This window comes from Quercus lobata, chromosome 11 (assembly GCF_001633185.2).
Source record: "Quercus lobata isolate SW786 chromosome 11, ValleyOak3.0 Primary Assembly, whole genome shotgun sequence".
Taxonomy (NCBI): domain Eukaryota; kingdom Viridiplantae; phylum Streptophyta; class Magnoliopsida; order Fagales; family Fagaceae; genus Quercus; species Quercus lobata.
Window position 1 is genome coordinate 11,399,127 of NC_044914.1, and position 72,089 is coordinate 11,471,215.

Consider the following 72,089-nt stretch of genomic DNA (forward strand, 5'->3'; position numbering starts at 1 on the left):
TAAATCCTTCAAAGATAACACTCTTATCAAATTGGGAATTTAAATCATCAATTGGGGCTTTTAATTACATGTTTGCAAGATCAATTCAAAAAATTTATAACCAAAATAAATATAAATTCGAATACCTGATTTCATTAACCAATAAAACACAAATAGTATTATCATTTCTATGAACAATTAATTTCAATTCAGTTATGTATTTAAATTTAATTGATAAACCTAATGTACTTATCTAATGTTATACTCTATCTAAGTTCTACCCTAAATCCCTAATGTATAAACTAAAAGGCAGAGGATCTAAGGCAATGGAACCAAAAACTAAACTAACAATTTGGTGGGGGATTTGTTTGATTAATAGAAGGGAGTTTCAATGATTCAGTCTCAACTCTTTTTCAGAACAACTTGATTGGTATTAACTTATTTAATTTTATTATAAAATAATAAATAAAAATGAGGTTTTGAAAAGCCGTACATAAAAACTAAAAACTAAAATTTGTTGAGTAATATGGTGGCAAACAAACAAAGTCTTTATTTTGGTGAGGATTTTTTATTTTATTTTACCAATTACATGGTTTCAAATAAACTCACACTTTTTCTCTTCTAATAATAATGATGATGATGATGATGATGATGATCATCATCATCATCATAATAATAATAATAATAATAACTCATATTTTAAAAGGAGTGATATATTTTAATGATTTATTGAAAAATTTATTTTATTAATTAAGTTTAATTATTAATTTGGTCTCATTCTCAAAAAAAGAAATTATTAATTTGGTCTTTCAACGGGTAAAATTCAATTTCGTCCATCTACTATTAATTGTTTTATATAAAATGAGCGACACTACCTAATAAGTAGGAATTCATACACCATTGAGCAAGACAAGAAAGAGAATTCAATAGAATGCCACAAAAAAATCAAATTGCGAGATGGGAATTATCAAAATAATTACATTGCAACAATTTTGTTGTGGTTGTTTTTGTCACATTTCCACGCATCATGTTAGGATGGACTCAACTCTTGGACTTGGATTCAATATGGCAGGCCAAGCCCACTACTCATGAGTCATGTCAATACTGGTCGGTGGTGATTGCTGGTGGTATGTCTTGGAAATGCACATGAAGACAATATACCTACAAATGAGTATAAGTACTTCAAAATCCACAAATAGTCACAACTTGCTTTAATCCTCATAAATGCGAATAATTTGGAGCAATGTGACGAGGGAGAGAGGAGAGTTTCACTTATGCTATCAAACAAAAGGGAAGTTTGTGGTTCAATCCTATTGTATATAAGACCATGAATTGACTTGAGCGAGGAAGTAAGTCTGGGTTGTTAAAGGGTAAGTATAATCTGAGTTCAAGGTTTTATCTAGTCATGCCTTTATGAAGGCTTATGGGAACGTCCAAACTCCCCCCCCCCCCTCTGTACTTACTAGTAGTCATATGAAAATAGAGATTTAACAGCTGGTGCTGTTGCAAATATTTGAAAATTAAAAACAGACAATACGCCCACTGAAAAATATTCACTGGGATATGATTATGCATAATTCTCAATAAATGTTAGTTTTGATTTTCATAAACTTTTTTGTATTTATACTTTGGGCCCCCAACTTCAAATCCTGGTTTCGTCCCTGCTCCTAGTTTAGTAAGTGGGGGATTGTCTTTAGTTGTTGGTTTTTGCTTTTTGAGTGTATGGGAACCTTGAGCACTAGGTTTCATGGGAGATCGAAATAATCTGGTTTGATTCTGATTTGGATAAAACGATAATCCAAATCCCTCTTAGCGCACATTCATGGGAGGAATTGCCCATCCTAAAGCTTCTAGATTTGGGGGATTATGTCAGTTAGAATTAAATGGGGGAAGCAATGTAGTCGAGATTTATAGTAACTAGTCACAGACCCATGCAATACACGAGAATACATAATTATTTTGTAATTATAATATAATGCATCATTTGTTCTCCTTAAAAATTAAACAATTGCAATTCTTCCAATTAGGTCTACTTCAGTCCACTTTGGTCTACTCGGTCCTTTTCTGTCCATTTTGGACAAATTGAGATCTAAATTGATTTTTTTGTAGGTTGCCTTTTCAAGTTTAGCTCAAAAATCCTTTTTTTTTTTCTTAATTTTTGAGTTGAAAAGTATGAGATTTTATTATATCTGGGTTAAACTCTTTAGTTTTGAATTAAAAAAAATACAAACAAAATAAGCATTTGAAATTAGAAATATGAGCCCTAGAAATGCAATAAAAATGATAAATATTCAAAAGTATTATTCGGTCCACGTTGGTCCATTCTGTCCTCTTTGGTCCATTCAGTCCATATTGGTCCTATTCGGTCCTCCTTGTTCCCATTCAGTCCTATTTTGTCTGTTCGGTCCACTTTATTCCATTTAGTCCATTTATGTTCATTTTGGTCCATTTAGACGACTTCGATTCATTTTTGTCCATTTTGGTCCATTTTTGTACACTTGCATACAGGAGAAAAGACATGTTTAGGTTGAGAGTACCTATTCTAAATATAAATTTGACATGTTTAGGTTGAGAGTACCTATTCTAAATATAAATTTGACATGTTTAGGTTGAGAGTACCTATTCTAAATATAAATTTATTATCTCTCTCTCTCTCTCTCTCTCTCTCGTAATATCTAAAACAATTGTTTAAGTATAGCATTTATTGGTGCTACACTTTTGTTAAACCACTTTTTTTTTTTGAGAAAATTTGTTGAGCCACATTAACATAGCATTTCAGTCCACTTTGGTCTAACTAAATTTAAGTAAAAGTCTTTCTAAACATTAAGGCTATGAATATACAAATCTAATATTTATGGCAGTTACTAATTTATTTTAATATCATTACTTTTAAATGAATTGCATGAGGTTGATTATACATTCAAGTAAAAAATAATAAAATAAACAAATATATATATATATATATCTCTCTCTGTGTGTAACTGGATCGAATTGACCATATGGACCAAATTGGATTGAATAGACCTAACTGGACCAAATTGGACCAAATAGAACGAAGTGGACTGAAGGGACCAGATTGGACTGAATGTACCGAACAGGACTGAATTGACCAAAGTAGATTGAATGGACCGAATGGACTGGATCGACCGAACTGGACTGAATTGGCCAAATTGGACCGAATAGACCTTGGTGGACCGAATAGATTGAATGGACCGAATAGACCTAAGTGGACCGTACAGATCAAATTGGACCGAATAGAGCTAGGTGGACCGTATGGACCAAATTAGACCGAATAGATCGAAGTCAATAGAATGGACCGGATTGGACAGAATTGACCGAACTGGACCGAATAGACCTAACTGGACTGAATTGGCCAAGTGGACTGTATGGACCAAATTGGACGGAATAGACCTAACTAAACCAAATTGGCCAAATTGGACCGAATAGACCTAGGTGGACCGAATGGAGTACATTGGACCGAATAGACCTAAATACACGGAATGGACCAAATTGGACCGAATAGACCTAAGTGGACAATATGGACCAAATTGGACCTAATAGGTCTAATTGAACCGAATAGACCTAGGTTGACCATATGGACCAAAATGGACCGAATAGATCGAAATGGACTGAATGGACTGGATTGAACTGAATGGAACAAAGTAGACCAAATAGACCGAATGGGATTGAATGGACCGAACTGGATTGAATTGACCGAACAGGACCGAATTGACTAAATTAGACTAAATGGACCGAATGGGATTGAATGGACCGAATAGACCGAATTAGACTGAATTGACCGAAGTAGACCGAATGGACCTAATTGAATTGAAGTGGACTGAAGTAGACCGAATTGGACCAAAGTTGACTGAAGTAGACCGAATCGGACCGAATTGATGAAGTTGACCGAATGCTGATCTGTTATTAGTATAGCCAAGATTGTGTTTTGATATATATTCAAATTCTTCCAAAATTATCAAGTATTAACTCAAAAAAAAAAAAAAATCAAACCAAAACTATAAGAGAGAAAAATATGCTACTCATAATGGGAAACTAAAAAATACAATACCAAAACCTATGAACCCAAACTAGAGTTTTAAAAATTACAATAATTCATCAATATTATAAAGAAAAGTTGTAAGAAAGAATTAAAAAAATGAAGAGAGAGAGAGAGAGAAAGAGAGAGAGAGAGGGAGAGAATAACCACGTTTTAAGAGAGAATGTGAGAGAATAATAAGAAATTTATAGAAAATAATATTAGAAGAAAAAAAAGTAAAAATAAAAAATATTGTAATAAACACCAAATTATCAAAGTCATGTTATGTTATGTAATAAAATAGCATTATATTCTTATATACTATCTTTATATATAATGCAATAGGATAATATCCATGAAATCAAAGAGAAGAAAAAAGATAACAACTTAATAACATAACTTAATCACATCAACCCAAAGTATAGTTTCATATAATACAAAAACTTATCAACTTAAAGTAGAGATGCAAGAAAAATAATATTAAAAATCCACCAAAAAATCAAAAATAAAAATTTGAGAGAGAGAGAGAAATAACCTTATGTGTAGAATGAAATTGAGAATTGTAAATTTATAGTAAGAAGAAAAGCCAAAAATAAAGGAAGATAAAGGGATTGAGGAAAAGTGATATTAAGATAAATAGTAGTGGGGAGATGAAAGATAAAAGGGAGGGGAAAAGTTGGTGAAAGCATAACATTAAGTTGGGAAATTAATAAGAGAAAAAAAAAAATTTAAAAAGAAGAAGACATAGAACGTTGGAAATGGGTGGATGGTGTGGCTGCTAATGTGGCTCAATAAGAGCGTAACAACAATAAATGCTACACTTCAACTTTTAAATATAATATAGATATAGATATAGCTTGTGAATCAGGCTTTGCAAAATATGTTCAGCTTACAAGTGTGTCTCTCATGAGCTCATTGGTGTTGTAACTTGCAAGTGCTCCAAGCCCACTTTGCAATCTTTCTCTTGGACCCATGGATGATCTAAGAAAACACTTTTCTGCTCTCTAAACCACACACTCCCTTATGTTTATGTTTAACCTGATACTCGCCCTAACACATTACAGGAATTTATGATCCAAAATACTCAATTTATTATTTTATCTATTAATAACTATCAAAAATTCTTAAATTAAACCTAAAATAAATTTAGCTAAAGGAAAAGTATGTGGTTCAATCTTGTTGTATAGAAGACCATGAATTGATTTAAGCGAGGAAGTAAATATGAGTTCTTAAGGGTAAGCATAATTTAAGTTAATACTTTTATTAGTCATGCCTTTATAAAGGATTAGGGGAGTGTGTATGGCAACCTTGAGCATTAGGTTTTAATGGAGATCGAAATAATCCGGTTTGATGCTGATTTGGATAAAATAATAATCCAAATCCCTCTTAGCTCACATTCATGGGAGGAATGGCCAAGCTTTTAGATTTGGGGATTATGTCAGTTGGAATTAAATGGTGGAAGCAGTGTAGTCGAGATTTATAGTAATATAGAATGTGAATCAGGCTCGGCAAAATGTGTTCAGCTTACAAGTGTGTCTCTCATGAGTTCATGGGTGTGGTAACTTGTAAGTGCTCAATCTAGCCCACTTTGCAATCTTTCTCATGGACCCATGGATGATCTAAGAAAACACTTTTCTGCTCTCTAAACCACTCTCCCTTATGTCTATGTTTAATCTCATACCTGCGCTATCACGTTACATGAATTTATGATCCAAAATACTCAATTTATTATTTTATCTATTAATAACTATTAAAAATTCTTAAATTAAACCTAAAATAAATTTAGCTAACATAATTGAACATATAGGTGCTGTTCATTTCTCAAGCTCAAGCTTAGATATACAAAAACCTCAACTTAAGAGAAGATACCCTTTTATTAAAAATATATAAATTTAATTAATCATATTCCTTTTATCAGCTCACCAAGTTAAACATTCAAATCCGCAATTGGGTTGCTTACCTCAATTTCGTATATGAACATTCAATTTGCCATCAAAATGCTCTGATCATCAAAATCCCCCAAATTTGGTCGAACCGTCAAAGTCCTACTGTTAATGATTTCCATTTTTTATTACTCTCAAAACTATGATACGTTTACTAAATTAAAGTTATAAAACCCTAATTAGATGTCCCAATTACTTTTATAAAAAAAAAAAGATGTCCCAATTACATATTTTCTTGCTCATCTGGTTAAAACATTATTGGATTGAAAATTCCTAATTTAACTTAATAAATATAATACCTAAATACCCACTTTTAATTTGTTAGATCACTTTAACTTACCTGGCCATAATTTGACCTAATTAGAAGTTCTAGACTTTAATTAGGATTCCTTAAAAATTCAATTTCATAGATTAATGTCCACACAAATATCTCCAAATTGGGCATTAGCCCTAACTCTATTTTTTTAAAATAATAAATCCTTCAAAGATGATACTCTCATCAGTTTCTTATCCTTCTTCCTACACCATACATCTATCCTAAACTCTTATCTTAAATTACAACGTGGTTGTTATGAGCATATTTTTCGAATTTGTGCATTGTAACCTTTGATATAAAAACCTCTAGTGTAACTTTATTAATTATCAAATAAATAATTAGTTTTTGAGCAGTTGGAGGTCAGGATTTCCTCAAATTAATCTCATGATTCTCATCTCATCTTATTTTGATCATTATAATCTATCCAAATTCTAAAGCTAGCCACCATTGGCAAGGGCACGGTCCTATATGTACCGAAGTGGTATCAACGCCTGAGGGACCAAATTGGAGCTGTTTAGCAAAATGTCAATTCTCTCATGACTAATCAGCAACAAATGATTGATATATTAGTCAATTCTCATCAACTTGAAACCCCCCATTGTAACTGATGGAGCTCGAGTTAGATCCTCATAGTGGCGATTCTATTGGAGACAGAAAGCTAGACTTCGAGGCATTGTTGATAGTGGCAGTTCTTAAATTTTTTTTTTTTATTCAAAAAATAAATTGTACAAAATCTAATAAAACGAGAACTTAAATATATCGACATCACCAAAAAAAAAATGCAATTATATGAAATTTTAAAATTGTTGTAGCAATCGCGACAAGAATATTTTAATTTATTATTAATTAGTTTTTGTCTTTACTCTTTACAATTCTTTTATTAAGAAGAATTTTTGTTTTATCCATAACATTACTTAATTAAGAATTTTTGTTGTTGGACCTTTTATTTTTGTTTAAAAATGCCAAGATAAAAGTTGGTATTGAATAGATTTGTTGTTTGGCTTCCCTTACGGTGTTCAAGATTTTATTTTAGAGTGTCAAAACAAAAAACATAAAAAATATCATATATGAATTTTAGAGTGCCGAAGTCTGTCACTGTCTATGATGAGTATAATAATCGGCAGCCCGTCAACTAGCATGGTTCCTAAGTTCCAAAAAATTTAGAAGCTCCATATATGTTATCAGGATGACATAATGAGCCCCAAGCTTGTGGAGGACCCTTTGCACTTGGAGATATAACGTTGGGAACTGTAGATTAGAAGCTTATCCTTACTTATCCTTAGGGCAGTCCAAATTACATGTGTGCCTGGTTTTATATATATATATATATATTTTGTAGTTTCTTTCCGGGTTCTTGTAAACAAACATTAAAAATCAGAAAATCTAAAAAAGAAAAAGGTAAATGAAATAAAACCAAAAAAGATAATTTTCTGTAATGGCCTGCAACTAATTGCTATTAAAGCTTTTAAACAAAACCTCTGAGATGGCCTGCAAGCCGCAACTAATTGCTATTAAATTTGCGACCAATTATTATTGTACAAGTATATTTATTCATGAAACCAACCAAAAAATAAATAAGTTCAATTCGATTCCACTTAATTTAATTGTCAAACTTTTTTTCCTTAAGATCCATTGCCGTCTATATTATATTATTATCAAAAAAAAATTATTAATATCCTTATCTAGTCGATATAATAACAATTAGGATAAATTGCAAATTACACTTCTAAAGTTTGGAGATGTTTGGATTTTACACCCTAACCTTTTAGAATTTGGATTTTAGCCCCTAAAGTTAGGAGATGCTTGGATTTTACACTCCCAAATTCTTAAACTTTAAGGTATAAAATCCAAACACCCTTAAAATTTAAAGGGTAAAATCCAAATTTTGAAATGTTAGGATGTAAAACAAACACCCTCAAACTTCAGGGAGTAAAATTCAAATTCAGAAACTTCAATGTGTAAATCTAAATACTCCTAAACTTTAGAGATGTAATTTGCGAATTACCCTAACAATTATCGCCAACGTGTACACTACTAAAAAAAAAAAAAAAAAAAAAAAAAAAAAAAAAAAAAAAACAACAACAAAACAAAACAACATTTTTGTCCCTATATTTTAGGGTCACAATTAATTTAGTCCCTACATTTTAATATCAGTTAATTTAGTCCTTATTAATTTTAACTTGTAGTTAATTTAGTCCCTACCGTTATTTCATTAACAGAAATACTAGTGGCAAATAACTTACATAGCTGGCAGCATACATGGCTAGTAAAACAATAAAATACATTTAAATATTTTTTTTTTTTTTAAAAGCCAGATCAACAAATTAAAAAAAAAAAAGTCACATCTAAATAATAAAAATAAAAAGTTTGAAGGGTAAACTAATTAAAAAAAATTCTTCAGATTTTCTCTCTCTCTCTCTCTCTCTCTCTCTCTCTCTCTCTCTCTCTCTCTCTCTCTCTCTGTGAGACCCACCATAACAAACAACAGTATCACAATAGCGCCACCACTAGCTATGGCCACTGCTCCTCATCTCTCTCTACTTTTCTTTTTTTATTTCTTTATATTTTTTTGGGCAAATTACAACTTACACACTTGTGGTTTGGCCCGAATTTAAATTACCTATCTGTGATTTAAAATTTGACACTTTACCCACCTGAGTTCTATTCTGCTAAGCTTCCGTAACCCACCTCTACTTTTTGTTATAAAACACATTTTAATACAAAAACATGACACAAAACATATCAAAAGGTTAGAGTTTGAACAAAAATTTTCACACTACATCAAGTTGCCCATAAATTATACGCAAATTTGCAATAGAAAATGTTATAAAAAATGAAAGTTAAGGATTTAATTTTACTTTTTATTTTTTAAAAAAGGAACCTTACTTGGCAATATACCCTTCAGTGCAATGTTAGCCTTTTGATCTATTTTATATTATATTTTCAAATTTAAATATGTTTTTTTAAAGGCAAATGCAGAGGTGGATTACAGAAGATTAAGGAAATAGAGCTCAAAAGGGTAAAGTGTCGAATTTCAAACCACAGATAGGTAATTTGAATTTGGGCCAAATGCATGTGGGTAAGTTGTAATTTGCTCTAATTTTTTCCTCTTGTATTTCTCATCTATGGCTGAAACCCATTTTGTATTTCATATTCCTTTTAAATCTAATTTGTTTCATTTTGGTTCATATAATGGTTGGGTTTTGTTTTAGGTTGTGAGAAATCTATGTTGTTGGAGACGTTGAGCTCTTAGGTTCGCCTCTTGTTCTTTGAGCATATGGATGGTTTGGGTTTTTTGTTTGAATGACTATTTCAATGGGTTTTCTTATTTCTTTCTTGTGGGTTTACAAATGATATTTCTAGTGAAGAGAACTTCAATGCATGAGTTAAATTTCTAGGTTTGCAGAGAAGGTATTCCGAGTGTTCTTGGTTGCGATTTCCAAGCATTATTTTTTATCTTAAAAAAATTGAGAATTTAAAAAAAAAAAAAAATTTAGACGCTAACGTGGTATTTTAATTATTATTTTAGTAGTCACGTCAACATTAACTTTGCCAACTTTCCAAGTAGTTTGTCAAGTAGACATTTTTCGTTAGTGAATTAATGGTAGATATAAATTTTTATTTTTTATTATAACAATGGTAAAGACTAAATTGAATATAAATTGAAAATAACAAGAATAAATTAATTGTTACCAAAATGTAACGGCCAAATTGAATGTGACACTAAAATGTAGGAACAAAATTGAATGTGATACCAAAATATAAGGATCAAATTGAATGTGACACCAAAATGTAGGGACAAAATGATGTTTTCACAAAAAAATAAAAATAAAAAATAAAATGTGCAGTACAGCTGGAACCATTGTGACCTACATTGCAAATATTTATTTAATCTGAAAATTAAAATATCCTCATATAGTTTCTCAAAAAAAAAAAAAAAAAAAAAATCCTCATATAAGACTCATCGAGCAGTTGAGTTTTATTAAATTTGCAATTTCTCATTTAAAATTTTATATTCGAATTTTAATGAATCAACAGTCAAATGTTCACATGCAATTGGTCATTTGTAAAAATAAATTAATCCTCTTTAATTCTTCACGCGGAACAACTATTAAACGACTCTCACAAACAGGCTAACAGCCATTGAACTAATATAAAACTCAAATATAGTATTTCTTTGTGTCCATGCTTTGAATCAGTCAATATGAACAACAGCAACAATTTTTTTTTAGATGAATCAAAGATAAATTCAATACTAAAGAAAAAGGTATACAAGTTCTACCACTCAGCTAAATTTAGCATCTACAAAAACAACACCAAAACCATAGTAAGGGACAGCAAAACCCTCTTCTACACTGCACAAATTATAAGGAACAAATAGCAGCTCTATTACATATCAGAGAAGAAGATATACACATAAATTCATTTTTTTTATAAGTAAATTAAAAATGATTTGGTAACTTATAAATAACAACTAGCAAATCTTCTTCAGTTCTTGAAGGAATCATGGTTATCAATAAACCATCAAACTAAAACACGTACATTAATAATCAAACAAAACTAGCAAATCCAAAACTCACATTAATAATCAAACACAATTCATTCAGAAAAAAAAAAAAAGAATTAAAAATATGTAAATTTAGTTATCAATGAATAAAACAAAAGGAAATTTAGTTTTGACTGGTGGAGCTAGCGGTGGAGACTGGGTGCGCCGACGGTGGAGAAAGGAGGGTTTGAGGTTGACCAATGGTGGTGGCAGAGGAGATTTAAGGGGTGAGCTGGGTTACAAAGATGTCAATGAGAGAGAGAGAGAGAGAGAATACATGTAGGTTTTTATTTATTTATAATTTTTTAATAGATGGTGTGGTGTGGTTAATTAGGGTTAGTTGGTTTAAGTTTAGTTAAGTAATCATGTGCCATGCACATGCCATTTTTTACACATGTCAGTTTATTAGAGTAGTTTGTAGTCTTAGGCTACAAGGTTTTATAGCTAAACTTTGTCATTTCTTTACTTAAACAACTCCTCATAGTTTTTTTATTTTTTATTTTTTAATTTTTATATACAAAAACTCATTTTAAACTCAAAACATAATTTTGCAACAACTTATAAAAACTCACCCTTAGTATATCATAGAACTTATCCTTAGGGCAGTCCAAATTGCATATGTGTGCTTTGTTTTTTTGTTTTTTTTAGTTTCTTTTCGGCTCCTTGGAAACAAACATTAAAAATCATAAAATCCAAAAAAGAAAAAAGAAAATGAAATATATAATTTTCTGTAAGGTTACCCCCAAGACAATTTTCTTGCTCCGGTATTGAGACTACTAAACATAGTGCGTGACCTTTTTTTGAGAAGAACTTAGTGCATGACTTGTTTCTGAAAAAAAAAAAAAAAACCTCTAGTGTATGGTTCCCTTTGTAATTTAATCATGATATCTTCCTTTAGAATATTATCTTCTTCTTCTTTTATTACTTATTTTTTGAATGAAAAAAAATGAGATTTTTCGTATAGACTCATCAACACTATACCATATGACGGCAACGAATAATATTACACGTTTCACATAGACCTTACTTAAACTATCGTTCGAATTGCTCATATCTAGATGCTAGGACAATTACTCTATCATCAAGTCACATCCGGTACAGTGAATATTATCTTCTCGTAGTCTTTAACGGGATATTCCTATTCATCATACTTGCAAGACCTTTTAGACAAAGAGTAAACATTCGGTCCGGGCGTGGCGTAAAACCAGTGTTTTACGCCACGCCAATGAGAGCTCGCCACGTCAAAAAAACTCCACACAGCAACAAAAAAAAAGAGTCTCCCGCAGAAAACCCTTCACGCACGCACAGAGCTTCCTTCAAACCTCCTTCACGCTCACAAAGAACCTCCTTCACGCCGAACCTCCACAACCTACTCGCACGCTCGCCGATTCACGCCATTTGCTCTGCTTCCTCTCTTCCTTCACGCCGAACCTCCACCACCGCCACACAGATCGCCGGAGCAGAACGATTTCGAAGAAGAAGAGTTCGCCGGACTTGGAAACAAACTGGAGCCGCAGTGAGCCACGATCCAAAGGTTTGTTTTTCATGATTTTCCCTTTTCCCCAATTTGGATTTCGAATAGGGTGTTCGGATTTTTCCTTTGCTTCATCGGAAAGTTTCAAATTTTGAGCATTTCCTTTTATGATGAGAACAGAGGGTGAGTGTTTGATCAACAGAGGATGAGAACAGATGTTGTGTTGGGTTTTGATATGATCTGGGGTTTGTTTGGTTTTTGAATTAGGAATGTTTGATTGAAGGAAGAGAGGAAGCAGAGCAAATGGCGTGAACCGGCGAGCGTGCGAGCAGGTTGTGGAGGTTCGGCGTGAAGGAGGTTCTTTGTGAGCGTGAAGGAGGTTTGAAGGAAGCTCTGTGCGTGCGTGAAGGGTTTTCTGTGGGAGACTCTTTTTTTTTTGTTGCTGTGTGGAGTTTTTTTGACGTGGCGAGCTCTCATTGGCGTGGCGTAAAACACTGGTTTTACGCCACGCCCGGACCGAATGTTTACTCTAAATAAAAATAAATAAAATAAAATGTAAAGCTGGAACCATTGTGGCCTGCATTGCATATATTTATTTAATCTGAAAACTAAAATATCCTCATATAATAATTATTATTAATGTCTTTGTCTATGCTTGGAAGCATTATTGAGCAGTTGACTTTTATTAAATTTACAATTTCTTAACAATCATTTAAATTTATACATAGATGTGGTTAGAATAGAATTTCTAACTTAAATAAAAAAAAATGAAATAAACAATCATATGTTCACATGCGGAATCACTATTAAACGACTCTCTCACAAACAACCATTTGTAAAACTCAATTATAATTCTTTAATTCTTTATTTAATTTTTTAATGAATTCCTTCTCTCTCTCTCTCTCATTATTATTGAAAAAGAATCTCAACACCGAAATATGGGAAGGGTGAGATTATGGTTCAAACCCCATTGGGTGCGTCCATAACTTACCAATAAAATAAAATAAAAAAATAAAAAAGCTTACTAACCATGAATGCTATTGACAAAACAAGAAAACATGAAATATGCACGACTATATGTTTTTACCTTCCTCTCTCTCCCCCTTCCCCGTTTCTTTTAATTGTCTTGAAGTAATTGAAGTAAGTTGATAATTTATCTATTAGTTTATTTTATATTTGGGACAAATGCGGGCCCATGCAAGCTAAGAAAGTTCAGGCAGAAGGAAAACTAGCAAGTATTTTGTTACTGACAAACAAAAGCTAAAAAGGCCTTGGTATAATTGTAGTGAAAAGGTTAGTATTTTTAAATACATGCAGGATTTCATCTTCGAGGGCCAAAGGATAAATCTTTTTTTTTTTTTCATTCAAGAATATAGAAAATATAGTAAATTTATAACAAAATCGATACGTGAAAATTCATATTAGGATACATTTAATATTGAGTACAACAATTTTTTTTATCATTTATTTGCATGTACTTGCAGTTCGAAATCATCAAATTAAAGGTAGCTTCATAATTTGTAATTAGTGAGACTCAAAATCAACCAAGAAGCTACTCATACCATGATCAATAGTTAATGTGACCAGAGATGGAGCCAAGACTTGCAGTTAGGGCGCGAAAGTATAAAAAAATAGTAATATTATAAAATTTAAATAAGATCTACTTAGTATTAACAAACAATCAATAAAGACAAACACAAAATTATTGTCCCTTAATACATTACATTGCAATTATTTATGAAAAGGGAACTTGACATTTGTCTATTGCTAGGTAAGGGCAAAATTATTTTGTTAATTTTTTTTTAGGGGGCTGGTTATTTGTTTTGCTTAAGATTGGTTGACTAGACTTCATTTTTTTAGCTCTGCTATTGGTAATTTTTATTGTTGGGTAAACTTTTTTGGATTAGTTAATTTTGTTTTAGATTTTCCATCTATAATTTTTTTTATGGCCTTTAAAAGAATGAATGATATTGTTAAAATGGGGCAAATGTAATTTTATTAAACTAAATTGCTAAAATTAATAAATATATATTAGTATTTTTTTAAATTAAAAAAAAAATTGGGAGCATTGGCCCCAAAAGTCAAACAATAGCTACGTGCGTCCCTGAATGTGAATCAATATGCGATAAATTAATTATTGAGCAGTTGAGTCGTTCACATTCTCAGCAAAAAAAAAAAAGTCGTTGTTCACATTTATTTGTTAATTTCTAAGTTGACTTTACATAACTACACAACTCTTCCTTCTTCACAGCCACTTTAATCTTCCTCCTCCAATATTTCAAACTACTCTCTATCAGCTAAGCTTGATACATTTTCTTTCTTCCAACAAGAAGAGATGGCTGATGCAATCCTGTATGGCGTTGTGCAGACGATCATTGAAAGCTTGGGCTCCTCCACTCTCCAACCGATCGGATCGATTTGGGGTGTCAAAGATGATCTCGAAAAAATGAAGAACACTGTTCTCGCTATTCAAGCTGTACTTCAGGATGCGGAGGAGCAACAGGTCGAGAATCACCAAGTCAAGCACTGGCTCATGAATCTCAGAGATGCAGTTTATGATGCGGATGACTTGTTGAGCGAGTTCACCACTCATGTGTTGCAGCAAAAGGTGATGGATGGTGATAAAATTGTAAAGAAGGTACGCATTTTCTTTTCTAGTTCAAACCCAGTTGTTTTTGGTTTTGAGATGGCTCGCAAACTAAAGGCTATGAGGGAGAGGTTTAATGATATATCAAATGATAGGGACCAATTTCAGTTGAAGTTGGTAGGTTGTCCTTTAGAGACACGAGTTTTGACTAGGGGGAGGGATCAAACTCACTCTTTTGTAACTGATGAAGAAGTTATCGGGAGAGAAAAGGATAAGCAAGCCATCATAGATCTGTTGTTGGACTTCGATGTGGAAGATAATGTTTCATTCATATCAATAGTGGGAATTGGTGGGCTAGGAAAAACCACACTAGCCCAATATGTATTCAATGATGAGAAGGTCCAAACTCAGTTTGAGTTGAAGATATGGGTGTGTGTCTCTGATGTCTTTGACATTAAAACAATTGTTGAAATGATAATTGGATCTGCAACAGGTGAAAAACCCGAGAACCTAGTCATGGATCCATTGCAAAATGAACTTCGTAGAACTCTCAACCAAAAGAAATACTTACTTATATTGGATGATGTCTGGAATGAGGATAGTGAAAATTGGTGTAATTTGAAAAGACTTTTGATGGGTGGTGCAAAGGGAAGTAAGGTGGTGATAACTACACGAACCAACATGGTTGCGGAGATTACTAGTACTATCTCACCGTATTTTCTAAAAGGCTTGTCAAGGGATCAATCCTGGTCATTATTGAAGAAAATGGCATTTAAAAAAGGACAGGAGACCATCAATTCTAACCTCGAAGCAATTGGGATGGATATAGTAGAAAAATGTCAAGGAGTACCTCTTGCTATAAGGACAATAGGGAAAGTCTTATTCTTCAAAAAAACTGAAGATGAGTGGTTATATATCAAGAATACTAAACTCACAGATGTAACTCAATTAAAAGATGGTATTATGCCGGTTTTAAAATTGAGTTACGATTATCTCCCATCACATTTAAAATGTTGTTTTGCATATTGTTCATTGTTTCCCAAAGATTATTTGATCGATAAGTTGACATTGATACAATTATGGATATCACAAGGTTTTATCCAATCATCAGAGGAGAGCCATGAAGTAGAGCATGTTGCCAATGAGTACTTTATGGAGCTACTTTGGCGATCCTTCTTCCAAGAAGCAAAAGAACATGGAGGAATGAATAGGTGGTTTAAAATGCATGATTTAATTCATGATCTTGCACAATATATATCAAAGATTGATTGTATACTGGTTGATTCCAATGCAAAAAATGTGAAAGAAAAAGGACACCATCTATCGTTTCCATTTTACAATGTTTCATTCTTTGAGGAGAATTTAAGCACGTTGGTTAAAGCAAACAAGCTACGAACATTTATATTGGCATACAACAAGTGAAAATATGATAAGGGAACAATTGAAGAATCAACTCTCAAAAAACTTATTTCTACTTTTAGATACTTGCGTGCATTAGACCTACATGGTTTAAATATGAAGATGTTGCCAGATACCATAGGTACTTTGATGCATCTAAAGTACCTTGACCTTTCCTCTAATGATATTAAGGTTCTCCCTAGATCTATTACAAAATTGGTAAATTTGCAAACATTAAAGCTTTGTGAGTGTAAAAAGCTTAGGGAGTTACCGGTAGATATTCAAAAATTGGTCAGCCTCAAGCACCTTGACATAGATGGTTGTGAGAATTTGACTCATATGCCGTGTGGACTAGAGCAATTGACTTCTCTTCAAACATTAACCTTATTTGTTGTGAGTAAGGATCTTGTAGGTTCTTCCAAGCATTGTTGTGGGCTAGCAGAATTAAACAAGCTAAATGACTTGAGAGGAAAATTAGAGATTAAAAATTTGGCATGGTTGAAAGATGCCACCCCAGAATTCAAGGCTATAAATTTGAAGGAGAAGCAACGTCTCGGTGGGCTGAAATTAATGTGGAATTCAGAGGGTGATGATGGTGTAGATGCCGGTGATGATGAAAATTCTATGGATAGCCTCCAACCGCACGAAAGTTTAAAAACTTTGGTAGTGGACGGGTACATGGGTGTGAGAGTTTCAAGTTGGCTTTCATTCTTAACAAATCTCGTTGATTTATATATATACGATTGTAAGAAGTGCCAATATTTGCCACCGTTGTATCAACTCCCATCTCTCCGACAACTAGGTATTTGGAGAATGGATGGTCTGGAGTACATGACAGAGGGGGATATGAATGATGAGATATCTGCTTCACTGGCATCACCATCAACATTTTTCCCATCCCTTCGAACACTCTGGCTAATGGATTGTCATAATCTAAAGGGATGGTGGAGGAGTGTGGATAAGGGGAATGAGGCAACAACGACATCAACAATATCATCATCATCATCATCATCATCAACTAATCACTATCACCAACACATGCCGTACTTTCCGCGTCTTGCTTCTTTTTATTTCCGGGATTGCCCTAAGATGACTTGCATGCCGCTATTTCCAAATCTTGAACAGCTTCAATGGGGGAATAGCAGTTTGAAGGCATTGGAAGAGACAATAGAGATGAATAATAGGGGAGGAAGGGCTTCTTCATTTCCGTCCTCTTCCTCTTCCTCTTCCCCCTCCTTCTCCCCTCCTCTCTCCAAATTAAAGGAATTGCATTTGTTTGGGATTGAGGAGTTGGAGTCTCTGCCAGAGGAGTGGTTTAAAAACCTAACTTCTCTTGAGACATTAGGGATTTGGGAGTGTCCCAATCTGACGTCACTTCCCGAAGGGATGAGTCACCTCACCTCTTTACAGACCCTGAAAATTAGGGGCTGTCCCCAATTAAAGCAAAGATGCGAGAAGGAAAATGGAGAGGATTGGGATAAGATTTCTCACATCCCAAATCTTAAAATCTCAGATAGTCTATTTTGAGAAAAGTTGAACTACTGCATACGCTTCCCTGGTATGTTCTTCACTCTTCTCTGATTTTTTTATTTATTTATTTTTTTAAATTTTAAAAACTTCTTTTATAATTTCTGTAATTCCAGACGCAACATTTTAAAACCAAAATTAAAAAACTCTATAATTTCTTTTTATACACACAAAATGAAAAAAAAAAAAAAAAAAAACAGAACTTTACGTTTTCTTTTTCCCCAGTTTCTTTTTCTTTGCCTAGATATAGCCTGGGCCTCATTATCTGGGTTTTTGAATGTGTGATTGATACTGAAATTGCAGAAAGAACATGACATGGATTTCAAAGAGACAGAAAGGAGGGAAGAAGGAAGCGTAAGTTTTATATAAGCAACTCTAAATTTTGTTTATTTTCTTTTAAATTGTGATTTGATTAATTTGTTTTGGTTTTAGTTGTCTTTATGTAAAAATTTGAAATTTTATATAAAAATTTTCTGGGTTTCCTTTAAAATATACATTTTTTATACTTGTTGGGTTCCATTTTAAGTGTCTATTAAAACAAGTATGGCTTTTTGATTCTTCCATTGTGCTAGAACCAATGTTGATTCAACCTTCTCTTCATAAACAAGAGTTGGCATGTGAAGAAAAATATTGAGCTATTGTGTCTATCAGCAATACTAGAATTTTATAGTTTACAATATTAGCTTGGTTCATACAGGTATAAGAAAATATTTTGAGTTATTGAACTAATGAATTAAGGAGGGGCAGACTATCTAAGGCAAGATTATTGTTACAGTGTCTTTTAGGTAGCATCCAAAGGTATTTCCTTTTCTAATGTCCTTGTTGTTCTAAACTTGCTTATTTCTTCTTGCTTATGTGTTGCACTATAAATCCACAGACCATTTCCAATGATTTTGGGGTGTCATGAACATGATTGTACTGTTTGAAGAAGAGATTGCGAATTGGTCATTACTGATATACTGCACTAATAATTATGTTTAAGGATTTCTAGGTTGAGATTAGGCTTAAAGAATAGCTGGATATGATTATAAACTCTGGAGAACAAATGCACAAAGGATAGTAAGGAAGAAAAGGAAGAAGAAAAAAAACAGAGAGGGTGAGAGAGAGTTGAGACAATATTGCCTCAGAATCAGAAGGAGGCCTTTTCTGGAGTTTCAGCTAGAAAATAATTACTAGAATCTTCATTGTCAGTTGGGTGCAACCACTTAAAATTCTAATTATCGATGTTTTTAGTTGTTTGTCCATAACTTGCTTAAATGGAGATGACATCTGCATAGTGTATTATTTTATTATATATATATTTTTTTGCTACTGATCTTTTGGAAAATTTATTTACTCTTTCTTTATGCAGAGATATTTTGAAGTGCAAAGCAAATTTTTGAAAGGGTGCTTGCAGGAAACAAGGGACGATTGGTAAAAACATCTCACATCCTAGGTATGTGCTTGACTGTTTATTCTTTGCTTTTTCTAATGATGAGAAACATCTCAGTTGATCTCATATGCAGAACCAATTGAGGGCTCTATAATTTTGCAACAAGTCAGCTAATGAAGCATAGAGAAATCAAGGTTTTATAGCTTACATAATTGTAGCTTGGTTCATAAGGTGTATAAGAAAAGGAGTTGAAATTATAGAAGTAATGAACAATGAAGTTTATACAGGATAAAATCAGGGTTATAGTGTCTTTTAGGCTCCATCTAAAGGTAGACCTTTTCTGTCATCCTTAGAGTTCTAAACTTTGGGGATTTTTTCTTGGGCTTGTGTCACGTTAAAGATCCATAAGCGGCCTTTTCTTATGAATTTGGGTCTCATAATAGTGATTACACTTTCAGAAGAAAGGTATGTCAGTTGGTCTAGAATGGCAGCAGGCATTGTACTGCAGTAATAATCAGAAGAGTTAGGAATTTTAAAATTGAAATTAGACTTAAGGAATAGCTGGTTGTGGTTAAAATTCTGCAGAGTGAAGCAAAATATATATGTATGTGAGAGAGAGAGAGAGAGAGAGAGCACTGCATATATGGAACTTATGACTTAGGTTTGTGGTCCTTCACTTTTGTCTCAGTTTGTTCCAACATGTTCCTATGCTTTGGCCTGTAATGTCTATTTAGACATTATGTTGGAAAGATTTGTTCCATATGTTCTGATGCTATCGGCTGTCACGTATCTTTCGACTTGTGTCTCAGTATTTGTTCATTATCATATGTTTTTATTTTGTGGCCAGTTTTCCTCCTTATGCTCTAAAGTCCTCCAGTTTGAGTAATCTTGAGCATTAGTCTACGGTTAGTAATCTTAACTCTGATACAGGTATCTCCAAATATTGTAGGTAAATTTAGCTTTACAGAAGAGATTACAGTGAAATCTGCTGGAGTTGCTGCCATGAATATTGTGTCCAAGAAATTGAAGAAGAAACATAACATCACTAGCGTGAAGCTGCATAAACATGGGCCGATGCTATAAATGGCTGGGAGTTCCTTGCCATGCATTTGAGTGCAAGATATGCACATTATGTTACAAACATGTAAGCATGAATTACAATTTAGTACTCAATTTATGATCAAGCAATGCATTCATTTATTTCTTCTTGGTTGGCTTTATAATTAACAAAAATGAATGGTGTGTATAAGAGATCTCTCCATCCTGTTCTTTAGTGAGGAGAAGGTACTACTTCAATTGAGCTACAAAATCGACTTGTGTTGTATAGATACAGATACATGCATAAGTGGAAAAATTTTATTTTTCCATTTGAATTCGTAGTGAGGTAATGACTTTGTCTCAATTAATTGGTAGGACCTATTCCTGTAAATCTCTTATTTTTTCTTAAGATTCAAAAAATGATCTGATCTCACCTAAGGAAATTAATTTAAGAAAAAAATCATGGTAAGATGTACAAACTAAACCAATGCACAAAATAATGTCTAAGGGGTTAAGTGTTCAAATTGAAATTACAGGGACTATTTTGAATCACATCATAATCTCCAAGGAGTCAATTATTCAAATTGAAAATACATGGACTAAATTGTGCTTATATATGAATCAAGAATGTGAGATAAAAAATCCCTTTATTCTTCCAAGTTACAAGCACTGCAACCAGGGCTGAGGAGGGGGTCTTTTAGCCAATATATATTTTTAAAATAAAAATAAAAATTCCTAAAATTGTCATCCTTTCCTAACAATGTGGCATTCTTTGGTAGTTTTGAAATCATAAGTTCAATTCTTGATTTCTAAACTTAAAACTGGGCTTGATCTTATATCTCAATAAAAACTGGGCTTGATCTCATGATTTTTTAATTAACTTTTTTACTCGTCATAAAAGAAATATATATATATATATATATATATATATTTACAACTAAAGCAGGGAGTTTGGATCCTTTATCAATCAAAAATAAAGAGTCATTCAGCAAAATGACTTCTCAATTTGCCCAAAAAAAGGTTGAAAAGGAGAATTAAATAAATCCTCTAACAAGTTATTTCTACTGTAATGGTAATGATCATACTTTTTTCCTTCTTTCTCACTTTTCCACTCTCTGTCTCCCACGACCTAGTAAACCCAACAACCCATTTTCAAACATCACAACATTGATTTGATTTAAAGGCCATGGCTTAACGTGGTTTATCAATTTATGTTCATGGGGTTTTTTTGAAAGAAAGTTGCATTGTTGTGTTATGTAGCAAGTGAAAATGACCGTGCTTCCAGCATTTGATTTTGTGTTGGGTGTAGGTCTACTCGAGGTTAATGGGGGTGACAATCACATGCATTACATTATTTGGCTTGATTCATTCTACTCTAATATTGTCAAATATGTTTAACTTGTTTGCTTTCTAGTTTAAAACTGTCAGGCTTGGTTAGATTATTGGTTGTGCTTTTCATTATGTGGGTTATGGACATCTTACTGCCATGGCATTTACATTACATGAATTGTGCTTTGTTGTGTTTTCTTTAAGTAAATGTGTAAATGCATTGTTGGTTTCCTATTGTTTCTGATGGTGTGGGAGTTTGATTTTTTTTTTTTTTTTTTTTTTTTTTTTTTTTTTTTCTCTTTCTGAATCTCTCTACTGCATTTGGGGCCATTTGATTGATTTTTTTTTTTTTTAATAGTATGATTCTTTTTTTAAATATCATTTTTTGTCTGTTAAAACATATAAGAAACAAAAAAAGAGAAGGAATGAATTAATGAATGGGAAAAGAGCAATTGGATATGGGGCTTTCCATTTTAATTTATGAATGGTTAAAGTATCTTGGTTGGTTGCTATGAAAATGTATGAGAAGGATGTAATTTTAGTTTGAATCTCATGGTTTTGTTGATATGCTTAGTGTATATTTGGTTCCTATGAGAAACTGTTTGGTTGTGTTTCTTGTTATTGTGACTAAGTTCTGTTTCACATTTGTTGGAATTTTCAGCAATCACCCTAACGATTCATTGTCATGTAGCCGTATGGGAGATCCCGTGGCATCAGTGTTTTACAGCCTAGTTAATTGATGCAAGTTTACCAATGCACTGCGAAGACCCTCATGCCCGCCTGCAACATGTATAGATGTGGGGCTTTGCTCTGCTGCCATTGGATAAAGACTTTGATGTGCCTCTTCGTAACACCTTAAGGTTGTGGGATCACTGGTTAGCATTCACGGTCCTAACCATATTGGCTTGAATTTGGGTGATAGTTTTATGAATATATTAATGAATAAACTATTGAATATTTATTTATCTATTAGTATATCTTATATATGTTTATCAGAGTGGAGCTCTTTCGGCGTGTGTGTGTGTGTGCGTGTGTTTCTTTGTAATTTTCTATGAGTAAATTTTTCTTTCTAATTTTCTCTTTGCTCTTTTTTGTAAATTCAGGAATAGCATTTGTGAATATTCTACTTGTTACAAATTTCTAGAGAGATACTATGTGAAGGTTTGAGAAGTGTGATTTCCATGTGCAGTGGTTCCAAGCAGAAACCTTCTGAAATAGGTTTCATCATGGGCATTGAATTTGAGAAACAAGACAGTAACATCATTTCAATTTTTCTTGAATTATGTAGCTTTGATGATTTAATTGGATTCAAAAGTTCTGTGGAAGAAGAATGTCATGATATTGATGAGGCAAGCTTGTGGTATGGGAGGAGAATTGGGTCAAACATGATGGATTTGAAGAGAAGACAGCCCTCATGACTGCTACCATGTTTGGAAGCAAGGGTGTATTGAATTATATACTGGAAACCAGTTGTGTTGATGTTAACCAATAACCAGGCTTTTTTGTGGATTAGGGCAATTGACTTCTCTTCAAACATTAAACTTATTTGTTTTGAGTGAGGGTCCTGTAGGTTCTTCCAAGCATTGTGGTGGGCTAGCGGAATTAAACAAGCTAAATGACTTGAGAGGAAAATTAGTGATTAAAAATTTGGCACGATTGAAAGATGCCACCCCAGAATTCAAGGCTGCAAATTTGAAGGAGAAGCAACGTCTCAGTGAGTTGATATTAAAGTGGAATTCAGAGGGTGATGATGAAAATTCCATGGATAGCCTCCGACCACACGAAAGTTTAAAATCTTTGAAAGTGGAGGGGTACATGGGCGTGAGAGTTTCAAGTTGGCTTTCATTCTTAACAAATCTCGTTGATTTATATATATACGATTGTAAGAAGTGCCAATATTTGCCATCGTTGTATCAACTCCCATCTCTCCGAGAACTATATATTAGAGATATGGATGGTCTGGAGTACATGACAGACGGGGATATGAATGATGAGATATCTGCTTCACTGGCATCACCATCAACATTTTTCCCATCCCTTCGAACACTCTGGCTAATGGATTGTCATAATCTAAAGGGATGGTGGAGGAGTGTGGATAAGGGGAATGAGGCAACAACGACATCAACAATATCATCATCATCATCATCATCAACTAATCACTATCACCAACACATGCCGTACTTTCCGCGTCTTGCTTCTTTTTATTTCCGGGATTGCCCTAAGATGACTTGCATGCCGCTATTTCCAAATCTTGAACAGCTTCAATGGGGGAATAGCAGTTTGAAGGCATTGGAAGAGACAATAGAGATGAATAATACGGGAGGAAGGGCTTCTTCATTTCCGTCCTCTTCCTCCTCCTCCTCCTTCTCCCCTCCTCTCTCCAAATTAAAGCAATTGTATCTAACTCTGGACTTGGAGTCTCTGCCAGAGGAGTGGTTTAAAAATCTAACTTCTCTTGAGAGATTACAGATTTTTTCGTGTCCCAATCTGACGTCACTTCCCGAAAGGATGAGTCACCTCACCTCTTTACAGACCCTAAGTATCAGCTATTGTCCCCAATTAAAGCAAAGATGCGAGAAGGAAAATGGAGAGGATTGGGATAAGATTTCTCACATCCCAAATCTTCATATATTGTGATGAAAATTTGAACTACTGCATACGCTTCCCTGGTATGTTCTTCCCTGTTCTTTGATTTTAAAAAATAAAAATAAAAAAAAATAAAAAAACTTCGTTTATAATTTCTGTAATTCCAGACGCAAGATTTTCAAAGCACAAGCAAAACCAAAATTAAAAAACTCTGTAATTTCTTTTTCTTTTGCTTCGCCTAAATATTGCCTGGGCCTCATTATCTGGGTTTCTGATTGATGCTGAAATTGCAGATAGAACATGACATGGATTTCGAAGGGGTAGAAAGGAGGGAAGAAGAAAGCGTAAGTGAAACTCTAAATTTTGTACACTTATCAAAAAAAAAAAAAAGAAACTCTATATTTTGTTTATTTTTTTTTGAAACTAGGATTTGATTTTAGTTGTTTTTATGTAGAAATTTGAAAATTTATATAAATCTTTTTTCTGCATTTCTTTAAAAGTACACATTTTTTTTACTTGTTGGTTCCATTTTAAGTGTCTACTAAAATTTTATAGGGAATGTTTGCAGTTATTCTTGACGTTTTAGATTAAATGGCCGATTCAGACATGGATGATGGTAAGACAAAAAAGTAGTGTCGTTTTTATTTATTTATTTCTGTTTTGGCTAAGAATATGTTTATGATCCAAGTACTTCTATGTGTTTCCCAAAATTATTCTGCTTCACTTATTAATAACCTCATAGAAGAGTGAAGATTCACCTCACATACATAACCTCCTCCTTCCTTGTGTTATTCTTTCTTAGTTTCCATTGGTTGCCACGGTAGTATAAATATCTATGGTCATGATCAGCTATAGCAGTATTAGGATTTCAACTATTGGTTTTTGACTCCTTCAGTGTGTTGGAACCACTATTGATACCCCACTTTCAACCTTCTCTTGGTAAACAAGAGTTGGCATGTGAAGGAAAATATTGAGCTATTGTGTCTATTGGCAAAACTAAAATTTTATAGTTTATGTTAGGTTCTAAATGTTTAGAACAATTGGCAAATCGTGAACACAAACTTGTCTAGATATAGATCTTAGAGTCTATAGGTTTTATTAGACAATACTCAAGGTGATTCAAGTCAAGATTCAAGAACATACAAGCTGCAGGAAGAAGATTTCATAATTTGTCTGGTTCGATCGATCGAAAGACAGGCTCGATCGATCGAAAGTTGTATCTGCAGAATTTTAATTAAACCCAAACAGCAATTCAAGCCCATTAAGGATTAGGGTTTCTAATCTACTTCTCCCAGTATATAAAGGAAACCTTAAGCACGTTTTTATGTGGCTTTTCAGAGAGAAAAGAGTGTGCCTCTTTTGTATTTAGGGTTTTGTTCCTAAAAAGTTCTCTTATGTCTTCTACAGGTGCTATTCCTTGAAGAATCTCAAGATCCGGTATTGTAGAAGTTGCTGCTTTCTCTAGTCATCAAAGGTGCTGATGATCTAAACCTTCAAGGGTGGTCTTGGAGTCACAAACAGGAGAGTTTGTGTTGCTAAACCTTTGAGTGGGATTTCAAAGTCACAAACGGGGGTGTTTGTGTTTTGCAAAGGCCAAAGAAAGAAGAAGTCCGTGGATTCGGAGCTTGCATGTGGTCGTGTCAGTAAATTCTACTGGTTGGTAGCAATAAGAAGTCGAGCGTGGGGGCTTGTAAATCTTATTGTATGAACTTCGATTCTTTCTAGTGGATTTGTTTTTTTACCTTGAAGATAGCTAGGTTAAATCCTCCCCAGGTTTTTACTGGTTTGGTTTCTTGGGTGATCATATCTTGTGTTATTTATTTTCCGCTGCTTTGCCTGATATGATCTTTGTTGTTAAATTGGACTAAGTAATAACTTGGCTAATTACCTAGGTTAAATCAATTGGTTTTAAGGGGTCTAAAAACCAACAGTTTACAATAATAGCTTGGTTCATATGGGTATAAGAAAACATTTTGAATTATTGAACTAATGAATTAAGGAGGGACATACTATTCAAGGCAAGATAAAGTTACAGTGTCTTTCAGGTAAAATCCAAAGGTACTTCTCCTATTTTAATGTCCCTGGTGTTCTAAACTTGCTTGTTTCTTCTTTCTTATCTGTTGCACTATAAATCCACAGACCATTTCCAATGATTTCGGGGTATCATGAACTTGATTGTACTGTTTGAAGAAGAGATTGTGAGTTGGTCATTTCGGGGCATCTTACTGCACTAATAATTGGGTTTAAGGATTTCTAGGTTGAGATTAGGCTTGAAGTAACAGCTGGATATGGTTATAAACTTTGCAGAACAAATGCCAAAAGGATAGTAAAAAAGAAGAAGAAGAAGAAAAAAAAAGAAAAAAAAACAGAGAGAGAGAGATGAGACAAAATTGCCTCAGAATCAGACGAAGGCCTTTTTGGAGTTTCAGCTAGAAAATAATTACTAGAATCTTTATTGTCAGTTTGGTTGAACCACTTAAAATTCTTAATTATCGTTGTTTTACTTGTTTATCCATTTCTTGCTTAAATGGAGATGACATCTGCATAGTGTTTTATTTTATTTTATTGCTGCTGATATTTTGGAAAATTTATTTACTATTTCTTTATGCAGGGATATTTTGAAGTGCAAAGCAAATTTTTGAAAGGGTGCCAGCAGGAAACAGGGGATGATTGCTAAAAACTTCTCACATCCTAGGTATGTGCTTAATTCTTTTTCTATGTTGTTTTCTTATGATAAGAAACATCTCAGTTGATCTCATATGCAGAACCAATTGAGGCATAGGAAAAGCTAGGCATTAGAATTGGTGCTTATTCAAACTGAATTAAGGTTTTTAGCTTACAATCATAGCTTGGTTCATAAGGTGTATAAGAAAAAAACTTGAAATTATGGAAGTAATGAACAATGAAGTTTATGTAGGATAAAAGCAAGGTTATAGTGTCCTTTAGGCTCCATCCAAAGGTAGAACTTTTCTGTCATCCATAAATTTCTAGACTTTGGGGATTTCTTCTTGGTTTGGTGTTGCATTAGAGATTCATAGGCCTTTTCCAATAAATTTGGGTCTCATAATTATGAATATAATTTTAGAAGGTATGCGAGTTGGTCCTTAATGGCATCAAGCATTGTATTGCATTAATAATTAGAATTGTCAATGATTATAAGGTTAAAATTAGACTTAAGAAATAGCTGGCTGTGGTTAAAATTTTGCAGAGTAAAGCAAAATATGTGTGTGTGTGTGTGTGAAGAGAGAGAGAGAGAGAGAGAGAGAGAGAGAGAGAGAGAGAGAGAGAGAGAGAGATTGCATATATGGAACTCATGGCTTAGGTTTGTGGTCCTTCACTTTTGTCTCTGTATTTATTCAAACGTGTTCCTATGTTATGGCCTGTTATGTCTCTCTCATTAGTGTATCTTTGGTTCCTATGAGAAAATGTTTGGTTGTGTTTGTTGTAATTGTGACAAAGTTCTATTTAATATTGGTTGGAATTTTCAGAAATCATCTATATAATCTGTTGGAATGTGGCCGTATGGGCGATCACGTGACATTGATGCTTTACAAACTAGCCAAATGATGCAAGTCTAGCATTGCACTGCAAAGCCCCTCATGCCCGCCTGCAACACTTATAGACGTGGGGCTTTGCTCTACTACCATTGGATAAAGACTTTGATGTGCCTCTTCCTAACACCTTAAGGTTTTGGTAGCACTGGTTAGCATTCACGGTCCTAACAATATTGGCTTGAATTTGGGTGATAGTTTTATGAATATATGGCTAATAGTATATTTTATATATGTTTATCAGAGTGCAACTCTTTTTGTGTGTTTGTGTTTTTGTAAATTTGTCCTTTCTAATTTGCACTTTGTACTTTTTGATTCAGGAATAGCATTTGTGAATATTCTACTTGTTACAAATTTGTATAGAGAGACTGTGTGAAGGTCTGAGAAGAGTGTAATTTCCATGTGCAGTGGTGCAGAAACCTTTTGAAACGGGTTTCATCATAGGTGTTGAATTTGAGAAACAAGACTGCAACATCATTTTAATTTTGCTTGCATTATCGGGCTTTAATGAATTAATTGGTTTCAAAAGTTGTGTGGAAGAAGAATGTCATGATATTGATGAGGCAAACTTGTGGTATGGGAGGAGAATTGGGTCAAAGATGATGGGGTTTGAAGAGAAGACTTCCTTCATGACTGCTACCATGGTTGGAAGCAAAGGTGTGTTGAGTAATATATTGGAAACCGGTTGTGTTGATATTAACTAGGCTTGTGGTTTGGATGGGCTTCTGCACTTTATTTTGTTGCTGCTGTGAATTTTTCTACTTCAACTGAGGTTATTTAGCTCTTGCTTGATGCTTCTGCACTTCATTTGTCTTGTTGCATACTGTTGACTATGTACGGTAAAAGTTGTTCATTTTATTCTAGCTGTTTCTTTGCTTTGTAGTAGTAATTGTATTTAAGTAATATTGTGTAATGGAACTTGTATTTGGGGTGGATGTTGTTTTCTATAATCATGCATTTTGAATATGTATTTGGGATGGATGTTAATGAATTCCTTCTTTTGTTTTATTAAAAGGGAATCTCTTGCCCTTTTCCTCATAAGATAAGAGAAGCTGCAGCATAAAGAGGTGGTGGAAGAGGACCATGAAGTTTGCTACTACAAAAATTGTGGCTAACGAGGGAGGTCATACATTAGTTCCACCATGTGATGGTGACTTGGGTTAGAGAGAGATTTTTTTTTGACATTTATTAATTTAATAACTGTTGGATTGATAAAAGAACACATGACATCTTATGTATCACGTACTCATCTATAGTATTTTGGTAATGTTTTTGGACATTGTATGTGCAATTTGGATTTGCAGAAATAGTCTGAAGCCCAAGGCAAACATTAAAAAGGGTGCCAGTAGGAAGTAGGGGACGATTGCTAAAAATTGCTCACATCCTAGAGTTTGGAGGGGATGAACCTGCCCATGACGTACGTGCTTAATGATTTGTCCTATTCTTCTTAGAAACTCCAAGGCTATTTCTTCTGATGAGTAATGTTTCAGTTGATCTAATATGCAAAACCAGTTGATGCATAGTAAAAACCTAGTGTTTTATTTGTTTGATGTCTCATTTGTAGTAGTTGTAGTGCATCTTCCATCTGTTATCACTTATCACATTTCAAAATAAATTGTGGATTAATGTTATTGAAAGAGAGGTTGTATTTGATATGGAGGAAGAGTGCATTTATGGGACTTATATGTTAGGTTTATGGTCCTTCACTTTTGTCTCTTTATATGTTTGAACATGTACCTATGCTTTGGCATGTTATGGATCTCTAGACTCCTATCTGTACTAGGTTAATTCAAAACTCTCTCTCTCTCTCTCTCTCTCTCTCTCTCTGCATGGAGAGGCCTTTCAAGTTTATGTTATCAAGTAATTATTATAGTTTGTTCTTAATTTTGAGACCATTTTTTCTTCTCATGCTCTTATGTCCTCCAGTTTATGATCATCTAGTTTTTGGTTAATAAGCTTAACTCTGATTTAGTGATCTTCTTACTGTAGATAATTCCATCTTTACAGAAAAACTTGCACTGAAATATGCTGGAGCTTCTGCTATGGATTCTGTGTTAAAAAAAAAAATATCCCAAGAAATATAACATTACCAGTGAACATTCTGTCCTTTATGAAGCTGCAAAACATGGGTGAATGCTATAAGTGAGTGGGAGTTCCTTGCTATGCTTTCAAGTGCAATATATGCACATTTTATTATGAACCTGAAAGCATGAATTTAATTTTTTTTTATCAAATGATGATCATGAAATGCATTCATTTCTTTCTTTTTGGTTGGCTTGATAACTAAGATACAAGTGATGTATATTTGAGATCTATCCATCTTGTTCCCCAGAGGGGAGAAAGTACCAATTCAATTGAGCTACAAAATCCATTCACTGCATGATATGGACAATAGACACATGCATAAGTTGGAAAGTTTTCGTGTTTCCACATGAATTTTTAGTTAAGTATTGACTTTTCTCTTAGTAGCTTTTTTTCCCCTTTATAATTTGCCAATTTTTCTGCTTGTAAATTCCTAAATAGCATTTTAAATATTTTATTTGTTACAAATTTTGTAGAGAGAGATTGTTTGGAGGGCTGAGATACGAGTAATTTCCATGTACAGTGGTTCCAAGAGCCTTCTCAAATAGGTTTCATCCTGGGTGGTGAAGTTGAGATACAAGAGGATTTGCAACATCATTAATTGATTGTGAATGGGTAACAGGCATATCATATGGAGTTCAATGAATGAGAGCGAGAAGATGAGGACAGAAAGAAAGGAGGTGGGTTCATGTCTGACACTTTTATTTGGAGTTAAATGAATGACTCTTTATTTAAACAGGCAAGGTGTCGTCTTGTTCAAAATAGGTATCTGTGAATAGGTGTTTGTGAACTGGGATTCATGTAAGTCTGCACATTTGCATTGGTTATACTTATTGCCTATTGGTACCGAAGTGGCCCTACGCCCTCCAACTGCAAGTTGTAAGAAGATTGATTCTATTACTGTATTGAACTTGTACTGGACAAGAGCTCGGCCATTATTTAAAGTAACACATTTTTCATTGAATACAAGATGAGTGAGTGGAGCCCATCTATACCTCCATTTACTTGACAAAATGATTGTCTTTAGTTATTGCCTCTCTTATTGGTAGCAGAGTGAGAATGCTTTCATCTACAATGCTTTCTACAGTTTGTTTGATATATCAACAATTGAAAAGCAAGACTCATCAAGAGCACAAGAAGTTTGCTTGCCAAAAGCATATTTTTTAACAGTCTTGATTCGTTTTCAATACAAGAAGCAGATTAAATCATAGCACAAAATTTATCAAGAGCACAAGATGTTTGCCTGCCAAAATTGCATTATGTTTTTTCAAAGAAACATAATGCATTTTTTATTCAATTATTATATAAAACTAGTCGCAGACCCGCGCGTTGCGCGTGATAAATTTATTATTATTATTATTATTTTTTGTGATTGTGTTATTATTTTGAATAATTTTCAATGTATTACTCCTTAAGCCCTCTCAATAGTTGGGCTCCGATATTGAATTTTAAATTCAAATAATTTTGAATAATTTTCAATGTATTACTACTTAAGCCCTACCAACCATCATTATAGCAAAAAATCATTTCAAATAACTGGTGGATAATATGAACACCCTACTAATAATATGAGGACTATTTTAGCAAAGCATTTCATTTTAGAGAGACCTGAAGAAATATTCCAGCTTGTGTGAACTTGCAATTTAATAGATAATCCATTATAATTTGGTAGAAACCAAAAGAGAATATAAAAATTATTTTAGCACAAAAAAAGATAATATAATCTCAATTTTATAATAGCCATTTCATTAATTGAGAGTTTGACATACTTTACGAAACAATCTAGTTGTTGAACTTGAAATTTAACAGATAATCCGTAATCAACTAATAGAAAATATGAACAACCTACACAATTAAAAGAAAATATAAAAAATATTTTAGCATAGCCTTTTCATTTTATAGCTGTTGAACTTGCAATTTAATAGATATTCCGTAATCAACTGGTAGAAAATATGAACAACCTACACAACCAAATAAAAATATAAAGAATATTTTAGCAAAGCCTATTCATTTTATTTCTAATTAAAAGTTAGAAATACTTGAAAAAACAATCCAGTGTCAAAACATGTAAATTAATAGGTAACTTGTGAGCAACTGGTAAGTAAAATAGTAATCAAAACGGTGACAGGTGTCCACATCATTGAACACCAAGACCTTTTTTTTTTTTTTTTTTTAATCTTTTGATAAATGAACACAAACACTCACATGCAAATACACACTCAAGCACTAAAAAAAAATATAATATTTTATGTCATCTATCTATAGTGTCTTCCTGCTTGGTAAGTAAGTTCACACAACTATCATGAAGACCATTTTTCTAAGACTATTTGGAGATTCCTGTCTTTATGCAGTTCCGTTAAAAATTAAAATATCACAAGGTAAGACCAACCCAAAAACTTAAACTATAATAGTTTTTTAGACCAACCTCATTCTTTTTAATCTCCCTCCTTTTTTGCTTTTAATCTACCTTTGTTTTTACTCTTTCACTTTGTGTTAAAACCTTCCACTACCAAGCATGTGAATTTCTATCAAAAATTCATTAAATAACTTATTGCTCCACAATTGATTTTCCAACTACTATAATTGCAGTTAACACCTTCCTTTTGAATGAGATCAATAGACAAAAGACCCAAAACAATAGTAGTTTTATTTTTTTGTACTTCGAAATGTATTATGTATATAACCATGTTTTGAAGCTTGGCCTTTGGTAGCAATTATTTCACAGAATGGACCTCATAAGAAGACTAAATTACTGAACTTTTTTGAGAATCAACTAAATTATTGAACTTAATGATGTATATAAGGCTACATCTAGGAAATAATTAATTAACCATGTTCTAAAGTATCAAGATGGTTGCTGAAAAATTTCATAGACACTAATCTCAATGTTGATTTCTTTTTCCTTAGCTCATCGTGTTTAAATAGTAGTGACATGACATAAGAGGCATAGATTTTAAAAAAAGTATGCAGTTAATTAAAACTTCTCAATTTGAGGAAAATATTTCATCAACTTCAAAAATTCTTGAAAAAAATGTTCACTGAGTGATTTCATGATAACACATCTTCGTCTTTTTACACATATATCTCTACATCCTCATCAACTTCAATATGGAAATTTTCACACCTCAGCATAATCACCTAAATGTACAACTTGCCCTCCATATGAAAGATTTAAATAGTAATAAATAAAAAACAATGACAAACAAACAGAAAATAGTGTCAAGGTTTTCTTGAGAGAGAGAGAGAGAGATTGAAACAGATATTATATAAATCACAATCTAGTCTTGGATTTTGACATGATTTTTTATTTGAACCCTTATGTGTTACAGTGGCTAAAAATATTAACTCCATGAATCTTCAACAAAGTATTTGTTTACAATCACAAACAAATCAAAGTAACCCCACATAGTTATGAAAATTTCACCTTCAGAGCATTGGGGTCTCAAAGGTCAAAAAAATTGATTGTATCATCCTTAAGAGGTCCATAACACCACTTGACTCTCTGAAATTACAAAACGCATATATCAAGTTTCATATGCTTTTAACTATGGTATCTATGAAATCAAGAACAGAGGACATTCTGTTGATGACAAATTAACACAAACCTTTGACTTTGATTAAAATTTTGGATGACAATTTTCTATTAAATTGAATAGAGTCAAACTAATCACATATAATGAATTAAACAATTGTGCATAAGCTATATATCACGTGGCTAGATTTAGAAGATTCATCCTAAGTGACACTTCCAGTGTCATTGTCATTGTTAACTTAAATTATCAAGTGGCTAGAAGATGCATTAGAAACATGTACTGCACTTTCTGTCAGACATTTTATTAGATATTTTGCATTCAAATAGGCTTCATAACAAAATTCTTATACATGGGTAGGAGCTGTTAGTTAACAATTCAACCATGGATACCTTTAGTTAATTTTTTGTGAACACATGGAAGAAGAACAATTGAATGTGAAACCACATGACAAATCCAATTGAAACTTCTGGTTTTGTTGCTGATGTCATTACTAATGATTATGGTTATGATGGTTTTATTGTTCTAAAATGCTCTGAAATTTGCATGAAATAAAATAGATTTGCGATGCAATCCTCCACTCTATTTAGGATTCTAGCTATCCAAAACAATTCCATTAAAATTTTATGAATAGGAATAAAATGGATGGTCCATCAATTAATCCAATTCAAAACACACGCTAAATTATAAACCAATCCCAAATCTAATCTTATTATCAATTATCATGGCTAATTTAGCACTTAGCAAACTTTATTTTATTTTTATTTTTTATCCTTTAGTTAGCATTCAAATTTGGCTTGATAGTCCTACAATACACCTACCATTTTTACTAAAAAATACATTACAATTTTCCAAAAAGCAAAACATAAAGAACATTATAGCATTGCATCCCTTCCTCATTCTGATTGTGCGAGGTCTTTCATTGATCAAAACAAAGATAACATAGTCTTCATCCCATACCCACAATTATGAGAGGGGGAAATGCCACAACAAATAATTGTATGATCACATATTAATTCAACTTTTGGTTGTTCTTTCCCTTTTGAAATCATCCTATAATGACCAAGGCAATTAAAATAATAAACCCTAATTCAAGCATATTATAGCAACAAATACAATTTCAAAGATATAAGATTAAAATTCACTTTGTTAGAGAAAAAACATACAGGCAACAAACCACTACTACCAATCCATATAAATCAAAAGACAAACTACTGGCAGTATTTCTGCAGCTTCTGTCAGACAGTGCACCAATTAAAAACCACAACCACCATAACAATCATCCACACCATACCACGAACGAGGCAGTAACAAAATGCAAAAAGGGAAACCAAAAACATCAAGCAAAATAATGGAGCACAAAAAGAACTGGGGTTTAGAGATACCAAACTGAATCAGCCAGGTTCCGTAAGTATTTATATATTGTGAGGAGAGGAAGACAGCAAGGAAGGAACTCAGATAAGCGGCCGTTACTGTGAAACCGTAGAGCAGGAAGGTGGGGAGATTTTCAGACTCTTTGGTTGTCCTTGAAACCGTTACTGTGAAACCATAGAGCTGAAGCGTATCACGCTGTGCTTCTCACGCACAACCCTTCAAGGTTCCACGGTTTCAAATCTTTCTTTTAAGTTGAAAAGGCCTTGGCTGGGCTTTATGGTGGAAGTAAATAGATAAAGAGTGGCGAAAATGGCCAAATGGCCATAAAAACTAAACTATTTAGTTAGTAGACCAGTTTTGAAACAATATAGTTTATTAGCAATTCGAGTCTTTAAGACTCGATTTTCTTGGCCTATCAATTTCAAAATCGAGTCTCTAAGACTCGATTTACAAACAAAAAAATTTTTACAACTTTGAGTCTCAAGCGCAGCCTCACCTCACCGGATCGGATCAGATCACAGAGGGAGAAAGAGTCAGATCAGATCAGAGAGAGGGAGACCAGATCAGAGGCCGCACGACCTGGGTCGCGCGACCTGGGTAGCGCGACGCAGGCCGCACGGATCAGATCAGAGAGAGGGAGACCAGATCAGAGGCCGCACGACCTGGGTCGCGCGACCTGGGTCGCGCGGCCAGGCTCGCGCGAGCCCCAGGTCTCGCGCGACCTGGGTAGCGCGACCCCTGGCCGCGCGAGACCTGGGGCTCGCGCGGCCTGAGGTTCGCCGCGGCCTGGGTGGATCTGATTTTTTCTGGGTTTCTTCGTAGTCTTTTTTTTTTTTTCCTTCTGGCTCTGATTTGATTTTAGTTTATATAGGCTTATAAATCGAGTATCTAAGACTCGATTTTTAAGACCATGAAAATCGAGTCTCAAAGACTCGATTTTCAGATCAAAATCGACAGTCTTAGACTCGAATTGCTAATAAACTATATTGTTTCAAAACCGGTCTACTAACTAAATAGTTTAGTTTTTATGGCCATTTTCGCCATGAAGAGTGGGCTGGGATTTATTATACATATTTATTATAGGGCTGGGATTTATTATTCTGAAACTTGTAAAAATTGTTTTAAAATTGTAGGTAAAATAAAATTAAAAAAAAAAAAGGATTGGGATGACATGGCCGCTGACGTGGCTCAACGTGAGCGCAGCGACATTAAACGCTACGCTTCAACTTTTAGTAATATAAATATTGATTGATGAGATATTTTATAAATAATGTAATGTGTGGTTAAAATTTATTTCAAGTACTCCTTACAAACTATTCATTCTCCATAATCCATAAGCCTTGATTGGCCTAACAATGAAACCTATATAAACAAATTCATTACTTATATTAGGGAAAAAAAAAGACTTCAATAACGTAGGAAAAATGTAAATTTATGAAGAATCTACTAACATTATGTTGAGAATGTAACATAATTTTTTATGAAGCAGCTCTTCATTCAACACAAATCTCTCCTCCCAAAGCATCAACGAAATGGACCAAACTAGACTGAAATAGAAGGAACTAGACCGAGTGTACCGAATAAACCTAAATAGACCCAACTAGACCTAATACACTGAAACAAACCGAATGAACCAAAGTAGACCAAAATGAACCAAATATTATTTATTGATGCTTGTCTAAGATTATTTATAGGTTTGTAACAAATATTTGTTTTCATCTATTAACACGTGAATACTACCAATAATTAAATTCCAAATAAATCTTAATTACATTATTGAAATCTACTTAATATTATAAATAATCTTAGCATCACTTAAAAAAAAATATATATATATATATATATATATCTCACAGTTAGAACCATTTTCAGATTTCTGTTTGCAGCACCTAATGGTTAGTTGGATCAATACATGGTAATGCCCTCTACACATCCAAAATTAGTAAAGAGATTTATATGCATTAAAAAAAAAAAAAAAAAAAACACACTCCTGCTAAACCCCAACATACAAGCAACCAATAAATCAGAACAATTCTAATTTTACTAAATTTTTTTATAGGTAAAGTCATTAAAAAATAACGCAAAAATGGACGCAACTTGATTATATATGAAGTATACAATGATGAGTCCAGAAATAATTTTATTGCACTCAAAATAAAAATAACTGGAAAGAGACCTAAGAATCTTCTGAAGAGATAAAAAAATGTGACAGCCAAATCCAATAGAATGTCTTGCCCTGCGACCCTACAACCATAGTGGAAACCAATTAGTCACCAAATTGCATCCACTATAAAGTTGATCGGGAAACACAATGAAGCTCTAATCACAATAAGTGAGACTATTTGAAATCTCATTTGTGGTAGTTGAAGTGTCTAGATTCCTGAATAATGGTCCTTCACTTTTGTCTCTGCATTTGTTCAAATATGTTCTTATGCTGTGGCCCGTTATATCTCTTTAGACATTATGCTGCAAGGATTTGTTAAATATGTTCTGATGCTTTGGGCTGTTACGTCTATTTAGACTCGTGTTTCTGAATTTGTTCATTATCATATGCTCTTATTTCGTCGCCAGTTTTCATTCTCAGGCTATAATGTCCTCCAGTTTGAGATCAACTTGAGCTTTGGTCTTCGGATTAAAATATTAACTCTAATACAGGTGTCTTTTATTATCGTAGGTAATTTTAGCTTTACATAAGAAATTACAGTGAAATCTGCTGGAGCTGCTGCCATGGAATTTGTGTCCAAGAAATTGAAGAAGAAATATAACATCACCAGCATGAAGCTGCTTAAACATGGGCTGATTTTATAAATGGCTGGGAGTTACTTCCTATGCATTCAAGTGCAAGATATGCACATTATATTACAAACATGTAAGCATGAATTACAATTTTTTCTACTCAATTGATGATCTTGCAATGCATTCAATTCTTTCTTCTTGGTTGGCTTTATAATTAACACAAATGAGAGGTGTGTATTAGACCTTTCCATCTTGTTCTCCAATGGGGAGAAAGTACTACTTCAATTATAAGAGGAAAATTTTCTTGTTTCCATTTGAATTCATTGTTAGGTAGTGACTTTGTCTCAATTCATAAGTAGGGCCTGTTCACATGATACAATTTTTTTTCTTAATTATCATTCCTAAAATTGTCAACCTTCCAAACAAAGGATGACAAGGGGAAGCCATAAAATTGTGAGTTCTCCTTCCGCAAGTCATTTCCTCTTTAATGTTAATGATCATACTTTTTCCCTTCTCTCTCACTCTTGCACTTTGTCTCCCACAACCTAGGAAACCCGACCACCCATTTCAAAAATCAAGAAATTGATTGGGTCTTATTCAATGGCCGTGCCTTCATGTGGTTTATCAAATTCATTTCATGTGGATCACTTGAAAGAAAGGCAGTTGCATTGTTGTGTTATGTAGTGAGTGAAGAGGACTGTGCTTTCAGCATTTGTTTTTGTGTTGGGTGTAAGTAGGGTTGTCCACGGGTTGGTCCGGGTCGGGTTTGTGCCCAACCCGGAACCGACCTGCCGGAATCGGGTGACAAAGAAATGCACCCGCCGCCGACCGCCGGAGTAATCGGATCGGGTGGATCAGACCATCAATGGGTGGCGGGCAGGTCAATCGGGGTCGAAAATCCAGAAAACGGCGTAAACCGGCATGAAAACGATGAAAATAAACACATGAAAACGACGAAAATCCGGCCAAAATCTTTGAGGTTTCTCCAGATCCGACCTAATCTAGGCCATTTTCGGGAAGATCTTGGCTAGATCCAACGAAATCTCGTCGAGATCTTGACAAAAATGGTCTAGATCTCCCCGGATCTACCAAATAGCGCTGGAAATCTTGTGGGTCGGTTGGGTCGGTTTGATCGGATTCTGGAGAAGGAAAACCAACCTCCGACCTGCCAAACTTGGGTTTTGGAGAAACAAACCCGTCGCCAACTGCCAAAGAAGTCAGATCGGTCGGCGGCGGGTCGGGTTCGATCGACGGCGGCGGCTGGGTTGGGTTGGCCGGGTCTTTGGATAGCCCTAGGTGTAAGTCTGCTGCAAGGTTAATGGGAGTCGGGACCGACCCAGGTGGGGCCCAAGGGGACCCGGGTCCCCTGGGTCCAATTATTTATTTATTTTTATAGTTATAATATATTTCATTTTTGTAGTTAGGTCCTTCCAAATCTTTAGACTCTCTCTCTCTCTTTAATAGGCTTAATTAGCCTTACCCAAATAGCAACTATCTAACCCAAAAATTTAATAAAAACAATAAAAACATTCACAATGGTGATTTTCTTTTAGCAAAAAAAAAAAACTATTTTACTACCAAATAACCAAAAAATCATGTATTATTGGAGAAGCTAAAGCTAAATTTTTTGCAACTATAATAAACTTGTATAAATACCAGTTGACTGTAAAAAGTTGTTAAAAATAAAATAAAATATTTTATTAAAATTATATTTCTTTCTTCAATTAAAAAACTCAAATTCACTCGCTTTCTTTATTATTATAATGAGTTATTTATATTATTTTAAATGAAGTGATTAAAAAATAGAACATTTGATATTGGGTGTATTGTAAAGTGAGGTGGTAAAATAGATAAAGTAGGTTTTTGAGGAGCTAAAAGCTAAAAATTTTAGCACCACCACTGTAAATGCTCTAAATTCAACCAAAAAAAAAAAAAAATCCTAGCCAGTCTAGTATTAAAAAAAACAATATTTTGTTTTTGTTTGTCTTTACTGGTAAATGATTACATCTTACTGTATTTAGATACAACGATTTTAAATATTTATAATTTTTTAATACTATATAGATGCCTGTAGGGACACGATTTTTAACGACCCAGGGGTGACGTTGGGCTCGTATGTAAAGGGCCCGAACAATATGATTTGTAGAGAGTGGGTTTGGAAAGGCAGGACCTTGGTCGTCAAACGGCGGTTTAGTCATGTTTCCCATGCAAGCTCATACGAAGATAAGTTTGGCTTGTATAGCTAGGCCTTACATCGAGCTAGTTTGAAAGGTTGGACTCCTCGGATTTAGTCCGAGGGGAATTACATTCTCACCATTCATCCGTTTTTGTTGGATCCCCCCCCCCCCTTTTTTAGCTCTCCTTCCCTTTTATACTAGTATTCACTTCCCTTTCTCCATCTACGTGTCAGTTTTTCCTTGTTTGGGGGTAATCACTCGTCATATCAATCCATACGTCAGAGTGGTTGGGAAAAGCTGGATAGCATGGTATGGAGTATGGGCTTGTCAGGCGCTGGGCTCCACATTATGGTGTTGGCAGCTTTCTCGCTTGTACTGCTCTTATACTGAGTTTGTCCTTTTCTTCAGGCGCTTTGTGAGGTGTTGAGCGTGAGATCGTCCTCGGCCACATTCTTGGGCCATTAAGGGGCTTTCATCATACGTCCTCGGCAGTAGGGCTCCTCGGCTTGGGCCTTGGGCCTTTAATGTGAAGTGGGCTGGGATTTCGAATTTCAGGCCCCACAATAGCACCTCAAAATCCTGTTTCCCGACTTTTTAGTTGGGGAGGAGGGTTTTGGTGATGTTGGGCCCACCTCGCGGTTTGCTCAAGTTCCGCACCTTATTGCTGTTTGTGTTCTTCCATTTGCATGGGAGATGTGCCGAATTAATAGGCATTACTTTATTCTTCACCCGCGCAGTGTCCTTTGATGTTTCAGTATTCGAGGCGCGCCTTCACGAGGACCTTTAAATCTTGTGGTGGCGGATAGTGTTGGAAATTGTGCCAGAGCTGCCTTGTCCGCAGCGTTTCTTGGGAATCTGCTCAAATTAAATGACACTACCTTACCCTTTATATAAGCAGGATAGGTGGTTATTCTCCTGGCATATAAACCCTTCTGCCCTCTTCAGAATCATAACCCTTTATCCATAACCAGTTCCCACATCCAGTGTCGTCTTCCCGTAGTGCAATATGTTTGAGGCTTGGGTGGAGGTGGAGGAACTTCACCCGCCATAGAGGCACCGGACCCTTCCAAGACTTAAGGTGATGTGGTCTGGGCAGGGGAGGCACAGATTTAAGGTATCCTCCCGCTTGGATAAGGTGGGAACGGTACCCCCACCTCTTTCAGTCAAAATCCGAAGCAGGTTCTGGTCATACCAGATTTTTGGTGTGTCAGAAGAAAGGTTTTCCGCCATCAGCGTCGTCTGCTATACCGCAGGCGTGGTTCCATGGAGGCCCATCAACTTCCGGCTGCCTGCACCTTTTCTTCAACGGTGCTGGCCTCAAGTTGGGTTCCCTGCACCTTTTCTTCAGCTGCGCTAGCCCGAAGTCGGGCTCCCGGCGCCTTTTCTTCAACGGTGCAGGCCCCGAGTTAGGCTCTTTGGCTGCCTGAGTTATAGGCATGTAAAAGTATTGAGGAATGGCTTCCTTAGACGAAATTTTGAAGCGGCAGCACGTCTCTTCCCTGCACTTCCTCTTCGGCTTTTTCTTTATTCCCTTGTATCTTTTCTTTTCGCTTTTTGTAGTTAGCTTCAGTGTGAGCTTATTTAAACTCTTTCGTTGTACACTGCACTGTTTCTTTGTCTTAATAAAAGATGAATTTATTTACTTGTTTTAAATATTTTTCCTTTCTGCAACAACTATTTTGTGAATGGGTGTGCTCCATGTGTGTTTTTCTTCAATGATACTTAGAGCAGGAAACCTTGAAACATAATCCGACTAATTCTAATTTACCGACATTACCAGGCATAATAATGATAATTCCCAATAAATTAAACTCATGAAACTAACCGAGATAACAGCTGAATACACCGTAATGCATGCGAGGAAACCGTCCGAGAACGATAAACTATCAATGATTCATCCGAGGGGGTAGCCGGGCAGTGAGGGACTTTAACTGCGTTTGACATCATATGGCACTATATTGCAGTTGCACCAATTCCCCTGGTATCGAGAATCCGAGGGTAGGCTGGAGAATCCATGCAGCTTTGGGATTAGCCCATTTATCAATGGGGAACTCTTTCGCGGGGTGGATTCTAAGGGCCATATAACGTCCAGGTTGTGTCCAAACCCCGTATTGTCTCTTCTAAATAGTTGGTTTCCCCATAGGCTTGAGTCCGAGGACCATGCAAGGCCTTGGTTCTGTCCAAAACTTGTAGTTTTTTCTTTGCGTACTTGGTTTCCCCATAGGCTTGAGTCCGAGAACCATGTAAGGCCTTGGTTCTGTCTAAAACTTGTAGTTTTTTTCTTTGTGTACTTGGTTTCCCCATAGGCTTGAGTCCGAGGACCATGCAAGGCCTTGGTTCTGTCCAAAACTTGTAGTTTTTTCTGTGTGTACTTGGTTTCCCCATAGGCTTGAGTCCGAGGACCATGCAAGGCCTTAGTTCTGTCTAAAACTTGTAGTTTTTTCTTTGCGTACTTGGTTTCCCCATAGGTTTGAGTCCGAGGACCATGCAAGGCCTTGGTTCTGTCCAAAACTTGTAGTTTTTTCTGTGTGTACTTGGTTTCCCCATAGGCTTGAGTCCGAGGACCATGCAAGGCCTTGGTTCTGTCCAAAACTTGTAGTTTTTTCTGTGTGTACTTGGTTTCCCCATAGGCTTGAGTCCGAGGACCATGCAAGACCTTGGTTCTGTCCAAAACTTGTAGTTTTTTCTGTGTGTACTTGGTTTCCCCATAGGCTTGAGTCCGAGGACCATGCAAGGCCTTGGTTCTGTCCAAAACTTGTAGTTCTTTCTGTGTGTACTTGGTTTCCCCATAGGCTTGAGTCCGAGGACCATGCAAGGCCTTGGTTCTGTCCAAAACTTATAGTTTTTTCTTTGCGTACTTGGTTTCCCCATAGGCTTGAGTCCGAGGACCATGCAAGGCCTTGGTTCTGTCCAAAACTTGTAGTTTTTTCTGTGTGTACTTGGTTTCCCCATAGGCTTGAGTCCGAGGACCATGCAAGGCCTTGGTTCTGTCCAAAACTTGTAGTTTTTTCTGTGTGTACTTGGTTTCCCCATAGGCTTGAGTCCGAGGACCATGCAAGGCCTTGGTTCTGTCCAAAACTTGTAGTTTTTTCTTGTGTGTACTTGGTTTCCCATAGGCTTGAGTCCGAGGACCATGCAAGGCCTTGGTTCTGTCCAAAACTTGTAGTTTTTTCTTTGCGTACTTGGTTTCCCCATAGGTTTGAGTCCGAGGACCATGCAAGGCCTTGGTTCTGTCCAAAATTTGTAGTTTTTTTTGTGTGTACTTGGTTTCCCCATAGGCTTGAGTCCGAGGACCATGCAAGGCCTTGGTTCTGTCCAAAACTTGTAGTTTTTTCTGTGTGTACTTGGTTTCCCCATAGGCTTGGTTCTGTCCAAAACTTGTAGTTTTTTCTGTGTGTACTTGGTTTCCCCATAGGCTTGAGTCCGAGGACCATGCAAGGTCTTGGTTCTGTCCAAAACTTGTAGTTTTTTCTTTGTGTACTTGGTTTCCCCATAGGCTTGAGTCCGAGGACCATGCAAGGCCTTGGTTCTGTCCAAAACTTATAGTTTTTTCTGTGTGTACTTGGTTTCCCCATAGGCTTGAGTCCGAGGACCATGCAAGGCCTTGGTTCTGTCCAAAACTTGTAGTTTTTTCTGTGTGTACTTGGTTTCCCCATAGGCTTGAGTCTGAGGACCATGCAAGGCCTTGGTTCTGTCCAAAACTTGTAGTTTTTTCTGTGTGTACTTGGTTTCCCCATAGGCTTGAATCCGAGGACCATGCAAGGCCTTGGTTCTGTCCAAAACTTGTAATTTTTCTTTTGAGTAGTTTTTTCTCTGTATTTATTTATTTTTCGAAGGTTAGCCCCTAGACCAGGGTGGGGAGAGTTAGCTTGAGGCCGGAAGCCCCTAGGGCTGCCTGTGCCATTGGCACTGCAAGGCGTAGCCCCTAGCTAAAGTTTATGTTGAAGCAACAACTGCATGTCGCTGGAGATGGAGGAAACTTCGCGAACTTCTGTCTGATAGAGACTTGACTCCACCGCCATCTGCGCCGACGCGCAAGCCTTCCCACAGACGGCGCCAATTGTAGGGACACGATTTTTAACGACCCAGGGGTGACGTTGGGCTCATATGTAAAGGGCCCGAACAATATGATTTGTAGAGAGTGGGTTTGGAAAGGCAGGACCTTGGTCGTCAGACGGCGGTTTAGTCATGTTTCCCATGCAAGCTCATACGAAGATAAGTTTGGCTTGTATAGCTAGGCCTTACATCGAGCTAGTTTGAAAGGTTGGACTCCTCGGACTTAGTCCGAGGGGAATTACATTCTCACCATTCATCCGTTTTTGTTGGATCCCCCCCCCCCCCCTTTTTTAGCTCTCCTTCCCTTTTATACTAGTATTCACTTCCCTTTCTCCATTTACGTGTCAGTTTTTCCTTGTTGGGGGGTAATCACTCATCATATCAATCCATACGTCAGATTGGTTGGGAAAAGCTGGATAGCATGGTATGGAGTATGGGCTTGTCAGGCGCTGGGCTCCACATTATGGTGTTGGCAGCTTTCTCGCTTGTACTGCTCTTATACTGAGTTTGTCCTTTTCTTCAGGCGCTTTGTGAGGTGTTGAGCGTGAGATCGTCCTCGGCCACATTCTTGGGCCATTAAGGGGCTTTCATCATACGTCCTCGGCAGTAGGGCTCCTCGGCTTGGGCCTTGGGCCTTTAATGTGAAGTGGGCTGGGATTTCGAATTTCAGGCCCCACAGTGCCTATTTAAAGTTTTTTTTTTTTAATACTTAAGACCCACTAACTTAAAATCCTAGATAGTGACAAGAACATGCATTCCATCATTTGTGTTTGATTCACTCTGCTTTAGCATTGTCAAATCCAATCAGTTTCATTTGTTTGTATTCTAATTTCAATATGTCAGGTTATTCTTTTTTCTTTTTATAAAAAAGTTCCATCTTTTTAAAATGCTATGTAATAGTATGTGGTCTTTTGGTTGGTTAGATTATTGGGTTGTACTTTTTGTTATCTGGTTTACGAACATCAAACTACCATAGTGTTACGAGAGTATTTATATCAGTCTCACCAATTTAATATTTTAGCAAAAATTTATCTAAACTCATCCAAAAGAAGCGTGCTTCAACCTCATTAAATTAATTAAAAATTTTAAAGAGAATAATCTCATCTCTACATATAGTGAGTTTCTATCCTTGCTACATAAATTTCAATGTTGATAAACTATTGAGGTTGATGTATGTGTATGAAAATAATTGATAGCTAAACTAGCAAAAGTAGAGTTTTTATTGGATTAGTTTAGCTAAATATTTGAGGAGACTGATGTGAATACTCTAAGGATTGTACTATGTTGTGTTGGCTTTAAGTAATTGCATAAATACATTGTTGGTTTCCTATATCGTATTTGATGGTATGGGAGTTATTGATGTTATTTTCCAAATCTCTCTAGTGTATTTGGTGTCATTTGATTGATTGTCTTGTGAATAAGAGTAAGATTTGTACTATTATCTTGTCAGCTTTATTTTGTTAATAATTAATAAAGCATTTTTACATGGTTGCTAAGAAAATGCGAGAAGGATGTCCTTTAATTTTTCAGTCTCTTGGTTTTGTTGGTGGGCTTAGTTTATTTTTGGTTACTATGAGAAAATGTTTGGTTGTGTTTGTTTGGATTGTGACAAATTTCTGTTTCGTATTATAGAACTAGTGAACGTCTGGTACAATCTATTAGAGTATATTTTATATATGTTCATAGTAGAGTGGACCTCCCTCTCTCTCTCTCTCTCTCTCTCTACCTAATTTGCCATTTTCTCTGTTTTTGTAAATTCCTGGATAACATTTATGAATATTTATATTTGTTACAAATTTTGTAGAGATAAACAGTGGAGGACCGAGATGAGAATGATTTCAATGTGTTGCGTTTCCAAGAGCCTTGAAGACAGGACATCCCTAATGACATACCATGTGTTGAATTTACTTCTGAACTTCACTTTGTCATGTTGCATATTGTTCACTACGTAGTACTGTACACCATGTTCATTTTATTGTTGCTGCTCCTTTGCTTTATAGTAATTGTATTTTAAGTAATGTTATGTAATAGAACATGGATTTATTCGGAGTGGATGTTGTTTTCTATTATCAAGCATTCTGGCTATGAATCGTAACGTGTGTAAAAATAGGGAACCACTATTTATTTAGTTCTCTATTTCATTTCGGGTTATGATTTTGTACTAAAAAAAATGAAGGAAAGTATTGTAGTTTTCCATCAAGACGAATCATGCTTTAAAGCATAAATTGATTTTTTTTTTTTTTTTTTTTTTTTTTATCATTCAATGATAGAATTTTTTTAAAAAAAAATTTAAAATAAAATTAATACATGAAAATTCAAATTAGGATATATTCAATATAACAAAATATAAATAAAGGTAAAATACACAAGATAATTTTTTTTTAAACATTTATATTAATCATGCATAGAACTTAACTCTTTAATCCTAAAAATCATTTATTGTGCATTTAATTTTGTGACAATTTTCTTTTCACATGACATCTTATGTATCACGCACATTAAGAATTGGTGAATGAACCTATGACCGGCAAAATAGCAAAATTTAAGGACTCAAAATAGCAACCCCATTTTACATTTTAGTTCAGCCATGAATTTGTGAGGCAAAAACTTTTAACTTCTTTCAAACAGACCTAACTTTTTCTAATAATTTCTAATCCATCCTTCCTACACCATACATCCATCCTAAACTTTCTTATCTTAAATTGTAATGTGGTTGTTATGACTTATGAGCATATTTTTTGAATTTGAACGTTGTAGTATCTAATATAAAAACTAGTTGTGTAACTCTTTAATAATTGTTAGATAGATAAACAATTAGTTTTTGAGTAGTTGGAGGTCAGAATTTCCTCAAATTAATCATATCTTAGCTTATTTTAATCTTTATAATTTATCCAAAGCTAGCCACCATTGGCAAGGACAAGGTCCTATATATACCAAAGGTATAAGAGTATGAGGATGGACAAAAGAAGAGCGTAGTTTAGTAAAATGCCAGTTCTGACTGGACAAGTAAAAAACAAATGTTTTTTAATTATTTTTAAATGAGAAGTGTTATGTTTACAACATTTTCACAAAAAATTACATGTGATAAGTTGTTATTGGTTCAAATTTAAATTCACAACTTAAATTACTTTTTTGTCCGTCCATAACAACCAATAATAACCTACCGTTTACAATTTGTTTTAAAAATATTGTGGACATAACATTTTTTTTTATACACTGGTCTTATGAGACCACATGTGAAAACTAGGGGTGTCAAATGGGTGGGTTTGGGTATATAAAACTCATTTACCTATTAAAACCCATTTAACTAATTGCTTCTAACCCAAATCCAACTCAACCCAATTATTATGGGTAAACTCCAACTCACCCAATTACCCAATTATCAAAATTACCAAAATGCCATTTAAGTGAAAATCCAACACTTTCTTGGATTCCCTTTTCCACTCTACTTTCCCGGGAAAAAGAAAAAACTTTTCTTGGATCTAAAATTTCTTTTTCTTTCTCCTCCATTGCCTCCCCACTTCAATTTCTGACCAAAAAACTCTCACTTCTCTCTGTTTGATTTCCAAGAAACTTTCATTTCATTCATTTTCCCTCTCTAACTTCCCCGAGAAAATTCCAATCTCTGGTGCTTCCCTCTCTCTCTCTGGAGTCTACTGGTTCGTTTACGTACTGCTCGGATTTATGTACGTATCCAGCGGAGGGTCTCTATGATGTGTTTGTTGTGCCTCACTGTTCTCTGAGAGAGAGAGAGAGAGAGAGAGAGAGAGAGAGAGAGAGAAGTGTTTGGAGGCCGAGAAAATGAAGGAAAATGAAAACCCTGAAACATCTGAGGGTTTTTTTTTTTTTTTTGGGAAGGGCTGGGTTGAATTTGGATATATTGTTTTTGGATTAAATGGGCCTCATTGGGTTTTTAGTTAAAACCCAATAATCATTGGCTCTAATTGGGTTGATGCCCATTTAACCCAACTAATAATTGAGTGGGTTTGGGTTCAATTAGAGTGGGTGAGTTTGGGTGGGCAAATGAATTTGGGCTAAATTTGCCACCCTTATGTGAAACCCAGGTGTGAATGAGATTAGGGTCTCATGAGACTTTCTGATATCCTCAAATGCTCGAGAGAATCAACTACAGGATCAGCTAAAAGAGTGTCAATAAAAAGGCCTTTGGAGGGTACTGTGTTTTTTTGTGGGGTGTGTGGGTTTTAAGTTTTGGGCTTTTTAATGTCCCCCACCTATTGATATTTCATTACAATGGCTCCATATCTTCTGGGCCGAAGTAAAGAAAAGCCCCACTAAAGGGAAATTTGAAAATAGTATTTTTTAACATTAATTTTATATACCCACACTGTTTTAAAATTATTTTGGAATTTAATTTCTACACTTGAAATCATGTTCTCAAAATATGATTTTATTAAAAAAATATATATATACCAAACAATGCTAATTTAAATAATTATTATCAAAATAATATTATATTTACTGCTTTTGCCCTTCATTATCTCATGGTTTTCCATTAACTCTATATGGGATTGAACAATAACTTTTATCTTTAGGGTCAAAGAATAAATAAAAGATTCAAGAATAGGAAAAAAAATATAGTAAAACCTTAACTAAATAAATGCATGAAAATTCAAATTAGGATATATATTCAATACTAATAAAATATAAATAAAGAAAAAAAAAACTAACTAACTATTTCATAATACATCTCTAAATAAACATCTATCAAAATTGAACTAGGCATTTTTTTGAATTTCAAAAATTATTTATGATTAATTTTACGTTACCTTTCATAACAATTTTCAGTTTGAAAGTACAAAATTATAAAGTTCATAGAAAATCATCTTTTCATTTTGGTTCAAAGCCCAATTTTGACAATACTCATGGTTAGAAAAGTCAAATATTATAATTGACATTTTCATAATCTATAAATCAAATATATGGGAAAGTCAACTATTATATATATATATATATATATCTTTTAACTAAAAAAATACTGTGGGGGTAACAGGCTAGGGAGCCCGCACCAATATATATATTGGGCCAAAGGTCCAATCCAAGGGGGAACCCCTCCTTGGCCATAAGAGGAACCCCTCCTCGACAGTGAGAAGAACCCCTCCTCGGCCAGGTATAGCCGAGGACAAAGGGAATGGTCCACCTCTAAGAGTGACACTCCGTGTCATTCTATGGAACATGATAAGTACTAAGACAGAAAAGGACAACGGAAGGAATAGAGATATCTAAGGGAAAGCTGCCATTATGACATTAAGTGCTCTGTACCTACAGAGCCATGCTTTTCAGCCTTTACAACCACCCCCAACGACTTTGGAGAGGGGCTGATGGGACAAGTATCAACACTATAAATCTAAATCTACACGTGGACGTTGGAGGGAGAAAGGAAGCGAGTATAAAAGGAAAGAGGCAATCTGAAGAAAAGGGGGGGGGGGGTGATCACTACCGCTTAGCGCGTACAATAACAGAGGCTCCTTAGGCCGTGCCAAGGATAGAAAACCTTCCTTAATAAATACAGTTCATCTATATTTGGTTGCCAAAAACACCATACTAACCGTTGTCCCTTCACCATGGCCTAGCTCTTCGATCCACTCTCTACAAATCCATTGTACTGGGCTCACTGGTCCAAGACCCCATACATCTTGGACTTGGGCTGCAAAACGTGACCCTACAAATACTAATTAGTGTTGTCAAACAAATTAGTATAATTCGTGATCTCGATGGCAACCAACAAATTTTGATCATTTATTGGCATGTGCTTGTAGTAGCATTGCCATTTATTACAAAAAAACAAAAAAACAAAATTGTCTCTCCAAAGCATATATTTTAGTAAATTTTAATCTATTGAGTCTTAAATCAAAATTAATCCTCTTCTCAAAAAAAAAAAAAAAATAATAATCCTCTTCTCAAAATTGGCATGTGCTTACTATAAATTTTTTGGGCAAAGTCCCATGTCCTTTTCAAACGTTGTTGTTGGTAAACATGTTTTGTTTTGCCAAATATTATTCCGCAAACAGTTTCATTTTTAAGTTGCCGTATATTATAGGTTGTTGTCTTGTTTAGACTCTTGAGAGTTGAGAGTGAAAAGAAGAGAGATAAAAAAAGAATGGTATGAAAATTGAAAAGTGGACCACGCTAGTATATTAATGTCAAGCCACGTTCCCATAAGAAAGATTAACATATCAAACTGTCGGTAGATCGATTAGGGACAGCGTTCGCTGGAGTTTGGTCCGATAGCACATCCCATTCAACCCAAGTTTGGACCTATGCTATATATGTCACAGTCATAGTCCCCTTCATCTGTATTTACTCGACAAAAGTCTTCCTTCTCAGCCACTTTAATTTTTGTCCTCCCATATTCAAACCTACACTTTCAGCTCTCTACGTTTTCTTTCATCCAACAAGAAGAAATGGCCGATGCAATCCTGTATGGGGTTGCGCAGAAGATCATTGAATCGTTGGGCTCCTCTACTTTCAAACAGATTGGATCGATCTGGGGTGTCAAAGATGAGCTTGAAAAATTGAACAACACTGTTCTCACTATCCAAGCTGTGCTTCAGGATGCAGAGGAGCAACAAGTTGAGAATCACCACGTCAAGCACTGGCTCATGAAGCTCAGAGAAGTAGTTTTTGATGCGGATGACTTGCTGGGCGAGTTCTCCACTCATGTGTTTCGGCAAAAGGTGATGGATGGTGATAAAATGGCAAAGAAGGTACGTATTTTCTTTTCAAGATCAAACCAACTTGTTTTTAGTTTTAAGATGGCTAGCAAAATAAAGGCTACGAGGGAGAGGCTGAATGAAATAGCAACTGATTGGAACAATTTTCAGTTGAAGTTAGAGCGTCCTTTAAAGACACAGGATGTGACTAAGGACAGGGACCAAACTTACTCATATATAGGTGAAGAAGAAGTTATTGGGAGAGAAGAGGATAGGAAGGCCATCATAGATCTATTGTTGGACTTTAATGTGAAAGACAATGTCTCATTCATATGCATAGTGGGGATCGGAGGGTTAGGGAAAACCACACTGGCTCAATATGTATACAATGATAAGATTGTCCACGATTATTTTGAGTTGAAAATGTGGGTGTGTGTATCTAATGACTTTGATGTTAAAAAAATTGTTGAAAAGATAATTGAATCTGCAACTAAAACAAAGCCTGAAAATTATGAGATGGATCTATTGCAAAACAAACTTCGAAAACAACTCAATCCAAAGAAATACTTACTTGTATTGGATGATGTTTGGAATGAGAATGAGGAGCGTTGGTGTAATTTGAAGAGACTTTTGATGGGTGGTGCAAGGGGAAGTAAGGTGGTGATAACTACAAGGACCAAACTAGTTGCTGAGATTACCGGCACTATCAAGTCGCCGTATATTCTAAGTGGCCTACCAAAGGATCAATCATGGTTTTTATTGAAACAAATGGCATTTGGTGAAGGACAAGATACCATTGATCCTGACATTGAAGCAATTGGAATGGACATTGTAGAAAAATGTCAAGGAGTGCCTCTAGCTATAAAGACAATAGGGAGAGTCTTATATTTCAAAACAACAAAAGATGAATGGTCATACATCAAGAATAATGAACTCACAAATGTAACTCAGCTAAAAAATGGTATTATTCCTGTTTTAAAATTGAGTTACGATCATCTTCCATCATATTTAAAGTGTTGTTTTGCATATTGTTCACTTTTTCCTAAAAACTATTTGATTGATAAGTTGACATTGATACAACTATGGATAGCACAAGGTTTTATTCAATCACCAGAAAATAACAAACAATTAGAGGATATTGCCAATAAGTACTTCATGGATTTACATTGGAGGTCCTTCTTTCAAGAAGTAGAAAAAGATGAAGGCATGAATACAAAGTTTAAGATGCATGATTTAATCCATGATCTAGCACTATCAGTCTCAAGGAGTGAGTGTGCTTTGGTTAATTCTAATGCAAACAATGTCATTGAAAAAGTTCGTCATCTCTCATTTTCATTTGCCAATGTTTCATTTTTTAGGAAGAATTTAAGCACGTTGGTTAAAGCAAATAAGATACGAACATTTATTTTGGCATGCGATCCTTGGGTTGGTGTTGGGGAAACAATGGAAGAATCAACTCTCAAAACACTTATTTCTAGTTTTAGATACTTGCGTGCCTTGGACTTACATGGTTTAAAAATTAATATATTGTCAAATGTCATTGGTACTTTGATGCATCTCAAGTACCTTGACCTTTCCTCTAATGATATTGAAGTTCTCCCTAGTTCTATTACTAAATTGGTGAATTTGCGAACATTAAAGCTCTCTATGTGTGTAAACCTTAAGGAATTACCAATAGACATTAAAAAATTGGTCAGTCTCAAGCACCTTGACATAAATGGTTGTAAGAATTTGACTCATATGCCATGTGGATTAGGGAAATTAACTTCTCTTCAAACATTAACCTTATTCGTTGTGAGTAAGGGCCTTGTAAATTCTTCCAAGCATTGCGATGGACTGGTAGAATTAAACAGGCTAAACGACCCGAGAGGAAAAATAAATATTATAAATTTGGCAGGGGTGAAAGATGCCATCTCAGAATTCAAGGCTGCAAATTTGAAGGAGAAGCAATATCTTAGTGAATTGGAATTAAGATGGAATCCGGAGGGTAATGATGGTGCAATTGCCTGTGATGATTAAAATTCCACGAATAGCCTTCGACCACCCGAAAGTTTAAAATCCTTGGTAGTGGATGGGTACATGGGTATGAAATTTTCAAGTTAGCTTTCTTTCCTAACAAATCTGGTCAAATTAAATATAGGCAATCAGTGGCGGCGCCACATAAAGGTCAGGGTGGTCCCAGGACCACCCTGACCTAAAAAAAAAAAAAAAAAAAAATTTATATGTAATAATTAAATATTTTTCGTTTATCTACCCTTAAAAAAAAATAGGAACACCCTCAAAAAAATTAGGAAGACCCTTAAAATTTTTTTATGCCAATAAAATTAAAGAGAGATGTTATGTCCACAACATTTTTACAATATTTTCATAACAAATTACAAGTGGTTAGTTGTTATTAGTTCAAATTTGAACCTAGCACTAAGATTACTTTTTTATGACAACAATAATAACCAGTAACAACCTACCACTTAAGATTTGTTGTAAAAATGTTGTGAAAATGCCATGGACATATCATTTCTCAAAACTAAATTTTGGTGGATTATTTGTTACATTTCGACTGGTACCAATTTTTAGAAGAAAAAAAAATCCCTAAACGAACAAACTTGTCAGCACAGCATGTCATTACCTGCGTCGAATGCCTAAAAAACAAATCCAGCCATCGCAAAGGTCACCCCTACTTCTTCTTCTTCCTTTTCTTCTTCTTCTTATTGTACTATTTTTGGTTGTTTTTTTTTATTATTTAATTACATATTTATGTTTTAATATTATAAAACAGTAATTGTTATGTAATAACTAAATGATCTGAGTGTCAAAAAAGAAAAACTAAACGATTTGTTTTATTTGAGGTTTACTTATTTGGATCAATAATTTTATGTTGTATAAGAAAATATAAATATAGATATATATTATTTTTAATTTTTTTTTAGAAACCCCGAAATACCCTGAAATGGTACGTCGAAATAGATCAGTACCGAAATATTCTGTTCCACTAAACAAATCGAAACAGTGTCCAAAACAGTATTCATAACATTGCTTTCAAGCAAAAAGAGAAAGCTAAAAAAAAAAAAATTGAACTAAAATCTAAAAAAGAAAAAATTGTAATAGAGAATCTAAAGAAAAAAAAATTGTAACAGAGCAAGCCCACCCAAGAACACCCTAAAAAATATTCCTGGAGTCGCCACTGTTGGCAATCGTAAGAAGTGCCAATATTTGCCACCGCTATATCAATAATGTATGGGCTGGAGTACATGACAGATGGTGATATCAATAATGAGATATCTGCTTCACTTGCATCACCATTAACATTTTTCCTGTCCCTTGAGAGATTCTATCTCGAGAATTGCCCAAATCTAAAAGGATGGTGGAGGAGGGATATTGTGGATAAGGGCAAGGAGGCAACAGCGACATCAACAATACCCTTGCCTTCCTTTCCGCGTCTTTCATTTTTTTAGTTTCTGGGATTGCCCTAAGATGACGACTTGGATGCCGCTATTTCCAAATCTTGAAGGGCTCTATATGATTAATACCAGCTGGAAGCCACTGGAACAGACGATTGAGATGAAGACGATGAATACGGCTTCTACATTTCCGTCCTCTTCCTCCTCCCCTCTCTCCAAATTAAAGGATTTGTATTTGAGGGAGGTGCAGGACTTGGAGTCTCTGCCAGGGAGGAGTGGTTGAAAAGCCTAACTTCTCTTAAGAGATTAGAGATTTGGGAGTGTCCCAATCTGACGTCGGTTCCCGAAGGGATGAGTCAACTCACCTCTTTACAGACCCTGAATATTTGTGGTTGTCCCCAATTAGAGCAAAGATGTGAGAAGGAAAATGGAGAGGATTGGGCCAATATTTCTCACTTCCCTGGTATGTTCTTCACTCTTTTTGGATTGGGCTAGTTTCTTTTTCTTCGCCTAGAAATAGCCTGGGTTTCTAAATGTGTGATTGATGCTGAAATTGCAGAAAGAACAAGAGGATTTCAAATGGGAGAATCACAGAGATTTAAGCCAAGCTTGAGCAACTCTCTTGCACACGAAAGGACGGAGACGCACACCTTGCTGCTTTAGGGAAGCGCTCAGAGGGAAGAAGACAGCAAGAGGGAAATCACTGTGATCGTGGCATGTACTGTAGGAGAAGATGGAGACGTCATTATGGATTTAGAGCAAATGGATGAGCTAGAAGAAGGTATCAGGTTGAATTAATTAATAAGTCTTGTTTGGAATGTGGCAATTACATAACATGGATTTTGTCTCATGTTTTCATGTAGTCTTGACCTCTTAAAGGATAGTTACAATATCATAAAATCATAATGCCTCCTTGGACAGTGCTTGACCTCTTAGCTTTTTGTCATTGAGTGATCTTGGAATTGTTTTACTTCTTGTGTTCCATTTGAAGTTAATATTAGATTTGTATGTGGATGTTTGCCGCTATTGTTGACGTCTGGCAAGTTGGTACGTAAGATTCTTCTAGACAATGGGGCCATTTCATACATGGATGATGATGAAGGAAAAAAAAAAAAGCACATTGGCGTGGTTTTTCTTCTCTAAAATAGGTTCACGATTTTCTTGGTTTTTTTTTTTTTCTCCTTTCTTTGGCTAGCATATGTTCATGATTTGAGTACTTCAGTATTTCCCAAAATTATTCTGGTTTACAGTATATCTGATAAAGAAGTGAAGTTTATTATTATTGTAATAAAGCTTTACTTATTAATTCGTAGAAGGGTGGAGAATTAGCTCACATACAAACCTTCTTCTTTCCTGTGTTATTCTTTCTTATTTTCCACTTGAGTTCAATGGCATAATTTTGCACTAGTTGGCACGGTAGTATCTTGATTAGCTTTAGCATCATTAGGATTACACTATGACATTTGACACCTTCAGTGTGCTGCCTAGAACCACTGTTTAGTGCTCTAAACTTACTTATTTCTTCTTGCTTAGGTGTTGCACTATAAAACCACAGACCTTTTCCTATGATTTTGGGGTATCATTAACTGGATTACACTGTTTGAAGAAGAGATTGCTTGGTCATTAATGGCATCAGGAATCGTACTGCACTAATGATTGGGTTTAAGGATTTAAAGGTTGAGATTAGGCTTAAGGAATAACCAAATGTGTTTAGAAACTCTGTAGAACAAATGCAAAAATTATAATAAGTAAGAAAAGGAAGAGAGAGAGAGAGAGAGAAGATTGCCTCAGAATTACAAGATGGCCTTTTTGGTGTTTCAACTACAAAATAATTACAATAATCTTATTGTCAGTTGGGTGCAATTAGCATAAATTCTTAATTATCCATAACTTAAATGTTGATAACATCTGCATAGTCTATATTTTTCTGCTGATGTTTTGGACAATTTATTTACAATTTCATATTCACTATGCAGAAATAGTTTGAAGCACAAAGCAAACTTTGAAAGGGTGCCAGCAGGAAACAGGGGGCAATTGGTAAAAATTGCTCACCTAGAGTTTGGAGGGAATGAACCTGTCCATCAGAGTTGGTGCTTATTCAAAAGTTTAGGGCTCTGTAATTGTGCAACAAGCCAGCTATTGAAGCATGGGTAAATTAAGGTTTTATAGCTTACAATCATGGCTTGGTTCAAAGAGTTAGAATTATAAAAGTAATGAACAATGGAATATATACAAGGCAAAATCAAGGTTATAGTGTCTTTTAGGCTCCATCCAAAGGTGGCTCCTTTTCTTTCATCCTTAAAGTTCTAAAATTTTAGATTTCTTCTTGGTTTTGTGTTGCGTTATAGATATATAGGCCTTTCCCAATGAATTTGGATCTCATCATAGTGATTATAGTTTTAGAAGAAAATTATGTGAGTTGTTCTTAAATGGCATTTGGCATTGTACTACCGTAATAATCAAAAGTGTTGGGGATTTTAAATTTGAGATTAGGCTTGAGGAGTAGCTGATTCTGGCTAAAGTTCTGCTGAGCAAAGATATATATATATATATATATATATATACATATACTTATATGTGTGTGTGTGTGTGTGTGTGTGTGTGTGTGTGTTTGAGAGAGAGAGAGAGGAAGAAGAAGAAAAAGAAGAAGAATCACAATAAGTGAGGCTATTTGAAATCTCATTTGTGGTTGTTGTAGTTCATTTAGATTCCCGAATAATGGTCCTTCACTTGTGCTGTGGCCTGTTATGTCTCTCCGGACATTATGTTGTAAAGATTTGTTAAATATGTTCCAATGCTTCAGTGTCTCTTTAGACTCATGTCTCTGAATTTGTTCATTATTATATGTTCTTATTTCGCGGCCAGTTTTCCATCTCATGCTCTAATGTTGTCCAGTTTGAGATCAACTTGAGCTTTGGTCTTCTGTTAAAAATCTTTACTCTAATACAGGTATCTCTTATTATTGTAGGTAATTTTAGCTGTACATAAGAAATTACTGTGAAATCTGCCGGAGCTGCTGCCATGGATTGTGTACAAGAAGTTGAAGAAGAAATATAACATCACCAGCATGAAGCTGCTTAAACTTGGGCTGATTCTATAAATGGCTGGGAGCTACTCCCTATGCATTCAAGTGCAAGATATGCACATTATATTACAAACATGTAAGCATGAATTACAATTTTTTCTACCCAATTGATGATCTTGCAATGCATTCAATTCTTTCTTCTTGGTTGGCTTTATAATTAACACATTAGAGATCTTTCCATCTTGTTCTCCAGTGGGGAGAAAGTACTACAATTTAGCTACAGAATGCTCTTGCATGATATTGATACAGATACATGCATAGAGTAAAATTTTCATGTTTCTATTTGAATTCGTATTTAGGTAGTGACTTTGTCTCAATTAATAAGTAGGACTTATTCATTTAAAAAAAAAATAAAAATCGTCCGATCTCACCTAAGTAAATTACTCTTAGAATAACATTGTTAATGGTAAGATGAAGGAACTAAACCGACACACAAAAATAATGTTTAAGGGGTCAAGTGTTCAAATTGAAATTGCAGGGACTAATTTGACTCAAATTATAATCTCCAAGGAGTCAATTATTCAAATTGAAAATGCAAGTACTAAATTAATGCTCATATAAGAATCAAGAATGAGATATATAAAAATCCCTTTATTCTTCCATGTAATACTTTTACAACAAGCACTGGAACCAGGCTGAGGATGTGGTCTCTTTGCTATTTTTTAAAATCGAAATTATTATTCCCAAAATTGTCATACCTTCCAAATAGTGTGGCATTATATGGTAGTTATGAAATCATAAGTTCAATTATTGATTTCTAAACTTAAAACCAGGCTTGATCTCTTTTTTTTTTTTTAAATAACTTTTTAACTTTTGTCTTAAAAGAAAAAACAAATATATATATATATATATATATTTGTTGGCGTCTAAAGCTGGGAATTTGAATCCTTTATTAATACAAAATAAAGTCATCTGGCAGAATGACTTCTCAATTTGCCCAAAAATAGGTTGAAAAGGAGTAGTCAAAAAATTGTGACTTCTCCTTCAACAAGTCATTTCTTCTTTAATGGTGATGATCATACGTTTTTCCTTCTCTCTCACTTTTCCGCACAGTCTCCCACAACCTAGAACACCACCCATTTTCAAAGATCACAACGTTGATTGGGTTTGACTCAATGGCCATGGCTTGAACACATGTCCCTTTCTTTTTGCTGCCATATACCCCTGTATGCAGCAAAACCTTTCCCTTTTTTGAAAGAACGCATTGTTGTGTTATGTAGTGAGTGAAAAAGACCATGCTTTCAGCATTTGATTTTGTGTTGGGTGTAGGTCTGCTGCAAGATTAATGGGGGTGACAATCACATGCTTTACATTATTTTGGCTTAATTCATTCGGCTTTAATATTGTCAAATATGTTTCAGGTGTTTGCTAATTTGCTTTCTGGTTTAAAATTTTTATGCTTTTTTCTTTCTTGAAAATTCCATTTTTTTTATCATGCTACATTATAGTATGTGTACTAGTTGGTTAGATTATTGGGTTGTGCTTTTCATTGTCTGGGTTATGGCATCTTACTGCCATGATTTTTACATTACATATGGATTGTGCTTTGTTGTGTTTGCTTTAAGTAAATTTCTAAAGACAGTGTTGCTTTCCTATTGTTTCTGATGGTATGGGAGTTTTAAACCTATTTTCTGAATCTCTCTAGTGCACTTGGTTTCATTTGATTGATTGATTTGTTAATAAGAGTACGATTATTTTTTAAAATATCAATTTTTGGTTTGTTGAAACATATAAGAAACAGAAAAAGAGAATGAATGAATTAATGAATGGGGAAAAGATCAATTGGATATGGGGATTTCCATTTTAGTTTATGGATACTTGCATTTTGGTTGGTTTCTAAGAAAATGTAAGAAATAGATGTAATTTAAGTTTTGAGGTTCTTGATTTTGTTTATGGGCTTAGTGTATCTTTGTTTCTTATGAGAAAATGTTTGATTGTGTTTGTTGCGATTGTGACAGTTATTGGCTTGAATTTGGGAAATAGTTTTACGAGTATTTTGGATAAATGAGTAAAATTTTGGGTATTTGTTAATCTTTTGGTATATTTTTATATATGTATATCAAAGTGGAGCTGTGCGTGTATTTTTCTATGAGTGCATTTTTTCTTTGTAATTTGCTCTTGCTCTTTTTGTAAATTCAAAAACAGCATTTGTGAATATTATACTTTTTACAATTTGTATAGAGAGAGACTGTGTGAAGGTTTGAGAAGAGTTTGATTTCTATGTGCAGTGGTTCCACGCAGAAACCTTCTAATACAAGTTTCATCGTGGGAGGTGAATATAAGAAACAAGACGGTCTGCAACATCATTTCAAAGTTTCTTGAATTATTGGGCTTTGATGATTTAATTGGTTTCAAAAGTGATGGGGAAAAAGAATGTCATGATATTGATGAGCCAAGCTTGTGGTATGGGAGGAGGATTGGGTTCAAAGATGATTGGATTTGCAGAGAAGACAGCCCTCATGAGTCATGACTGTAATCATGTTTGGAAGCAAGGGTGTGTTGAGTTATATACTAGAAACCAGTTGCATTGATGTTAACAAGGCTTGTGGTTTGGATGGGCTTTTGCACTACATTTTGTTGCTGATGTGGACATTGCCATTTCAACTGAGCTTACTAAGCTCTTGCTTGATCCTTCTGCACTTCAATGTCTTGTTGCATACTGTTGACTATGTACAGTACACCTTGTTCGTTTTATTCTTGCTGTTTCTTTGCTCTGTAGTAATTGTATTTAAATAAATATAGTGTAATAGAACATATATATATTTGGTGTGGATGTTGATTTCTATAATCATGCATTTTGGATATGGATAGTAACATTAGTGTGATGGTAACTTAATTTTTTTTAATGAATTACTTTATTTTTAACAACTGCATGTTAGTCCGGCCATGGATTTACCAGGCAAAAGCCGCAAAAGCTCGTACTTCAAACATTGCTGAACTTTTGGTAAGGACATGATCCTATATGTACCAAAGTGGTATCAACGCCCGAGGATTGACCAAAGAGTGGAGCAGTTTAGCAAAATTTCAATTCTCTCATGATTAGTCAGCAACAAATGCTTCAGAGAATCAGAGAGATTTATAAATTTATTTATGCCAGGCTTAAATAAACACCAAGTACGTATCTCACTGCATACCATTTGCTGTGACGAAAAGGCAGAGGATCTGAATCATGGTGGCCTTCGTATAAAAGCTTACTAGCTAGTAAAGGTAAAATTCCCCATTGGCTTATTTTGTGTTTATGTCTTCCCCACTGGCTTCGCCAAAATTAAATTTTAAAAAAAAATTTCCCTTTTAAAAGAAAGATTAACCCATGCAACCCATGAGTTGACTCAAGCTGAGTCATTTCAGCATGTGGGGTACTGGTTGATCTGTTTTCATGCGTGGGTCCAAAAATTTCTACCTATACCCATATTTTTCTCTTTGATTTGGGCCGGTTAACGAGTTTCAGTCCAATATTGTTAACAACATATTATCCCAAGACTGGCCAGTAATGATTCAAGGTAGAGAAGACTAAAAATCCCTTGGTTCCTCAAATATGTCAAGAATGCTTTAATTAGAAATTTGGAATTTTGGATCCTTTATTTATATATATATATATATATATATATATATTGTGTTTATCAATTAGTTTTCGTCGTTTCCTAATCATCTCCAATGAATGCAATGTTTTAGTTTGTTAGACGGAGATTCCCTCTCATTTAAATCCTCAAAATTTTTCCAACTTCTAATCAAATGTAAGACACAACATTTATTTGATTTTGTATATTGTTTACATGAGTATTTTTTTCTAAGACTATTGAATTTATTAAATTTCATGTGTCTTACACACACACACATATATAAATTAAAATGTAGTATTTATCGTTGCTATTCTCCTATTGTGCCACCTAATTTGCCACATCATTAACCACATAATCATTCTTTTTATTATTTATTTCTAGTTTTTTTTACAATATTAAATATATAAATAAAATTACTTTACATATTCATCTATTTTAATTTATATGTTTATAACAAAATAAAGAATCACAAACCAAAAAAAAAAAAATTTACAAAACCCTTTTTGCAGCATATCTTTAGCATCCTTTCTATTTTTATTTTTTTTTTTTTCAATTTTTACTTTGTTTAACTTTTCATCTTTTTCAACCATTGTCTTCTTAGTTCATTCTTTCATCTCCTCCCATCATTATCTTTTTAAATTTTCTCCTTTATATCTTTTTAAATTCTACCGTTTCACTTTGCTCAACCTCTCTCATCTACTTCCACCCTTCCTCTTCCATTTTAATTTTCATATAAATTTCTTATTACTTCATTTCCACATCTCACACATATTCCTTCCAAGTTGTCCATGACAAAAAAGATGATACTCTCTCTCTCTCTCTCTCATTGTTTATTTTTTGGTGGATTATTTAATTGTTTCAACCACTTTTTTTCTACTAATGGTTCTTTTTGTTATTGTTGATTTAATTGTCACATCACATTTATTTCTCTTTTTGGTAAATTTGTATCGACTTTTATGAATCTTTAGGTATTTTCGTATTCTGATTCCCGATCACAAGTTCTTTTTCTTTATCTCATTTTGGTTTGATTTAATTTGGGTTAATAATTAGTTGTTTTGCAAGTTAAAATTTGATTTTTCTTTTCTTTTTTTAGTAATTCATTTAGATGTTAAACTATGAGACTTTACTAAATTTTGTTTATTTTTTAATCATTTTAAGTGGACAAATTTGTAATTTTTTAGATAAAGTACTTTTAATAGTTGAATTAGAAGTACTCAATAATGTCACTTATTCATACAAAAGTAAAGGTTAGTCAAACAAATATAATCAGATGAGTAACGTATTATAGCTTTTTCAATTGTATTATTATTATTATTATTATTTGTAAGGACTCAATTTGTAATGACCCCAAGTTGGTGTGTTGGGTTCGAACGTTAAAAACCCAAATAATAAATTTGTAGAGAGTGGGCTGAAAGGCTAGGTTTTGGTCACTGGATGGTGGTTAGTTATGGTTTTCATAGTAATCACACAAGGGTGAAGCTAACGTATCTTATAAGACTTGTTTCCAACACGATCTGAATGGCCCGGTCCTTAGACCTCGTCCGAGGAGTTTCGTGTTCTTATTATTCTCCATTTTTAGGGCTCCTTGGTCCAGGAGACGATATGTCCCCCTTTTTTTGGTGCATGGAACCTTGCATTATATAACCCTTTTTAGTTGAACCTGACTTTCCATCTGTTGGTCAGGCAGGTAACTACTCGAGTACCTGTTTCATTAGCCGCCTCCTCCCACTTTCTGTTAGTCACAATAACCAAAGCCACACTGTTCAGGGGTCTTTTCCCATCAATATGGTTAGGACATTTGTTGGCGCATTCAATGCGGAGGTAACGTCTTTTCCTTAAGCCACTCCCACACTGTACCCTCGTGCGAGTCCCACTTTGCTCGCCTTTTCTTTTGAGAGCGTTTCGGAGGCTACCTTTGATGACGCGTCGTTCTTCCCTTTTGGCCCGTAGGATGCCGGGACAGGGTCATCCTCGGCTATACCTCTAGGCCATTGGGACCTACGCCACTTGTCCTCGGCAACTGCCCTTCTCGGTGTTGGCCTTGGGCCCTAATGGAAAGTGGGCCGAGACCTCAAATTCTCTGCCCCACAATAGCCCCTCAAAATCCTGCTGTCTGGATCCTCAAACGGAGAGGAGGGTTTTGATGACATCAAGCCTCTGTCATAATTTGTCAATCCTTGTCAATTATCAATTCCAGAGACTCTTCGTTTGCCCGAGACACGTTCTTGAGCCTTGGGAGGCGAAACGTGTCTTTATTAAATGCGGGCGGCTCTGTGCTTCCCACGTTCAACGGCGTGATGGTAATCAAACGGTGGAGATTTCCTCACCTTTATGGGCAGGAAAACTCACGCAATTACTTTTGAGGAAAGGTATAAATAATTTTTAGAACTGATTTGCCCCTTCACTTTCGCATTTAAGAGCTTTAGCGCGCACATATCCTGAGTTCAGTCAAACTTTCATCCAAATTCAAGTCTATCTCCAGCATAAAAAGCTTGTCCGAGGAACCTTTTCTCCTTTCTGTAAGTCTTCTGCTTTCACTAACTCGTGCTTTTTCTCTTCTGGGTTCATTTTTCTATTGTTCCTCTCTTTCTCCCGTGGTCCTCTGAGTCTGTTTAGTAGTTCCTAGAGATGGTTAAATTAAATAAGTTGATTGAGACCGAAGAGGCGATAGAAAAGTTCATCGTCGACTATAGAATACCCTCCAATGTAAGTTTAAGGTACTGTAAGGCGGGGGAGTGGCATCTTAAGAGAAGGACAGGCGAGGTGATAATTCCCCTTCTCGCCTTCATAGAGGGGGGTATGAGTATCCCCATGAGGCCGGTAATGAGGAGTTACCTTAGGCACTTCCGATTAGCTCCCACCCAGTGCACTGCTAATGTATTTAGGATTCTGAGCTGTGTGGATACCTTAAACGAAAAAATGGGGCTAATACTAACCCATCATGACGTAAATTGGTGCTACAACCTCCAACATTTGAGAGGCAAATCCTACTACATGAAGACAAGGGACGATAGGGTTCGGCTAATCCATTGCCTCCCCGAGTCCAACAAAGGATTGAATAAGGACTTTCTTATTGTATCTGGGGAGTGGCACAATGGCCTTCCTTGCCCAATGGTGGAGGGAGAACCAGGTGGGGTGTAGAAAGTAGGAGGGGGCCAATCTCTTACATCGTCTTAATTTTGTGTAGTTCGGTTACTAACTACGAACATGCCTCTTTGTTTTTTACAGATTCGCATGCCTTTCATCGACACTTTCATCTGGTCAAACGAGTGGATTTGGAAACTGTTCTCCAGGCGGCAGTTTTTGTAAATGACGAGGATGGTCAAGTCAGAGTCGCTCACAAAATCTTAGGGTACGATTCCATCCAGAAGTCATTCACCGACCCAAAGCACGTGATCAGAGCTAACGATCCTCGGCTTCAGAAAATCACTGTAGTCCAGTCCGGGTTTTTGATCACTGAAAGATCTCCTATCCTAGAGGGCATCCCATTGGTGGGCTCCTCCTCGTCTCACCAAGCAGCGGAGGATGAAGGTGATTTGGGTCTGTCCGAGGAGGGATTCGAGGTATTTGACCAAACTAACCCATCCGAGGACCCCTCCGGTGATCTGGGTGACCCAAGCTTGTCCGAAACGGAACTATTGTCAGTGGGAACATCTTCTCGGGCAGAGATGGGTCTTAAGAGAAAACCCCCGACTAACTTATTCGACCTCATCGAGGGTCAGCCGAGGAAGGGTACATAGGGGAAGTCACAATCCAGTGTTCCAACTCCCCCACCTCAGCCCCAGCCTATCCAGAATAGGTCTTCTCCTTCTAGGCCGCATCCACAATCTCCTCGCCCCAAACTTCCTGCTCCTCCCCAGTCAGCACTGCCTCCTCAGCCTGAGCCCACTGACCCAAAGAGAAAGAGGAGTCCCAAGAGTAAAGAGCCAATGGATGGGGGGAAATCCCAATGCCCTCGAGAGGAGGACGAAGCCCCGCCAGCTCAAAAACAGTTAAAGATCTGGCATCAAAGCCAGGGGAAAAGGATCGATGCCCAGTCTGCGCCAAGCGCGTGGCTTCCTGCCCCAATGCTCCATGGGGAGCCATTGATGGAAAACGCATCCCTGAGAAACCTTGGGGACGGCGAAGGCGCTTACGTGGTCGACGTGCTAGATAGGGCCCTACTGCTTCCTACTGATATGGGGGAGTTGAAAAATATGAGGATGCAGGAGGTTTTCCTCAGCGTGAAAAAGTACCTGGGTATGGTAAGGCTTTGGAAACCTAAGACTCTGTCGATTCTTGCTCCTAGGTTTTCATTCATAGTGTTTGTCTCAATTGGCAGGCTATCTAGGCCACCTATAGGATGGAGGAAGAAGTTAAGGGGCAGAGCCAGACCGCAGAGCTTGAGCACAATAAACGTATAGACGCTGCGCAAACCCTCAAAAAGTCCGAGGCTGGCCTCACAAAGGCCAGGGAGGACTTAAAGGAGGCAACCAGAGCCAAGGATAGTGCCTAGGCAGGTTTGACCGGGGCCCAAAAATAGGCCGAGGAACAGACGAGACGCCTACTTGCGGCCGAGAAGCAATTGGAGATCGCCAAGGAGCAGATCAGTGATTTAAAGAAGAAATTGATCGAGGCAGACAATGCTAAGGGCGTGGCGGAATTTGCGAGGGATGAAGCCGTGAGGGCCAAGTCGGAGGCTGAGTTTGCCAGGACTGAGGCCAAAACTGCTAAGGACAAGGCCGAGGAGGAGGGTTACGAGGCAGGGGTGGCTAAAACCCAGGCCCACCTTAAAGCTCAAATCCCTAGCGTATGCAGGCTATACTGCTCCCAGGTTTGGAACGAGGCCCTCAAACGAGCTAGGGTGAAGGTTTCGTCCGATTTGTGGAAGGCGGAGAGCATATTTTATCCTCCAACCATTCGTGAGACCGCCTCCGCCAGCTCCGAGGCTGAGAGCGTTCCAAAGGAGGCCGAGGCTGCCCAGTCAGAAGTTGCTCAGCTCATTGTCATTTCTGGCGAGTCGACTGAGGGAGGAGAGCCTCATGAGGTGACAGAAACACCTAGGGGTCTGAATCCTGAGATGCCTCAGGAGGCTGCCAAGTCTATAGTCAGTGCTCAAGTCTCCGGTGCCGAGGAGCCGGCTCTCTTTGTTCAGCCTCTTCAGGCCATTCCCCTTGTTGATGTCTCCAAGGGTACCGAGGCTAATCTTGCTCAGCCTTCCTAAGAAGGGGATGTCTCTTGAGGCTCCGAGGCTAACCCTGCTCAGCCTTCCCAAGAAGTGGCCAAAACAAAACCGAAGAAGTAGAAGCCCTGGCCAACTTTTGTATTTGTTTCTAGTTTTTCTATTAATTAGTTTCCCTTTTATTTTGAGGACTTTATAGTTTGCTTGTAATTAAACTCTTTGACCACATGTATAAGATTCTTTTCTTCCTTTTTCCTTTAAATTACATGTTCGCTGCCCTTGCCAATATTTACTACTGTTGCGAATCTCATGGTTTTTGAACTAGTTACCCTAACATGCATGAATAGTTGTGCATATGACACATGTAGGGTCACATCCCAGAATTCTAACTTACCCACGCCCATAGGGCGTTGAATTTGTATCTAAACATATTTCTGGGGAACCAAAGGCATCATCCGAGGTGCCGAGTGTGTTGTTGAGCCGGGCCTGGTACTTAGATTTTCTTGGAGTAGTTGGTTTCCCCATAGGTTTGAGTCCGAGGACCATGCAAGACCTTAGTTCTGTCAAAAACTTAGATTTTCTTTAAGTAGTTGGTTTCCCCATAGGTTTGAGTCCGAGGACCATACAATACCTTGATTCTGTCCAAAACTTTCGAGGATTAACCCCTTGACCAAGGTGTGGGGCGTTGACTTGATGTTGGAAGCCCTTAGGACTGCCCATGCCACTGACACTGCGACGTGTAGCCCCTAGTGGAATTTTATATTAAGACAACAATAGCGTGCTGCTGGAAATGATGGAGGGGCTTTCGCAAATCCTTATTTGACAAGGGCTTGATTCTACCACCGCCTGTGCCAACGCACAAGCCTTCCCACAGATAGCGCCAATTGTAAGGACTCAATTTGTAACGACCCCAAGTTGGTGTGTTGGGTTCAAACGTTAAAAGCCCAAACAATAAATTTGTAGAGAATGGGCTGAAAGGCTAGACTTTGGTCACCGGACGGTGGTTAGTCATAGTTTTCATAATAATCACACAAGGGTGAAGCTAACGCATCTTATAAGACTTGTTTCCAACTCGATCTGAATGGCCCGGTCCTTAGACCTCATTCGAGGAGTTTCGTGTTCTTATTATTCTCATTTTTTAGGGCTCCATGGTCCAGGAGACGATATGTCCCCCTTTTTTTGGCGCATGGAACCTTGCATTATATAGCCCTTTTCAATTGATCCTGACCTTCCATCTGTTGGTCAGACAGGTAACTACTCGAGTACCTGTCTCATTAGCTGTCTCCCCCCACTTTCTGTTATTCGCAATAACCGAAACCACACTATTCAGGGGCTTTTTCCATCAATATGGTTAGGACGTTTGTTGACGCATTCAATGCGGAGGTGACGTCTTTTCCTTGAGCCACTCCCACACTGTACCCTCGTGCGAGTCCCACTCTGCTCGCCTTTTCTTTTGGAAGCGTTTTGGAGGCTACCTTTGATAATGCGTCGTTCTTCCCTTTTGGCCCGTACGATGCCAAGGACAGGGTCATCCTTTGCTACACCTCTAGGCCATTGGGACCTGCACCACTTGTCCTCGACAACTACCCTCCTCGGTGCGGGCCTTGGGCCCTAATGGAAAGTGGGTCGGGACCTCAAATTCTCTAGCCCCACATTATTATTTTATAACCATGCATACATAGAAACATAATTATGAGATTTTGTGAATAATTGTTTATTTGATAATCTTTTTGGGTGGGCAAATTTGCAATTTCTGCAAAGAAAATAACCTCAATAGATTATCAACAACAAATTGTTTCCCTAATCGGTCCAATTAATCATTGTTAAGTTTTTTTTTTTTTTTAATTTTTTAGATATATTTTTTGGTATTTTAGATTGTAAGGTAGAAAAAATTAGGGTTGAGAATTTTTTTTTTAAACAAAAAAACTAATTTTCAAATTTTATATACTTTTTAATGTTACAAAAAAATGTTATAAATAAATTTTATTCAAAACTGAATATTTTCGCTAACTTGCCTTTTGAATTCCTGAGAAAAGTTGTATTGTTTTCATTTTAGTAGAACATAAATTTTATATATATATATATGTATGTATGTATGTATGTGTGTGTGTGTGTATATATTACATTTTTTATTGTTCCTATAATAAATGAAAATATAAATATTTTTTTGAGTTAATACGATAGAATGAAAATATAATTATAAAGTACATTACTCTTTGTTAAAATATAGTCCAAAATCCAAATTGCAAAAAATAAATTTAACGAGACTACCCTAAAAAAATTATTACATGCAACGCACAAGTTTGCGACTAGTATATATAATAATGGAAGTTACACAATAAATTTTACAAAGCTCCGCACAACGTCATTAGCATCTTTTTTTTTTTTTAGTGCAATTTTTACTTGTTAAACTTTTCATCTTCCTTAGCCATTTGTCTTCTTAATTCAATCTTTTATCTCCTCCAATCATTATCTTCTTAAAATTTTCACTTGATTCCCTTTATAGATTTTAAAATTTTCTCCTTTATATTTTATTAAACTCTGCCATTTCACTTTCTTTAGCCTTTCATCTACTTTCACTCTTCCTCTTCCATCTTAATTTTGATATAAATTTCTTATTACTTCATTTTTACCTCCTGTTTGAAGTTGTCTATGACAAAAAAAATATCAATACTCTCTCTCTTCAATACTGTTTTTTTATTAGATTTTTTAATTGTTTCAACCACTTTTTTCTCTATAAATGGTTCTTCGTCTTATTGTTGATTTAATTGTCATATCACATTTGTTTCTCTTGTTGGCAAATTTGTATTGACTTTATGCATATTTAGGTATTTTGGTATTTTAATTCCTGATCAAAAATTCTTTTTCTTTATCTCATTAGTTTGATTTGATTTTGATTAATAATTAATTGTTTTGTAAGTTAGAATATGGTTTTTTTTTTTTTTTTTTAAGTGGTTCATTTTGATGTTAAACTATGAGACTTTATTAAATTTTGTTTATCTTTTAATCCTTTTGGGTGGAAAAATGTGTAGTTTTTGTATATAAAGTACTCTTATTAGTTGTATTAGAAGTACACTCTAGAGTGCCACTTATTTAGAAAAAATCAAAGGTTAGTCAAACATAAATAATTGAATGAGTGACATATTTTAGCTTTTGCAATTGTATTTTCATTTTCATTATTATTATTTTATAATGATGCATATAGAAACTTATTTATGAGATTTTGCTAATAATTGTTTATTTGATAATGTTTTTGGGTGGACAAATTTAAAGTTGTTACAGAGAAAATAATCTCAATTAATTATCAACAACAAATTGTTTTCCTAATTAGTTCAATCAATCATTATTAGGCGACAATTGATTTGAAACTTTGTTTATTTTCAAGATATCTTCATATGGGTATGTTTTGATTTGGTAAATATTTATGGATGTATTGAGATAAGTAATATATTCAAGAGAGAGAGAGAGAGAGCATACTTTGTATTTTTTTTTTTGATACAAAATAGAATACTACTTTAGCATAATCTAAGTGTATATGTGTGTGAAGCTCCCTCTTGGAGACTTGAACTCCAGCCCTTGCCCCTTACGCCTCACAAGCACTTATACTTGTGAAGTGATTATCGCACCAAAGGTGTGCGGTGGTATACTTTATATTCTTCAAAAGAGATGAATTGGTTTGGGATTAAATATAACATTAAAATAGAAGGCTACAAATTGAAGTTTCTTGAATGGTGGGACAACTCTATTTTTCTCTTTTCTTTCTACTGATCATGATTAGGGCTGTCCAAAGACCCGGCCAACCCAACTCACCCGCCGCCGCTGACTGAACCCGACCCGCCGCCGACCAATCTGACTTCTCCGGCGGTCAACGACGGGTTTGTTTCTCCAAAACCCGAGTTTGGCGGGTCGGAGGTCGATTTTCCCTCTCCAGAATCCGATCAAACCGACCCGATCGACCCACAAGATTTCCGACGCTATTTGGTAGATCCGGTGAGATCTAAACCATTTTCGTCACGATCTCGGCGAGATTTTGCCGGATCTAGCCAAGATCTTGTCGAAAATGGCCTAGATTAGGCCGAATCTGGAGAAACCTCGAAGATTTTGGCCGGATTTTGGCCGTTTTCATGTGTTTATTTTCACCGTTTTCACACCAGTTTTCGCCGTTTTCTGGATTTTCGACCTCGACCGACCCGCCCGCTGCCCGTTGATGGTTTGATCTACCCGATCCGATTACTCCGGCGGTTGGCGGCGGGTGCATTTCTTTGTCACCCAATTCTGGCGAGTCGGTTTCGAGTTGGGCACAAACCCGACCTGGACCGACCCGTGAACAACCCTAATCATGATGATCGAAAAAACTTAATCCGCGCTATATTCTATCACTCTTGAATTTGATTATTACTTAAAAAAAGAAAGCATTATGACATTATTTATTTTAGGGGAAAAAAAATCCTTGCTCTTGGTTGGTTTGATAGAGAGTTATGTTATAAAAGAACATTTTTTAATTAATAATTTAATATATTTAAAATGAAATTCTCTTACGAGAAAAATGTTTTGTCACAAATGAAAAATTTTAATATATAAGTTTAAGAATATCTTAAAAATAAATTATATATATTTCATTACAAAATAGTCCTATAAAATTTAAAGAAAACCGTAGGACTTTTTTTTTTTTTTGACGTCAGAAAACCGTAGGACTTTAATGGGAAAAGATGCTTCCCCACTAAAATACATTGGTTCTTTGTCAACATTGAAACCATTATGGAGCATTGGCCTTCATTCACGCAAGGCCACGTTGAGTATTGGAATGTCATTCAATTCTATCTTACTATTTTAAAAAGTTACTTTATCAATTATACAATATCATTTTATAATACTACATCGTTTTAATTTTTATTTTACAATACAATATATTAAAATAATATTTTTACACAATAAAATAATATATCATAAAATCACCATCATCTACAATACGACATATTAACTACATTGCATTTAATAAAAAGTAGGAGAGGGAGAATTAAATAATAATATGAGAGTTGTAGAATTGCACTGTAACAGTATTGCAAATTTTTTTATAATACTTGGCTTTTACAATTTCTGATATAGTGAAGATTTTGGGCTTAAATCCTAAAAAATGCTTACATCTGACATTTGGGGGTGTGAATGCTCTAAGCTTCATTAAATATGCAATTTTGTCACCGAATGTAATTTTGTCACCCCATCTCCCACAATAACAGTAGTTTGAGAGTGTAAAAAAATTTTTGTGCCAAAAAAATAATTTTTATTAGAGGTTCAAATTAGAACGGTTAACAATTTATCATATATAATTTATTATAAAAATTATATAATACTTATCTTGCTAATAAAATTTTTGGCAAATATTATTCCACAAAACTGTTTCTCTTTTTATATATATACTAGCATTGGCTGCACGTGCAAGGCACGTGTTGCCTTCAGTCGTGAGGAAATTAATATAAATTTTGTATGTGAAATCGTGAATTTTGGCTCACCCAAAATGATTATATTAAAAAAGAAGTCTAAGAATACAACAAAATATCACAATATTTTCACAATATCTTTATTTTTAGGATCCGAATAGATATTTTTTTATTTTATTTGAGAGAAATGCTACATTCATAACATTTTTAGATCAAATTGTAAATGACAAGTTGTGGGGCCCAGCAATTCGTGGACCAGGCCCATTTGCAAGAAAGTCCGAGGGCCCAATCCGAGGAGAACTGTGGCCCAAGCTCCATGACGCCGAGCACGGACCAATTTTTGGGAGGCAGTCGAGGACAGTCTAGTCCTCGGCAGGCCCATAATCCGCCCAGAATAAAGGGATAAATTCGTAAGGAAATCTAAAATACCTTGGGGCGATTACCCTAAATACCCTTCTGGATAAGGCCCAATGCCTGGCAGAACCGTACTCTACAGCTTTATCAAGTCATCCCCAACAATTCCGGGATTAGACTGATGGGACCAATGTCAGTATTTGTAAAGACTGACCCTATACGTGGACGAAGGACATCGAACGCACATGAGTATAAAAGGAGAAGTAAGTGAATCTAGCAAAAGGGGGGGGAAAAAAGGAGACTTCATGAGGAAGATCGCCGGAACGACCCATGCACAGAACAGAGAAAGTCCTCCGTTGGACAGCCGGAAAGGACCACAAGGGTTCTCGGATCAAGTCCGAGGATCCCATTCTCAGAGGTGGCAGTATGGCGGGGCTTTAAACGTTTAGGCCCAGTCCATTTTCCACAGGGATCTTTCTGAAATCCAGACCGGACCATCCCCCCGTGACCAAGCCCAAGCTTTTCAAGCCCACTCTCTACAAATCGTATTGTGAGGGATCTCTCCCGCGTGAACCCGAAAATGTCACTGGGCCGCGCAGGAATCGTGTCCTTACAATTGGCGCCGTCTGTGGGAAGCATGCGCGCTTGGCGCAGGTGGCGGTGGAGTCAACTCTCTACTAAGCAAAAATCCACGGAGCTTCCTCCGTCTCCTTTGACGTGCAGCTGTTGTTCCGACATAAACTTCTGCTAGGGGCTACTCCTTGCAGCGCCCATGGCGTAGGCAG

General features: G+C 35.6%; 4 protein-coding genes across 4 annotated transcripts; all 4 read left to right on the plus strand.

Moving 5' to 3' along the window:
- Positions 1-14,535: 14,535 nt before the first annotated feature.
- Positions 14,536-16,623, plus strand: LOC115967828 (putative disease resistance protein RGA4). The gene has a single exon (XM_031086977.1). It carries the CDS (start codon positions 14,630-14,632, stop codon positions 16,301-16,303), a length of 1,674 nt encoding a protein of 557 aa, XP_030942837.1. The 5' UTR covers positions 14,536-14,629; the 3' UTR covers positions 16,304-16,623.
- LOC115966389 (disease resistance protein RGA2-like) lies at positions 16,397-59,595 on the plus strand. Its single transcript, XM_031085631.1, has 10 exons — positions 16,397-17,837; positions 18,110-18,160; positions 19,158-19,241; positions 20,128-20,322; positions 22,237-22,405; positions 22,649-24,214; positions 54,266-54,487; positions 55,683-55,856; positions 56,675-56,867; positions 59,020-59,595. The coding sequence occupies exon 1, from the start codon at positions 16,397-16,399 to the stop codon at positions 17,804-17,806; it is 1,410 nt and encodes a 469-aa protein (XP_030941491.1). The 3' UTR covers positions 17,807-17,837; positions 18,110-18,160; positions 19,158-19,241; positions 20,128-20,322; positions 22,237-22,405; positions 22,649-24,214; positions 54,266-54,487; positions 55,683-55,856; positions 56,675-56,867; positions 59,020-59,595.
- LOC115966390 (disease resistance protein RGA2-like) lies at positions 22,341-24,182 on the plus strand. Its single transcript, XM_031085632.1, has 3 exons — positions 22,341-22,420; positions 22,735-22,905; positions 23,042-24,182. Exons 1-3 carry the CDS (start codon positions 22,341-22,343, stop codon positions 24,180-24,182), a joined length of 1,392 nt encoding a protein of 463 aa, XP_030941492.1.
- On the plus strand, positions 49,984-52,447 carry LOC115967826 (putative disease resistance protein RGA4). The gene has a single exon (XM_031086976.1). It carries the CDS (start codon positions 50,060-50,062, stop codon positions 52,325-52,327), a length of 2,268 nt encoding a protein of 755 aa, XP_030942836.1. The 5' UTR covers positions 49,984-50,059; the 3' UTR covers positions 52,328-52,447.
- Positions 59,596-72,089: the final 12,494 nt, after the last annotated feature.

Excerpts from the sequence above, each read along its gene's own strand:
- LOC115966390 (XM_031085632.1), top strand. The coding sequence starts at position 22,341 with ATGTGGGGCTTTGCTCTGCTGCCATTGGATAAAGACTTTGATGTGCCT. Across the intron at positions 22,421-22,734 it reads TTAAGGTTGTGGGATCACTG|TGGTTCCAAGCAGAAACCTT; the intron begins GTTAGCATTCAC and ends TTCCATGTGCAG. Across the intron at positions 22,906-23,041 it reads ATTGATGAGGCAAGCTTGTG|GCTTTTTTGTGGATTAGGGC; the intron begins GTATGGGAGGAG and ends ACCAATAACCAG.
- LOC115967828 (XM_031086977.1), top strand. The coding sequence starts at position 14,630 with ATGGCTGATGCAATCCTGTATGGCGTTGTGCAGACGATCATTGAAAGC.
- LOC115966389 (XM_031085631.1), top strand. The coding sequence starts at position 16,397 with ATGAAGATGTTGCCAGATACCATAGGTACTTTGATGCATCTAAAGTAC.
- LOC115967826 (XM_031086976.1), top strand. The coding sequence starts at position 50,060 with ATGGCCGATGCAATCCTGTATGGGGTTGCGCAGAAGATCATTGAATCG.